The sequence below is a fragment of the Cyclopterus lumpus genome, chromosome 9, assembly GCF_009769545.1.
Source record: "Cyclopterus lumpus isolate fCycLum1 chromosome 9, fCycLum1.pri, whole genome shotgun sequence".
NCBI lineage: Eukaryota > Metazoa > Chordata > Actinopteri > Perciformes > Cyclopteridae > Cyclopterus > Cyclopterus lumpus.
Window position 1 is genome coordinate 24679658 of NC_046974.1, and position 72089 is coordinate 24751746.

A 72089-nucleotide genomic window follows, 5' to 3' on the forward strand; every position below is an offset into this window, starting at 1 on the left:
GAGCCGACATCTTCGAGCTACATGGTCAATCATATCTGTTGTTAGTTGATTACTGCCTTCTGCCTTCGCCCTATGTCAGCTGGGATAGGCTCCAGCGCCCCCGCGACCCTAATGAGGATAAGCGGTATTGAAAATGGATGGGATGGATGGATAGTTGATTACCTGACCAAATATCCTGAAGTGCTTTAACCTGTCTGATGAAACAGCCTATACAGTGATCCAGAAGATGAAGTCTGTTTTTGCCAGGCACGGGATTCCTAGGGAGATAGTGAGGATCGTGTCCCATTTGCCAGCTATGAGATGAAGTCATTTGCAGCGTCATGGGAATTCAAACTCACACACTCCAGCCCAGGTTTTCCCTCTTCAAACGGAATGGCTGAGAGAGCCATATAGACTGTAAAACATGCGCTGAAGAAGGCAACGCAGACCGGCACCGACCCACATCTAGTGTTGTAGTCACTGAGGAACACACCGGTGACGGGACTGAATGAGTCGCCTGCACAGATGTTGATGGGAAGAGTTCTACGGAGCACACTTCCGTGTTCCAGTGCCGTGCTGACGCAGTCAGTCCCACAGCATCTTCACAGCAAAATACAGAACCTACAGTTCCGCCAAAAGCAACACTACGATCAGCGTGCAAAGCCCCTGCCAGTGTTGACCTCGGGAGACACCATACACATGCACACACGGCGCGGCTGGGAGCCTGCTGTTGTCATCCGACAGCGAGATGAACCACGCTCCTACACTGTGCAGACGCCGGCAGGTAGGACGCAAAAGAGGAACCGGCGACATCTGAGGAAGATACAACCGAGTCTGTTCATAGACACTGACCGTGATGAACAGTTGGACTCGGAGGTACAACCCTCTCAAGCGCCTGTGTCAGTGGACTAACCACCACATGACCTGCCACCACACAACCCTCCTCCTGTGACTACGGGCAGTACACCCACATGCTACACAAGGAGTGGCAGAGCGGTTAGACGCCCTGCCAGATTCAATGACTGATTTCAGGAATGTTTATATACTCATTCACATGTTTGTTGATACAAAAAAAAGAGAGAATGAGGACTGTTTAACCTGAAATTTTTCAAGAATGTTGAATGTTCTAAATGCTTAAATGTTTCTCCAGAATGCTTAGCAGGAAAGTGATTTGTAATGTTTAATGAAAGCCATTAGTCTATTGAGAACATGCTTTATTAATCATTGAAGTATGCAAGTAGAAAAGACAAGTTTAATGTTGATGCCATAGCGTTAATGGTAAGCAAAGAGTTAACTGTTGAGGTAACTGATACGTATGCCACTTCTCAGTCGGAAAAGAGGGATGTGGTATATTGGATCGAGCACTCGGTGCTCGATGGTGTTGGTCTGTGACGACGGACATGTAGCGTGATTAGCCCGCGAGTAAAAGTGTGACTTGTACCGCATCCTCGTCTCCATGCATTTGTGACTAACGGTGAGTTAGTTAACCCACGATTAGTACAGCTATAACAGTGTACTATACTAGTAGTACAACAATATCCAGCCAATCCAAAGACGACTGTGGATTGTAACCAAAGATGGCGAGATACAATGGTGATTGGTACCGCCCACTTACTATTAAAAAGAAAAACGACTCGTGACCGAGCAGGTTAAAGACTTTTGCTCGCGCTCGTCAAAGTAAATTACATGCCCGGTAGAAAGACAGACATTTCATTTGAAAAATATCTACTCCTGCAATCAATCTAATATAACACAATGGAATGCAGTAAACAGAATTGTTACAAATTCATTTCCAGCAGTAAACATGCTTGCTAGCAGTAGAGTTCACTCTTTTACCCCCATCATTTACACAAGTCATGACCCTTAGCATGCCGGCCGTAGCAGTCTCCAATAAATCAGAGATGTGGGTCAGGTAATTAAGAGGTCTGGATCAGGCCACCGCTCCTCTATTTACAATGTTTTCTATACGTCATGTCATAAGACCGATGAATAGAGGGAGCCACACGTGCAAAGTGACATGAGTTCAGGGAAAGCATGGCAGCACAGTATACGTGAAAGACATTGCTAGCTCACTTACTTTGACAGAAAGACAGACGTACAGACAAACAGAGACCGGCTGAGGCTCCATGTCAGCCTGCTGTCTATTTCCCTATTGTGTGGCTGCTTTAATGCTCACCAGCCAGTCACTGAGGAATGTGGAGCTGTGGAGCTGCTGTGACTCACTACTTTATACATTTGCATGCCGCTTGTTGAAGGCCACCCGGCCCCTTGCCCCACCTCCTCACTGAGTGTTTAATTAAACTTTTTTGTTGTTGTGAACGCAGCAGTTTGGAGTTAAGCCTGACGCTGGGATCAGGGCCTGTGGATGCAGTTGGGGGTGGGAGTGCGCGTAGGAGTGGGAGGTGGAGTGGGGGTGAGTAAGTCATTCGTCAACCTACCACAGATGCCTCCAACAACAGAAAGGTGCTGGGTAAGCTCCCTCGGCCCCTGCTCCCAGAGGTGGGGGTGGAGGTTCAGTGAACTGGGGAGCAACAATTCATTGATCCACAACCAGCACTTGAAAGTGTACAATTAAAGTACTTTATATCAAAGTGACAGAACGGATTTCTCAGTATTTAGTCTCAATCCAATCGAACCACATTTAGGACGCAGGACATGAACCATGGAGTTCGGTGTCCTGTGATGTGTATAATATCCCCAGCGAACACTAGTTCATACAGTTTATGAAATTAACGTGACTCGGTGTGTGGTAAAATCAATATATTCTAAAATGAATAGTTAAAGATTACTATTTGAAGTTGATGAAAGTTTAATTAAGCCTTTATTAAAGGTATGATAGTAGTCACATTACAGTGGTTGCTTGTAGACAGACATTCAAAGTTCACCCGACCTCTACAAGCTAGACAGAGAGAGAGAGAGGGGAGGGGGGGAAGGGGAGAGAGAGAGAAAGAGACTTGTTAGTGAGAACACAGCTGTAAGACCTAAGGATAAAAGGTTATTTCCTGATTCCTTCGTGGCCGTTTCGTTGGAAAGCACGACGCTTCCACACCGCCTCACAAACCTGCAGGAAGGTGTTAAATGAATGCAGCGTGTAGTTCTTCACCGCCAAACACTTATTGTTTTTATCAGTCTATACATTTAGCAACACATTCCCCTAGAAGTATAAAACATGTTGACTGTAAGACGCGCCCCTGACATAAGAGAGTCTCTGGTAGTGGTTCATTGCATTCAATTTGATTTGTAAATCATCTCTAATTTGATGTATTTTTCTCTACAAAATCAATTGAATTGTTTTTTCCAGGGAAAATTGTCTGTCTTCAAACAAGTTATTCAGAATTGGAATTGTTGTCGAAAAATGTGTTAATGATTAATCGATTGCCAACAAGTTTTGATCAGTATTGCTCTGTATCTGGAAATTTAATTGTAAAAACTGAATTTTTTTTGTGTTACAGTGATGGTAAACTGAATACATTACAGTATTATGATATCACTATGGACTTTTTTTACAGACCAAGCAATTCATCTATTAATCAGGAACATAATCAGCCGCTTGAAGCGATCATGACAAGTTTTGAGTTGTGAGTTGCAGCCCGGCATCTCTCTTGATTGGTGTCACTTTGGAAGTAAATGCAGGTCTGTGCAACGAGTAGTTCCTGAAAATAAATATTTGAAATTATTATAATAATTATTGAAATTATGTCAGTGAGCATTCTCAAGCACATCACAGAGAGACCCAATCAGTGAGCCAGTGTTGAGTCCAATCCAGTACTCCAGCTCATGTCTTTCTGCCCTCACTGGGGCGATTACTCTACTTCACTCCAGCCCAGCTTGGTCTCCAGAGAGACTCACACACACATTCACGCACACTCAGACCCAGAGTCCCTGTGGTCAGGCATGTAGGCGCTGGAGCTCTCTCTCAGCAGCTAACTTGGAGCAGCCTGGATGGAGCGCTGCATTGTGCTGGATGGAGAACCTGTGGATTGACAGCATTGTTCTACACTGACTGGAACCTCAGCGTCCGGTTTTACCATGGAGTTTGGAAGAGTTTGGTCCAGATATCAGAGGACGGTGCTGATCACCATGATGATGTTCAAACTGGGTAAGGATTCAGCATGTGCAGTTTGCTACAACTGCAGAGATGTAAACACATCACCTTAGTATACACGTGTGCCAAACACCTGGGTAGGAACTTTAAGGCACTTTTTAGTGGAAAAAAACACTATTTACAATTCCAATACACAATTGTGGCAGGATGCCTTGCTTGTGTGAAGTGCACAGTATGTGTGCTAGTTTGTGCGCACATGCATGGCCATGTATTGATATGTGTGTTTAGAGACACTACAGGACCATGTTGGAGAAGTAAATGATGGTTTGCTAACCCTTTATTTTTTGGTTCTGTACATTAATCATATCCAACAATGTTCCTGGAACAAAACTTGTTACTCTAAATGAAGGGAACATATAAACAATGTTCATTGGCACACTTCCAATTAATATGCTTTCATTTATTGCTTGCGTTACCTGGTGGGTCTGTTAGTTTTGCACAGCTGAACATACAAAAATGTGAAATCTGTAAATCATACAATTATATAATATTAGGTATACCAATCATATATGCATCATGTAATATTTGACCTGCAATTAGTAGCAAACAAAGTTCTTTGAAATGATGAGCCATAGTATTACTATTTATCAAATAACGGCATCAAATGCAAAGAAATCAATCAATTTTGGAACACATCTTCATTTGAGATACACTATAGTGTAATGATAACACTAAGTGGTGTAGTCAGTGAAAACATTTATTCAAGTAGTAATTACTGTTTTATGTGTAGTTTACAAGACATACCAGTGGTCACAACTGCCTGATTCATAATTTGACAGGATCTAAGTAGTTTTCTTATGACTCCTTCATTTGTGTGATGAATCTGCTGGTACTGGGGTGTGTGTGTGTGTCTGTGTGTCTGTGTGTGTGGGGGGAGGGGGGGGGGGGGTGGGGGGGTGGGGGGGTCATTGGTTGACCCTACAACCTTATGAAACCCTGTTGACCCATTTTTCCCGCAACCTTCATTTGTGTAAAGCGTCTGAAGCTCGTTTTAACGGTGGTCGACCGGCAGCTGGGATTGGCTGAGGGTGGCATTGTGGAAGATCACCATAGCAACGAGCTGAGCGTCCGGCTGCACTGCTACACAGCTTTTTTTGTCTCTGCTTTGAATGGAAGGAGTGATGGGTATTAGGGAGCACGGCGAGAGACCTGGCACTCTGAGCTCTTAAGAATTTAAAGCAAAAGACAGCAGCCAGAAACACCAACAGGAAGCAGAGTGTGTTGATGATGATGAAGATGAGTTGAAGAGGAATCAAAGGCTTTGCCCAGTCGATACACTTACCTTTAAAGAAAAGTACATAAAAATACCTTCATAGCTGTGACACCAATTTACTGAGAGTCAGCAGCTGATTTGAGGTATTTGAGTGGCCAAGGTCCCAGGACTGTTCACTTGAATGAAAACAAGCCTGAAGAGCAGCAGTTTGAAAAAGCAGCAGAAGAAGCATTCTCTTTGGACCCCTTGAGGACCTCTTGCATTTACAGATGATACATACAGCAGAGACTCACAAGTGCATTCTTGGCTTTTCATTTAAGAATTTGACGGAGTCGAGGAGGATTTGATCCTATGACCTGACCCAAGAAGAAGAATTGTACATGTACAATTCTTCTTCTTGGGTCAGGTCCAAACTGTCATAGGATCAAAGGGGAAAAAAGTTTCAAAATCACTGGGTGGAGCCAGCTGATAACCAACTTCTTAGAAATTCCTCTTTTCTCCTAATACCACAGTGAACACACAGTGTTCATGACTATGACTAAAAAAACATACAAAACCAAACACGTATTTGCTTGCAAACCAAAAACACGGTGTTAGAAATGAAGCAGTCTTTTGCAGCAGCTCACACAGGAGACAAAAGCATATGCGCCTGTGACTCAGTGTGTAACTGTGACTGGTTCAGAGAGGATTTGTGCATTTTCTTTGTATAAAGCAAAGCAGCCACCTGCTGAGAAGGCTTTGGAGGACAAAGATGAACTGAGGCAGAGCTGCTAGTCTCTTGTGGTGATTCAATAAAATTCCTCTGAGCCGACTTGTGCTTCCCGTTCCCTGTGATACTCATCGCTGCTGCTTCCTTGCCAGACTCTGTGATTTTGGGTTGCTGTTTTTGTGACTCGGGGAGACCCGTTCTGTCCTGCTCAAGTCACATCACATTTCAGAGTATCTTTATCTTATTCAAATCTGCTTTTTCAAGACATGCAGAGGTTGTTAAACCGTTCTTACTAAAATATGTTCTTTCAGCGAAACATTCATTCTCTCAATAACAACATTTCTTAGAATTATTTGTGAGAATACAGATTCTAGCAAAAACTAAAAACTGTAAAAAAGTTGGTTTTCCCAAATTACAAAAAAAACAACATTATTTATTTAGGTTTTGACAAACTTCAAAGATTTGAGTTATCCTATAATTTTCTTATTGTCAACAATAGTTTGTAAATGTGTGCCTTAAATACTCTAAACATAGAATACTCTGACATCCCCACCTTGTCTGTGGCTCTCAGCCCATTGGTTTCCACTGAAAACATAAATCTTTAAAAAGCGGCTCACGGATATTATAAACCAACACTCAGTCATTTTGTAAAACAGCTGGTCACTGGAGTTTTCCTCTAATGGATAAAATAAGCTGAGTAGGAGGCATGAGCCAGATTCTGGCTTTAGATTGATGAACATGCAGAGTAAGAATACAGCAAAAACCCAGTCAAACAACCAGCTGAACCAGGAGTCAGCTGTTCATCCCCCATATGAAACGAGAGATCAACAATGATTTATTTGCCACATCATTTGCGTACTTCAATAACGGCACGTCTGTTTTTGTTTTAACCAAAATGATGATCATTTAAAAAAAAACCTAAAACTAAGTAGTTATGTTGCCTGAACCTAACTGAGTTATTCTGAAAAGACTGTATGCATATAACAAGCAGAAACAAGCACGTATTGCTGGCTTTACACATTTCTGTATATGAATTATTTTGTATATATTTCTGGTGCAGAAGTGTTGAATAGGCATAGACTAGAAGTGGACACAGTCATCGTGACGTCACATGTTGGCTTGTGGACTTCCCTTGAGTTTTACATTTCGGCTCGAGAGGGCGGAGCTTAGTACAACCAAACGCTGAATAAGCAGTTACAATTAACTTGAACTCTGTGAAAAGAGTGAAAGTTGTTAGTTGAAAACATGGATGACTTCCAGACTGGACATTGTCGTGTTAACAACTTGTCAATCACCTTGCCCCGCCCTAAAGCATAGCTTGCTTTATGGTCCGTTTGACTCTAAATGACTATCATTTACTAAATGAACATCATGCTGTATTGAAGAATACTTGAAACTAGAGATTGGGACCATAAACTCATGTTTACAATGTTTACTGAGGGAATAAATCAAGAGAAGTAGAGTCATTTTCTATAGACTTCTATACAACCAGAGGAGTCACCCCTTAGTGGTCAGTAGAGACGATGCAGGTATAAGACAATTAATTTGGGCTTGGTGTTCCTGAACCTTTATAATGTCTCGGTCTGTTCATAGTAAGATGAACAGTTTTTATTTTTGGGTTTTTTCTGCTTTTAAATTGTTTTTCAATTTGATTTTAGAGTTAGAGTTCTCAAAATCTGCAGATACATTTAGTATAAATTGAAGCACTGTGAAACCACACCCTCTCTGAGGAGACTGTGAAGTCTCTGGAGGGCTTCTACTGCTAACAGTCAGAGGCTCTGCTCAGCGTTATTGTTGTACTGATGCTGGTACCAGTCAGTGCCAGGAGTCAACCCTGTCTGGCCATAACCATGATCTATGAAGTGCCCAGTAACGGGGGAGGAGGGGCAAGGAGGAGCTGTTATCAGCTCCCTGGAATGTGTGAAGGGTTGATTGGGTTTGGATGGAGGGGTGAAGAGTGAGGAGACCCTCACTGTCTCTGTCAGCCCCCTGTGAGATTACAGGCAGTGCAGGTTAAAGGGCATGGTTCTGACTGAGTTCAGCTTTACATGCCAGTGCAGGAAGAGATCGTGGCTCTCTTTCACAAGGGAGGCAAACAAGAAAAAGTATGTGAGAGCCAACAGAGGGCGGTAAAAGAGGGAGGTGATGAAAGACAGAGGAAATTACACTTCTGAAAAAGACATCACAGCTGAGGTTGAGATAAGGACATCAAAAGCATACCACCTTTACCATCACACCTGGCTCAATTAACACATTCTGTAGGATTTGGTTCACCTTGTGAAAAATGGCACATTGAGGGATTTACACCGTTAAAAGGTATTCCTATTGCTGTGAAAACCTTCATGGTAGAAAATAAAACACAGTATGCAGTGTTATTGTCAATGTATGATTACACTCCCAAATTAATTCACATTGAATTTCCATCACTCTTCCCTGTACAGAAGTGTCACTTGCTCTACAGTTGCGTGCAGTAAAATGAGAGGCAAGATGGCGCCGCGCACACACGCAGCTGCTTCGTGCTGTGCGTTGTTAAGACTGATGCACTGCCCCACTGCACCTGTACTGGACTTTTACTGATCATTTTTGATCACACCACTTGTATTATATCATGTATTGTACTCATATTGCTTATATTTTTGTACCTGCTCAGATCGAGCCTTTTTTATCGCTAATATTAATAAAAAATGTATTTATTATAAATATGTGTGAGATCACCATTTGAGGTTGAAGCAACTGAAATTGTGTTATGCTCACACAATGATAATAAAGTTATTGAATTGAATTGTGTATTAAAAAATAACACCTACATGTAAGATAAGATAAGATAATCCTTTATTAGTCCCACAGTGGGGAAATTTACAGGATTACAACAGCAAAGGGGTAAAGTGCACACAAGACATAGTAGGATCAAACAGTAAACAGATTACGGTCGCTGAATAATATATACAATATACAATAATATGTACACACAGGCAGAATAAATAGGGCTATTTCCACAGTGTATTGGTATTAATATTGAACAGGTTGGATTGAATGAAATGATTGAGTGTTTTAAGTGTTTTTAAGTGTTTTGTGGTCTACTGGGAGCTCAGCTGGTTGTGCAGCCTGACAGCAGCAGGAAGGAAGGACTTGTGGTTCCTCTCCTTCAGACACCGGATGTGACACAGCCGGTGGCTGAATGATCTGTACAGAGCTGCCAGGGTGTCCTGCATGGGGTGGGAGGTGTTGTCCATCAGGGATGATAGCTGTGTGTGTGTGGTCAGACCAGTCCATTGTTGTTCAACTGAACACCCAGGTACTATAAGATCTTACAATCTCAATGTGTATTCCCTGGATGTTCACTGGTTCCTGGAGAGAGCGTTTACCCCGCTGGAAGTCCACCACCAGCTCTTTGGTTTACCAGAGTTGAGCTGGAGGCGGTTCCGCTGGCACCATGTGTGGGCAGCAGGGAGAATTGCAGGTAATCTGTGATACTCATAGAGATAGAACTTTGTCAACAGTATGCAAAGGTTTTTATTGGTGACCTAAGAGACATTAATCTCTTCCAACTCAGTGGGTAGATATGGAGTATCGAGTGTGAACTGGAATGATGTGACTTTCTACGCTTCGCTTGGTTGGTCCCCCACTTTGGCCCAAACCTGCCAAACAAGCATTACGATTGTGCACATGTTAGCATGGAGATGCTAGCATTAAGCTCAATGCACCAGTGTACCTGAGTAAGGATTGATTGCTCTTCACTGCACCTCAATATGACAGTATAAACATCAGCTTTGGCTATTAACACTATGCAGGTCTTTTCACCAGAACCTGGATCTATCAGGTATGGGAGGCGTCAAGAGCAGAAGTGAGAGACTGATGTGAGGAGGAAGATGAAGGTGATCACAGATGGATGTGAGAGGTGTTAAAGTGGATGCAGTGGGAAATGAGAGATGTCGGTGTTGCAGGGATGATACACATTGTAACTGGGAGGTTTTTGTTGATGACTTGCCAGCAGACGTACATATTGTTGATGCTTTTATCCAAATCACCCTATGATTCCATGCATTTCTAAATATGGGTGCTTGTGCTGGAAATCCAGCACCTTGGTAAGAGACACAGGGAGGTAAAGGTCAGACTTGATTGACATACATGTGGTTCCTCTCCCTTAGGGTGGCGAGAGGAGGATTTTATAGCCAGACTATGTAACATTTGAAATACTTTTGGACACAATCTACTTCTTCTAACTGAAAATCTGAATTTATAATCTATAAAATGCTTGCAACTCAATAAAATCAGGGATTTTATCAAGTAATGCTGTTGCAGCAAAACCCCTAATGGTCAGCTAATGGTGGCTTAAAGGGCCATCATCTAGCAATTTGGGGGATCTATGAGCAGAAATGGACTGAACTATTCTTTACTATGTTTTCATTAGTGTATAATCCACCTGAAACTATGAATTGTGGTGTTTTAATTAGTTTGGAATGAGTCCTTATATCTACATAGCGGTACATAGGGGTGCCACTTAGCACCCATTGTTTCTACAGGAGCCCAGAGCGAACTAATCAGACAATGGCTCTGGAGAGGTCCTTTCGCTTTTTTTTTTACGTTACCCGAAGGCCACCGTAGCCCTCTGCAGGCTTGTGAAACTGTGGTACGGTGAGTGTTAAACCATGGTACCGCCAGCTGCGACAGTGGAGTTATTATGGTATGAATGGGCGCTGAGCAAGGCCAACTGCATTACCAGGGTTATGTGCTCGACAGGCAGTACAGCAGTCTGTGGAAAGGGAGAAGTGAGCGAGGGGTATTCAGTTGGTTGTAATCTGCAACCACAACACTCGATGCTACCAAATCCTACACACTGGCCCTTTAAGTAAACAGGCCATATCCCTCCAGAAAGTATGTTATTTCCCTGCTCGTCGTCCACTCTCTCTCAACCAAATCATCTAATAATGATGATGATAATGAAGCTACCTTGCTCTGAACCAACGTGTTGGGCAGAGAGACAGACTGCTGTTTGGAATAAAAAAAGAAGCTACAAGCAGTTCTTGTGATTCTAGAAGTGTATTTCATGGCACTATGTCCCATTACATATTAATGGTGACATGTTGAATCAACAAAATATAAAGGTGTAATCTGTGAGTTCATCTGTGTTTTTGGAGATTAGCCCTCAAACTATTTTGGTGTTTTAGTATTAAAAGTTTCTTTTGATGGCACTCTTGTCCATTGTTGCTAACATCATCATCATCATCATCACCTTTGTGCGGCAGAGGGGAGTCAATGTGCATGAATTACATTTGGGATAGGTAAATATGTAATATTTTAAATGTTGGTAGTAGTACCTCTCTCAATCCCTGTTTAGTAATTAGGCTTGTGAGAAAGATAAAGTGTTACATATAGCATCTTTAATTGCAAATGTGTCTTCCATTCCAGGCTTACTGTGCACAGCTACAGCAGACGCGTGTTTGTCATCTTCCTGCAACAATAATGCCACATGTCTTGACCACCTGGGTGACTATGTGTGCCTCTGCCCCAAAGGACCGGTGTGGTACATGGGCAAAAACTGTGATGAGCTGTATGACGCCTGTATCATGGCACCTTGCACCAACTGTACCAGCAGGCTTGGGACTGACGAGTTCACCTGCCACTGCCCGGACGGCCTCACAGGGCTCAACTGCACTCAGGATGTAGATGAATGTCAGAGCAACCCCTGCGAAGGGATCCACTCCAATTGTGTCAACAGAGCCAATGGCTTTTCCTGCCACTGCCCCCTGGGACTGGGAGGGGAGGACTGCCAGAATAACGTTACCACTTGTTCAGAGCTATCATGTCAGAATGCTGGCACCTGCGTGGATATCCATGACATTGGGCACTGGTGCCAGTGTGCTGCTGGGTATCAAGGGAGGAACTGTGAGGAAAACATAAATGAATGCCAGTCGGATCCCTGTCAGAATGGAGCCATCTGTAAAGACGGGGTTAACGCCTACCAGTGTTTCTGTGTGCCTGGATTCCAAGGCTACCACTGCGACTTGGACATCAACGAGTGCGCCTCCAAACCCTGTCAAAACAATGGCACGTGCCTGGATGAGGTGGATCACTACAGGTGTGACTGCGCTCCAGGCTTCAAAGGTAAGCCACTGTTTAGTAAGTCAGGGTTAAGATTGTCTGGGACATTTGAAATGAGGAATTCATGTTATTGGATCAGAGATTCTTGCTCATGATCTGACATTTGATATGAATATATTTGACTATTAAATAATTATCCAGTTCTGCTTGATAGACTCTCATCAATGGTTTCAGATGTTCTTCATGTTCATCCTGGTTAAACGTTGTTTGATAGTGATGCTCGTTTCCCAGAAAGGTTGGAAGGAGACTTCTAAAACGTTACGTTTCTTCCTAAAAACTTGTGGGGTTAATATCAGCTATTGATGCTATACTGAATGTGTTTTCATGATAGTAGCAGTGAATAAAGATGTTGGTTCACTTTTATACTTTAGCTTCTATCATTATCTTTTAACCTGTTTTCATCCTAGTTATTACTTAAAAAAATATATCGTAGACCCTTCTGTCCGCTTCTGTCAGAAATTGCATTATTGTTTTTTTTTTTGTTGGATAATATTTATTCATGGAGTGCCGTTAATGACAGTGTGGGCACCATGGTAACAGCTTGATGGAGTAGTAGTAGACGGAGAGAGACACTAGTACTTTTAAATGCAAGGCTGGATTACCAAGAGGGTAAACAGGGTAACAGAACCCAAAGCCCTGGACCCTCAGGGGCCGGGTTAAAAGGCTGGAGCTTTTACACCAGTAACTATATGAACAGAAGTTGCTTGGCTCTGTTTAAGTAGCATTAGTCTGTGTGGCTGTTGCCCGTCTGCAGCGGAGCTCTTGGCAGCTCCAGTGTTATTGTGTGGTATCTGTAAGTGTGCTAAGATAATTAGGTCTGTTGCCAATCTCAGTCCTTGGCCCGCTGCCATGCCCGCTCTGTGCCCTGCAGGGATTAATTGCGAGGTGGAGATCGATGAGTGCGAGGTGCATCCCTGCCAGAACGGCGCCACCTGCCGAGACCACGTCGCCACATACACGTGTGAGTGCATGGCCGGCTTCCAGGGCCAAGACTGCGAGGTCAACATTGATGAATGTGCCAGCGTTCCCTGTTTGAATCAGGGCAAGTGCAGAGACGGGGTCAACAGGTAGGATCACACACTGCACATACCCACACATACAACTTTAGTTTAGTTGGACTGATTTGGGTTTTTGAAATGCAGTATAGTTGAAAACTGATACATACACATATACTGTAGTACATGTAAGTGGAATCCAAATGTAGTTATGAATGAGGTCTGACAAACAGACCAATGATGTTTGAGTTTTTCAGGTAACAAGATGTAGACCTACTGTATAATGTTGAGGTTGACAGATTAAAAAAAATGTATGCAATTTGCTATTTTCATCTTAAATCTGTAGGCTGAAAATGTTCATGTCTATACGTTTTTAATCCAATTTTGACTGCTATGTTTTACGTTTGTGGGATAAAAACAATTTAGCTGATAACAGAAACCTTTTTGTATAAAGGCCAGTTATATAGTTGGTTTGAAATGTGACTTTACTTTGAAGGCTGCTCTTTGTAAGGTTTCGTCTAAAAGGTCGGGTAAACAGTTAAAAATGTGGTTTCTTTATAAAACAGGTTACAACGTCTTTATTAATGCATAGATGTGAAACGTATAGATTACATTTTTACATAGATTACTAATTTTCTGAGATGTGTGTTTGTGTGGAATACTGATTGACTTCTTTATTGGTCTTATTCTTAGGTTCACTTATGCCTTTTAATCATGGATCTATCAATTGTAATTACATTATTGTTTAATTTAGTGTTCCTCTGGAATATATGTGTGTGTGTGTGCTGGTGTTAGTACTGGTATTTATTTTCTAACATGCATTTTAGAATGATGTATTTGATGAGACTTTGGTGGAATCTGATCAATTGATAAATGACATCAAGCTTACAATCATACAGGTAATATCTGGGCTAATTTCGGTAAGACTACACTCAGCCTTTGTCTGCGATCATATAGTCTATGTTATCCTCCAGTGGGTTGGGCCTGAGGCTGCATGGCGACACTAAAGTTGACCAGGGATAATAATTAATCTACTTACTGCCAGCCGTTGTGATGAGTCATTAGACTGATAGAGTTGCAGAGAATACCTGGTGGTAACACTGATTAGAGGAAGACAGAGAGAGGAAGTTGCTATATTTTACACTTAGGAACAAGACAAGTGATGTAAAATAGTCCATAAAACAGGAGATCATAGTGCGGGTTTGGACAGAAGAATGAAGTGATCAGACGCCACACAGCTGATCATCAGCATACAATTTATGTGACGCTGTTCAGATTAATTTTAACGTTTGCCGAAACACTATGTCTGACAATTTAAAAAAACTATTTCTATGAGTTGGGTGTCCAGAGATTCTTTCATGTTTGAATATTCACTTTACTACCCTTTGCCTTGATTTGTCCTTCCTCTAGCTATGAGTGTGACTGTGAGGCCACTGGCTTTGTGGGCGACCACTGTGAGGAGGATATTCTTGAATGTGCTTCCGACCCCTGCCAGCATGGAGCCACCTGTTTGGAGGGGATCAACCAGTACAAGTGCCTCTGCTGGCCAGGTACACCATCACTCTGTGCACCACCTACACACCTGTTATAACCCACAGTTCAGTATACGGTATCATACTGTTATATAGTCTTTACACTCGCCACATCGCCACAGTGGGAACAAGTTGTTGATATTTGGTAGCCACGAAGGGGAGTTTGATCACCAAACTGAAATTATCAAAGAAAATGCATGTTGAAATGTTTACAGTAAAGAAAAGCTTCCTCAGGCTGGAGTGCACACGTCAGCAGTCTTCCAGTCATAATTGTGTTTTATAAGTGTGCGTGCGTGATTTCTTACATTTAACAGAATTAACTTTTGTATCAGAAAGTTTCCATTCAGTATATTTGTGCTTCTTTGCCAGAATGCGGTACAAGTCTGCTCCTCCCGTCTCTTTTAACTGAGTTCTTGAGATCCTTGAAATGTCCTAAATAAGATTATCACAAATGTTTCCTGTCCACCTAGTTTCTCAAGTTCTCTAGTTGCACATTTAAAGGTTACATTATACACTTTTTCTCTTCTTGAGCTGATGCACTGCGACACATTTAGATTGTAAATTGTGAATACCGACTTGGAATGATCAACTTCATGTGTCCTGATCTACTTAAAGTCTTAAACACATTTATGAAGGCGGTTGTACAGATAGACTGTTGATTCTGGAATCAACTCATTCTTGTAAAGCATATTTTGGTGAAGTCTATTTTTGACAGTTGCAAAAGAGCTCAGAACAAAGAGAACAAAGCCATATCTACAGAGGAAATTGTCAAGTTAGAACAAAAAAGACATTCCAAAGTTCAACTGAAACTTGTATAAGGCATCAGCTCTCTGAGTTAGTCATATAAAATGGCCAACCACCCCACAATTAAAAAATAACTTTGTGTTTCCAGCTGCAGAGGGAGGGATACATCCTGTTATGGACATGCAAGTTTGGTAATGGAATAGTGTTTGTCATTTACAGAGAACTATTGCTAGAAACGGAAGACAATATCAATAAGTACCGTAAAATGGGGGCTATAAAGTGCACCCTTTTATACGCCGCATCTAATAAATTAAAAAAAAGTAGCATTAAATCTTAAACAATCGGTATCTGACAAACTCTCGAAACGGCCATGAACGGAACAAAGCAGCTTAGAACGCAAGTGAAGTGCATTTTCACAGTTACTGACGACTCGCCTTTCTTATTCGCAGTACGAGTGAGAGGAAGATCGAAGGTCAGTGGAACCTTATCTATATTAATGACATCCTGCGGGCCAATACAATTCTCGGCTATTTTCTCTTTTGTGAAGTTTGTGAAGTTGGACAGTTTTTCTTCAAAGTCCGCAGGTAGCTGTTGGCAGAGAGGCGTGCATGCTCTGATGCTCAGGCCTTTTCGTTTTAAGAACTGCAGACACCACGATGGTCCGCCTCTGAAGTCCTCAATGTTCTTTTCTTTGCTTTCAGACGAATCTGAACTGTGGAAACACCATGGCTGTCTGCTCTGTGTTGACCTAGTCCTCTAGTTAGTAAAGCCCTCTGAGGCAAATTCGTAATTTGTGATATTGGGCTATATAAAATAAACTGAATTGAATTGAATTGAGTTGAATAGTTCGTTCTCTAGTTCGGGACAGTGGCATTTTCTTTCTCTGAATGCTTTGTGAGACTTCTTGCATCTTGGAAGTTCTCCCTGCTGCATCTCCAACGTCTAACCATGGACTCGTTGATCCCAAGTTCTCCCTGCTGCATCTCCAACGTCTAACCATGGACTCGTTGATCCCAAGTTCTCCCTGCTGCATCTCCAACGTCTAACCATGGACTCGTTGATCCCAAGTTCGAGTGCCGCAGCTCGGTTTCCCTTTTCAATGGCCACGTCGATAGCCTTTAGTTTAAGAGCTGCGTCGTACGCGTTACGTTGTGTATTTGACATGTTTATTTCTGATGAGTGATGGCAGAAATAAATCCCAAAATTAACCCACCCTTATTTTAGCCGCCCGGTCAAAGTTGAGGGGAAAAAAAAGGAAAAGGTATCGGCTTATAACCCCCATTTTACGGTATGTCTTCTTTTGTGTATGATTACCTGAAAATAAATGGTAAGTGGACCTGTGCTTGGTAAGCAGAAATAAATGGACCAGCACTAGTCTGTCCGACCCCTCAAGGCACTTTAACAGTATTCACTATTCACAGATTCACAGCCATGGGAGTGGCTAAGGTGCCTCCTGCCTATTAGAAGTAACTGTCATTCATATACACCATAGGCACAGGTACAGGAGCAATTTGTGGTTAATTGCCTTGCCCAAGGATACATTGACTTGGACTAGCGGAGCTGGGAATTGAACCACCACTCCTTTGATTGAAGGATGACCCTGCTCACCACTGAGCCAAAGAATTATTGTGTTTTCATTACCTTGGAGTGAGCTGTTCATATCTACATGGCGCCATCCGCCATGTTTCTAGAAGGCCACGATCACTTCGCAAACAAGATCAGTTTCAGTTGGTTGCAACCTCACCGTTAGATGATCCTACACCCAGTCCTTTAACACAACCGGCTCGTTCAGACGATATGTACATTTTCAGCTTGCTGTTTTCAGACAAATCTGACAGATGAAGTCTTTATGCAACCCGTGTTTATGGGACTCAAATGACAATACAGACATTCGCTCTAGCCGGCAAACAATGTGTGGACTGTGTTGGTGTGTATAAGGATGGGATCACTTCATAGCCTGTATAATAAAAATAGTTACCATAAACTCTTTTAAGAGGAGACACCAAGGCAGGCAACATGTTTTTAATGCTCTTGTCAATTATGAGATTTGTGTCTATTCTTCTTCATGTTTTCTTTCAAACTTGAATACGATCCAAAATACACATTTAGGTGTTTGTTTCTTTGACTTCTCCTAAATTCACCAAACATTAGCATCAGATATTGCCTCATTTGAATATTACATTTCAGACTTTGATACAAAAACATATTGTGTTTATATAAGTAATCATCTTGGAAAGTACATTTTTTCACCGTATTAACCAGTCTTAACAAGTCTTAAACGTGTATGTAATTTAAAAAAACATCTCTTTAAAGGCCGTTTTCTCTAAATAAATTTGTTCTCAGACTCTGTTCCAGAAATCTCCACTCTTAGATCCTCCAAACCTCACTCTTCCATTCCTCTCAATATTCTTAAGGTTTCTACAAAGGGGTTTGTTCACATATCATTCATAGCCTGATTATACAACATGCTATTACTAAAAGCATGTCATTATTATGTCTGTTATGTTTGTTTTATGGAGCGACACAAAAGACCTTTGACTCTACGATGTCAACAGGATGAAAGAATTTTGAACCTGGCTTTATGTGACAATGTACCTGGTAATGTGCACCTGTCTGATATGTACACATGTATTGAGATCTCATTGACATATAATAACATCAAATCCACATAAATATATTGCATTAATGTTCGTAATCAACTGGGGAGGTTTCACGGTGATATTTAACAGTTTACATTATACACTTTTAGCGTTTCTAGTTTACGTAGCTTCATGTGAGTATTGTATTGACTCATCCTTTAAACATTTGTGTTTATATGTGTCCAGGTTACGAGGGAGAGAACTGCCAGCTGGATATTGATGAGTGTGGGCCGCTTCCCTGTGAGAATGGTGGCGAGTGTTTCCAGCGCTCAGATGTCCAGAACTACGGAACGCTGCCTGAATTCAGAAAAGCCAATTTCAGCTATGAAGAGGCAGCCGGGTTCATCTGCCGCTGTCTGCCAGGATTCACTGGTAAGCCAGTTACAATCCCTGTTGTTTCCGGTATTCTGTCTTATTAACTCACAATGAAGTCATGAGGACATATGAATCTCATTAATGTGTTCCGTTGGCAGGAGACAGCTGCTCAGTCAATGTGGACGAGTGTGAGTCTGCTCCGTGTCAGCATGGAGGAAGCTGTCAGGATCTGGTCAGCTCTTATCAATGTGTGTGTCCAGACGGCTTCACAGGTAGGAAGACCCTCTTCTGCTCCTCTACTCTTATCTCCTAAACAAAAGTGAGCTGCTCTTCCTCCAGAGACACCCCAGGGAGTAGTGTCCTGTCCCCGTCCCACATCCTCACACATGTCACTTTACCAGGCTGTTGTCCAAATGGACCACACGGTCAGATCCGTATCATAATGAATGATGCACAGAAGGATTTCAAGATTCATCAATATTAAATCATGTAAAAGAGAAGCAAATCTATTTGGCTCCAGATAATTCCCTGTTGGAAAAAAAGCAAACACAAATAGAGTGCTTCAGGGATATCGCACATAAAGTCAACAGAAAGTTTGAATCTCCCTTTAAATACATATATATTTGTGGATTGATATTACATAAATATATTTGTGAACCTTATTTTTCACAAGTGTATTATACTTTAAACACCAACTCCTTGTCAAATGTCCATTTTGCCTTTTTAAGATCACTTATCTCTGGAAAAAGACATTCTGAAATGTTTCTGAAGGTGTTCAGTCATTAGACCTAAAGTGATAAGTCAATCAACAGAAGTTTCATCAACAACAATTGCTGGAATTCATTCCTTAGGAATTATTCCTTTATTACAGACATTTTATAGGTTAAAGCATCAGCGAATCAGATAGATAAATAATAAACATGCTACAGTCAAATTCCAGTGCTTTTTCCTTGTCACACAGACATCTTAACTTTTTGATTCTGTTAATTGCATGTTGTATTGTTGTGTCATCCGAGCAGACATGATTAGATTAAACATTGTGAAATTCCTTCCCGAGCCAACTCTCTTTTACAGTAATAACACGTGCTACGTTGATAGTAATCATTGTTTGTGTGTAAAAATAACTTCCCTGTGGAGAACAAGACTAAATGTCCTCAGGAGACAATGTCAGCGACAACCTTCACGCCAGGTCTCAAGCCAAACAATAAAGGGTTAATCTTCCTCCTGCTGATCATTCCTCATGGCCAGCCAAGGTCTTAATTCCTCATTAGAGGAGATTTGTCCCTGCATCACTCAAAACATGGATGAACAGCACCAAAAACTGACCTTGAAACGCACAATCTGGATTTAGAAGTGAGGAATCCAGCCAGACGCTCTCATCAACCAACTGAGAGGCTAATTTAATCGGCTAACGGTATCGTGCGATGTGGAGGCCTCAACAGAGCGGAGGATAGGAGGGGCCGAGAGGGCATCTGGTATGGAGGGGCAGAAAACAACAAAGCCAATAAAAGGTGCCATATGCCAGGCGTCCACCTTGGGTATTAAACGGGGGGTCTCCTATGATATTTGTCAGGGGGAGGGGAGATTACAGAAAAGCTGCTTAGGAGCCTAATTAAAGCCTGATAAAAAAAGAGGATGAAAAACCTTGTGGGCAAAACAAGGACCCTTTTCCAAATTATCTGCACTTGATGTTTCTGGAATGCTAGCTGTAAACATCACTCTTGTGCAACAGCAAGCAAAGAGGAAAACTCCATGTGGTTCAAAAACATCCTATTAACTTAGTGCATGAGGGGGTCTTCACTGTAACTGACTGCTGTGAGATGTGAACCCTCCTCAAAAACAACATTATTCATATCTGAATCTCTAGATTTCCAGCCATTCTTTTACTGTTTTACTGTCAAACTATCAACCGCAATGCATTTGGTTCTCTCAGAATTATACTTGTAAATGTGCTTTCAAACTCTTAGCACCCCTTTGATCCAACATGTATATCACCAGAACTGGAAATATTTAATAAGAATAGTTTGACTAAAGCACATTGTGATTGTTGTCAAAAAATATTTTTCTTGTGAAAGTGAACCTACAAACATAAGATTGAACTCAAACTTAAATCTGAGACCTTTTAACTGTCACCTAATAATTACCTGACAACTCTTCTCAACCAAGGTTGGAGTCAGTGCCCCCCCCCCCCATATTTCTAAATGTAAAACTGAAACTAAAAAACTGTCTTAACTGGCACTAATAACCTAGAACTTAGTCACTAATTACAGAGCATGCTGTAACACAATAGTGCTGCATACATTTATTAAAATTGTCCTTAGAATCCATTCAGATACAAGTCTGCCCATTGGCAATAAATCTATTGTGATCAAATCAGACACAATGGAGGATGAGACTGGCCAGCTGCTATGCAAACGAGTGGGCTCCATGTATCGGTCCAGACTGCTCAGGCCTGAAACATTGAACCTCCAGCACCTCCTGCAGGTTCATTCAAGCAGCTCCGGCCACTAGTGGGCATCCAAAGGCCAGCACATGGAGCAGGGAGGGGATGCAGCACTGCATTCCTCTTGTCAAACACTGACAGGAGCCAGCTGGAGGCTGGAGGCTTACCGCTCTGCTCGGGCTGGGCTGCAGACAAGAGAGGAGCAGGGAGTGTGAGGGAGGGATTCAGGGAGGAATGGAGGAGGGAGAAAGAGAGGGAGGTAAAGAAAAGGTGGGCAAGGCTGCCTTTTAATCACTTTGGCCTGTCTGCAGAGTGGACGCACTCCTGCTTTGTAAGCTAAAGAGAGAGAGAGAGAGAGAGAGAGAGAGAGAGAGAGAGAGAGAGAGAGATAGAGAGAGCGGTATAGAGGCTGGTTGTGTCACTTCTGTCATCCAGTAGTGTGAGGAGTGTGTTGGTGGTTGACTCAGTGGATCATGGGGGGAAGCAGGTTGATGCTGCTGCTGCTTTGCTGGTGCTGTGGGCTCTGGGGGCTGACAGGTACAGTAGGGTACAGCACTTTAATGCTACATTAACAATAAAGTTGCATGCTTGTGTATGAGGGTGGAGTCCTGGCACAAAGAGGACGAACAGCTTAAGGGTTCCTTGGGTGTAGAGTATTTTAAAAGACTATGTTAATGCAAGTTGACTGCTCCTGCCGAGGCTTAATGTTGAATGCAGACTGACTGGCAATGACTACTGAAACCAGGCAGTTAGTCTGTAATTCTGGCACAGGCTGTGTGTGTGTGGCACACGTATGTCTGTCTAGCATGTAGTGCTTTATGTCAATGTCTAGCTGATAGAATCAGTAGGAAAGACACTGGTTCAATTGTTTTTCGGGAATTCCGTGCAAATCTACTTCTTCTCTAATTGTGCAATGAATGTTTCTTTGTAAAAAATCATGCATTTATCAACCAAAACATTCTTATTATCTGTATGTGTGCATGCTAAGCTCTGTATCTAATGATATCATTTAATATATTGTGTTTCACTTCCCAAGCTCCCTTCACATTCCCCCTGATTGAATAACCTGATTTATGTGTTTAAATTATTATTAAACATGTCTTCAATTGTGACCCATATGAAGGATGTGTTTTGGCTGCTGAGGAGGAGTTGCTAAAGTAAGTAGTAGTACTAAATGTGAGGATCTCTCCATGCAGGTGTACACTGTGAGGTGGACATTAACGAGTGTGACAGCAATCCCTGCAAGAAAGGCGCCACGTGTGAAGATGCTATCAACTCCTATAGGTGTCACTGCCCTGAGCCGGAGCCTGGCCAGGAGCCTTGGGGTGGACAAGACTGTGACGTCAGTCTGGTCGGCTGCCAGCAGCACCAGTGCCAACATGAAGCAGGTTGCGTCCCCGTGCTGACCGATGATGGAAAGCATAGTTACACCTGCCTGTGTCCTCCTGGCTGGACCGGAAAACGCTGCAATACCTCCACCACCTTTTCCTTCAACTCCGAGGGCTACGTCCACGTGCAGCTGCCCCTTTCCAAAAACAGGACGCAACGAGAAACCAAGGTCCAAGACAATGACGGGCTCCACATGCAGCTCCGATTCCGGAGCACTCTGGACGACATGGTGCTGTACTACCGGGGTACTACGGAGCGCTTCGTCTCCCTGGAACTTGTTGGAGGCTCCCTTCATGCCAGGGTGAAGTCAGGGAAGGTACTGCAGGTCATTTACCCCGGCCTAGTCAATGACGGTGAATGGTACCAGGCCACTGTGACCATGGATGTGAGGTTGGTTCTGGTTGTAAAAGGACCCGGCTGTGAGGAAGACTGCTTGGTGAAAAATGAAGGCTACAACCATCTGATCTTCCTCCAGCTCAGCTCCTTTCAACAGCTGTATGTTGGAGGGGCACCGCAGGAATATTTATCCCAGACGTCCAGTGGAAGGGGGTTCATTGGCTGCATGGAAGACCTTCAAGTTGACCACAAGCTGCTTCTCCCACAGGACCTCATCAGAGAAGAAAACCAGGGCTTGCAAATAGGCTGCAGTAAAAAAGATTGGTGTCAAGATGACCCATGCGTGCAACGTGGGCAGTGTGTGGACATGTGGGTTCGTCCCAGCTGTCAGTGTCATCGGCCCTACTATGGAGAAAGCTGTGAGAAAGGTGAGAGTGTTTACAGCGTACCTCATAGGCTGGCAGTTGTTTGACTTTAAAACTTTATAATTTTCGACTGGATAGAGTCATTTTTGGCTACCAATCAAAGCTAGGGTCTCCAGGACTATGTGTAGGAGGAACTGTAGAGCTGCTTATGTAGGTAGGATTATTTTGGATCCCACTCAAAGTATGTCACATCAACATGTAGGGATGAAATATAAACTCTCTGCTACCGAGCACTCAACGAACACTTTGTCAAGAAGCAAAACAAAGCTGCCCATATCAAAGTCTGAGCTTCTGTGTGAAGGAGTTAGCTCTTACTGCAGTTTGGGGCTACTATCATGCCAGTGGGCATGATGTGACTCCAGCAAACTAGTATTGCACCGCCGTAAAGTTGGGGCAAAGGATGAAAAATAGAGCATGGTAATTCAAAGGGCTTTTCATAATCAATCAAATCAATGCAGCACTAGCCAAGATATCCTGACATGTATTTCCTACAGTATGACTCAAACTCCAAAAGCACTGGAACATACAATTCTCATGATGCAACTCAACCTTTCTGGTAAATGCACTTCTTCCAAACTCTATGTGAACAAATGTAGCTGTTCATGCCCAATCTGAGAAACACAAGTGTCTTAGAAATGCCTCCTCTGTAGTCTCGCAAAAAATAATAAGCCGTCTCTGATATTTAATGTGAAACTGAGTGCTCCTTCAAGAATACAAACATAAACTATCTCTGATAGGTTTAGCGTGTGCTAAGATTCTGACAACTTTGTGCTTCTCTCCCCAACCTCAGAGTATCCATCCTGGACCTTTGGCCATGAGAACACCACCAGCTACGTCGGCTTCAACATCACAGAAAGTCATGGAGACAACTTCACTATCTCTTTTTTAATGCGCTCCCTCAAACACAACGGTCTGCTTCTGCAGCTCCGTCGCGAAGGAAAGCCCTACCTAACAATCTATCTGAAGGAGGGTACTGTTGCTATTTACAGCCCCCACACCACACTGCTGTCAGAGGCCAAGTTTGTCACTGACGGTAACAATAATTTGGTGACTTTAAAGGTGCAGTACGGCCATGTGGTTTTCCCAAAAGCAGGAAACCATCGCGCATTAGGAAACGTTAGCATAGAGGCAGGAGATATGGCGTATGTGGGAGGGCTCCCTGCAGGCAAGAGTACGAATGCCTGGGGTGGAAATGTCAAGGGCTGCTTGCAGGACATTCGGTTGGACCACAGGCATCTGACCACTGAGGATCATCTGGAAGGGGTGGAAGTTTACCAGGCAAGCACAGAGGAGAACGTGCTGCGTGGATGCCAAAGTGATGACACATGCAAGGTGAAATACATTTATTGTCTGCTGTATGATTAGTACTACAGAGTAGACAATAATTAGATGAAATGGACACTCCCTCAAGATATAAGGAAAAGGCTGAACTGATGTCAGGTTTAGTAATGTTGCTAATATTCTTTTAGTGGCGTACAATTAAGACGCTTCAAATTTGACTATTTTATAAACCATGACCATAAACTGTTATTTATCTGTTATTTCTACTCTAGTCTCCAGCACATGTTTTTACTACTGCTGCGTCTGCTACCACTATCGCTACTAAAGGCCCCATAGCTCCTATCAATGCTACTGTAAAACTGATAGAGGGAAAGCCAATGCATGTTTATGTGGAATCTGCATAATTTGTTGCATTAGAAATAACTATGTCTTACCTTTTGACCTTGTTGTAGCGATGAGTTGTATAATAATTTGTCTTTAGCTATGCTAATTCCCACAGTGAGGCTAAACTTTTACCGTATTTTCCGCACTATAGGGCGCACTGGATTATAAGGCGCACTCAATGAATGGTCTATTTTCGATCTTTTTTCATATATAAAGCGCACCCGACTATAAGGCACATTAACAATAACTACCAACCTTGTTCAGTTGTAACACGTAAAAAAAAGTTTGTGTGCGGACGGAGAGATTACATCTTTTCATAAAACGAAAGCACCAAGAAGGAACGCCTCGAAAGTCATTGATATTCATGTCCCGTGCTAACGCTGTTGCCTTCAGTCGAATAGAGACTGTAGAGACGCTTCTACCTGCTGCTCTCTGTTCAATGACCCACTGTTCAATTTTGTCCTCTAACTGTGGCCATCTCGCTTTGTTCCCTCGGAAACTCTGTGTGGTCTTCTTTACTTGGCGCAGGTCATCTTCTTGCTTCCTCCACTTCCGTACCGTTGATTCATTAATGTTGAATTCTCTCGCAGCTGCTCTATTCCCATGTTCTACTGCGTGACTGATAGCCTTGAGTTTGAAGTCCGCGTCGTAAAGCGTGTCTCTTGACAGGTGCCATTTTGGGGTCCTTATACACACACACTGTAATATTATGGTGAAGCACAGTATGTATTACTCCGCGACGCTCCTGACTACGGTAGCCGTAATGCTGCAAGCGGTGCGGCTTTGTAGTTTACCAAAGTCGTACTAAAACATTTTGACAGAGCGCCGTGTACAACACAAAATCGCTTCGAGGTCAGTAAGCACAACCAGAATTAATCCATATATAAGGCGCTCCGGATTATAAGGCGCACTGTCGTTTTTTGAGAAAATTAAAGGCTTTTAATTAAGCCTTATAGTGCGGAAAATACGGTACATTGTGAGACTGATGCTATATACCACTACTATTAACATGGTATGTTAGCGTTATCGTAGAAGTGTAGCTCAGGCTAATGGACATTTGAAGTCAAGATCACCAAAGTCATTAAAATTTATTTCTGGGTCTGTTCCAACTTTAATTTAAACCCAATAGTTTTTGAGAAATCTCCGTTTGGGCCAAAGTGATGGACTGACCAACATATTTTGCCATCTCTTGAGACACTTTATGAAATCAAGCAAAAGAGTCCATGCCAACTAAAGCTGCTCGTATAACGTTTTGATGAAAAGCCCCAGGTAAACAGTATGTGTTGAGAGTGTGTAGTCAGTGTGTAACACCAACCCCATGCCTAATATGTTGGGCCCTTGCAGCGCTGTCTGATGGGTGTACTGTTTTGCCTCAACCCTATTAACATTGATCTGGTTGTGAATTCCTTTAATCTGTAAGTTAGTGCAGCTTTTACCACTGCTGTGGTCATCTAATCCATCCATCTGTGTTTGTCTGTGCACAGGATCAACCCTGTTTCAACAGTGGACAGTGTCAAGTTACCTGGAATGACTTCCAGTGCGACTGTTCCATGAAATACTCCGGCCGGCTGTGCGAGACACGTTTGTGGTGCGTCGACAACCCTTGTTTTGAAGGAGTGCGTTGTGTGGACCTACAGGATGGCTATGAGTGTAAGTAATCCTTTGACAGTGATTATCGCTCTCTTTATCAAGTCAGGTCAGGTCAAGTTTGTTTGTTCAGCTCTTAATTTCTTAATTAGATTCACAATCTTGAAAAGTGTTTGAAGGGCCGTTTAAGGACAACCTGCCAACCTTCGACCCTCACTGACATCAAAGGAAAAACTCGAGAGGGAAGAAACTCCAGGACCTTAAGGGTCTGACTGAAGAGGTGCTGAGAGGCCAGATTATTCATACAGAGACAAAAAAAGGAGCAGAAATAATATTATCAATAATAATAGTAATACACTTCATTTGTGGAGCACGCTTCATACCAGAAATGCAGCAGAAAGTGCTCTACAAAAAGATAGACGAAACCGAAAAATAGCCAAGAAACAAACTTCAACAAACACGGACCCACCCAATATCCAATTTGAAACAAATTCACTACAGGTCTTGATTACACCAAAAATAATCTCCAGTCACCTCAGAAGGTCTTTCCTCAGCTGTAAACTTGCTGCAGATCTTATTTCTGTGTCGGGTAGAGCCATAAAACTGACCCAGAAAATCAACCACTGAGAACAATAAAAAATCTGTAGATGCATAAAATCACTAAAGATTCAGCATGTTTAAAGAATTGTAGCAGTGAAAATAAGATGGACAATGAAACCAAAGGTGCTCTCGGTAGAGTGCAGATCCACTGGGCCCTGTTTAGAAAGCAGGTTTCATGAAAGCTCTGAGTTAGTGAACCCTGAGATGAGGGTAACTTTACCTCTGGCTCTATTACCATGGTAACTGACTCTGTGAACCTAACGTGCTCCGAAAAGGCTTTCTTAAACAAACCCTGAGTATCTCTCTGTCTCCTCCCTCTTAAAGAGACAGACACGCAGACAGACGGGTCCGTTTCAAAGTGAGAGGTTTACTGTCTGTATTTAGATCCTGCTCGGATATGAGCTTATTACTAAGGAAATTGTCTTTTTGCCCTCACATTTAAATATTCGTTAAGGGCAAGTCAAAACCTCTGCATGTCCTTCTTTTAGAATGTAGTTTAAATGTGAGTTGTATAGGATGTGTAAAATTAACATGTATTACCAGCAAAACAAATTAGATATATTATTATATTCAAATATCTGATATGTAATTCATTCCCAATGCTGCTCAGAGTGATCTCAGTCAACATCCCAGGGTCTCTCCCTCTCCTCTTGGGATTCTCCCTCGCTGCAACACAACACAAGCTTTATTCAAATGATGTGTAGTGTCACAAACCAGTGGATGATGTCATCTGGTGACTTTTAGTGAATTTTTGAGCTTGTGCTATCTAGTTCCATTGGAAAAGAGGATTTAAGTTGTAACTTAAGTTAAGTTGTAACTTAAGTTGTCTTAAGATGCTCCACCGTGGAGCCTTCATTTTCAGGTCGTACCCTGTGGAGACAGAACTGAAAGTGATGCTTAAATGGACCCAATCTTAACACTGATGGTGTCACCAACCTACTGCCATTGCAATCAACATTTACTTCATATTGATAAGTAAAAGAAAAATACCTCTCTATGGCCTATTAAGTTAGATTTGATATTTGGTCTACTTCTGGAAAGCATGAGAGCTCTGCTAAACAATTGTAATTTTTACAAAGCAATTAAGATGAGCCCAACAACAGTGGTTAGACATAAGGATAAGAGATGGGGAATCAACTGGTGGTTTTCCAATCAATTCATTGATTGATTAACATCTAAAAGAGAATATTAACATACACATTTTGAATCAACATGGAACTTGTACAAAGTCCTTGGTTTCAGTAACTTTTCAAAACTACTCATCTTCTCATCACACAGGTTTAACTGAAGCCATTTTTCAGGACAACGCTCTTCAGTATGTTGCCAACAGCTCACTGCTGAGCCCGGTAACCAACATCACCTTGGCTATTCGGACGCGGGACGAAAACGGGATCTTGATGCGGGCCGTCAGCAGAGCAGAGGTCTTCTGTCTGGGTCTGCTTAACTCCTCTCTGCTGGTCAAACTGGACAGCGGGGCGAGTGCAGAGCTGCTGGCTTTCACAAGCGACAGAGCCATCGCAGATGGGGCCTGGCATCAAATCCAGCTGGCCATGGTTGATCCCATAGAGTTAGCGTCCCGCTGGCGCCTCACCATCGATGGGCAGAGAGTTGGTGGCAGCTTCGGCATTGGAGGCAACCTTAACTTCCTCAATGACACCCAAATCTATCTTGCTGAGAAATACACTGGATGTATAGGCGAGGTGAGAGTGGGTGGAGTCTACCTGCCACTCATAAATGTACCAGAAGCCCCTCAGATGAGCCAGTTTACCAGACTGGGTGGGCATGAGCCAATAATAGGATGCCAAGGTGCACCGATTTGCGATTCCCAGCCCTGCCTCAACCAGGGTGTATGCCAGGACCAGTTTAATGAGTTTAACTGCAGCTGCATTGCAGGATGGGAGGGGGAGCTGTGTGAGATGGAGGTAAATGAGTGCTCTTCAGGTCCCTGTGTCTACGGGACATGTAAAGACCTTCTAGCAGACTACCATTGTGACTGCGCGCCTGGATACACAGGGAAAGACTGTCAGGACGAGGTGGATAACTGTGTGGAGTTCCGCTGTGTGAATGGAGGAACCTGCGTGGACACGGTGGAAGCTCACACATGTTCATGTCCTACTGGCTACATCGGCAAACGCTGCCAGTGAGTAAAGACTTCCTTTACAGCACATTGTAGGCTATTTAGCTTTTGATAATATTCATGATAATTACCATACTGTTGTATAATGACATCATTGGTTGAAAACATTCTGTCTGTCAGGGGTCTGTGCATGATGCTTTGAGAACACTAAATAAACCAAATGCTTTGTTTAGCATTTAGGGGGGGTCAATTGGCCGAAATATAATCACCTGAAAATAAGAATTGACATGTTTTTGTTGTCTTGGAAGGAGCCATTTATACCAACATACAGAGCAAGTCCTCTTCACAGTGCTGATCGTCTTGTTTCTACAGTAGCCCAGAACTAACAAACCAAAAACTGGCTCTAAATAGTTTGCCTACTTGCTTGGCCAACGAGAGAAGTTTCAGTTGGTTGCATTCTGCAACCTCAGCGCTAGATGCTGCCAAATCCTACACCCAGGCCCTTTAAATGCATTTTTTGGACACACCATCTCCTATTAAAGTTGATCTGGTGGACAAGCTTATTTACACAGCAGCAGACACAAGTTGTGTTTACCTAATGAATGCCAATGTTCATTAGCTTCTAAATGCTCCACTATGGTCATCAGCTAGTGGCTAATGGGGCCTTTGTCTGCCATTTGGTACGAGGCAGCTAGTGCACAGCAGGTTCCTCTGAGCTGTTTCATTGTACACAGCGTCCTGCTGCTGGGAACAAAGGGGATGATAGCTGAGTGACTGAGCCAAAACCCTAAAGTTAGGAGCTGTAAAACCAGAACAATGAGATAAAAGAAGCCAAAAGTCTGAGCTGAAACGAACTGCAGAGTTGGTGATATTATTTTTGTAAAATTACATCATTATATTATAGAATCAAATGAGACCGCTTAACCTCATCAATAGGCCTTTACAGCATCGCTGTGTTTTCTGGCGCTAATGCAACCGTGGTGTAGTTCCTTTATAGCTCAACTTTCACTTGTTTCTTCCACCGATTGCATTAACCGCTCACAAATCATGAAGTGGTGTTCATTTGTGAAGATTATCTAAACAAAAACACAACTTATATTTGCCAAAAAATCTGAAAATATGAATGATATTACTTGATGATGAGTGCAAAGTGTCTACAAATTAATTGTTTTATTGCTACACAAAAGGGGTTTCATTTTCATGCCATTCTTATGAATTAAATTTGCTTCAGATAATTCTTTTTTCTCAAGTAATGATCATTACTGCTGAAAAATATGACATATATTAAAATAGATTCAAAACAGACCTCCACCTAGGCCAAAACAATGTTCAACGGTTCTATGATATACAACTGCTATTATAATGCTTTGGATGTCATATATGACATGCTGACCTGCCCCTCTGGCTAACTTGTCGCCCCCACCTTTCCATTCCGTCCCAGGTTAACGCTGTTAGCTATTGTGTGTCCAATAGGTGGCGTTTTCCTCCAGTGGCGTGCGATGCAAAGACAGAGTGTCTTAATGGAGGGGTCTGTATAGGTGGGGACTCTGGAGGCAACTGCACCTGCAAGCCGGGATACACTGGAGCCAGGTGAGAGCAGCACACTGCACATTCCTCACCACTTACACACACCTGCTGCTCAGGGGAAAGTGTGTCTGAACCACATCCAAGTGTAAAGGTCAGGAGAGAGTGTGTGTGTGTGTGTGTGTGTGTGTGTGTAAGCTGCTGCTCTGTCAGTCAGTGTTGCATTAAAACCCTTCTGATGTGTTTCAGGTGTGAGACAGAAATAGACGAGTGTGAGTCCCGCCCGTGTCTCAACGGGGCCACCTGTCTGGACCGACTCAACCACTTCCAGTGTGTGTGTGTGCTGGGTTTCAGCGGGACATTGTGTGAGAGCAACGTAAGTGACACTCACTCTCGCTTTGAGTTGATTCACTTTCACAGCATTTGTGCTAAATTAGAACCTGTGATGGGTTTAAGATTTAAATAACATTCAGCTGATAAAGAAGCCCTGATAGAAAACAGCACTAACATTAATATAGAGTCCGCAGAAAGTATGGTTTGATACACAAGGAACAGCAAAATAGCATTACTATATTATTCAATTCAATTCAGTTTATTTTGTATAGCCCGATATCACAAATTACAAATTTGCCTAAGAGGGCTTTACAATCTGTACACATACGACATCCCTGTCCCAGGTTAATCCCATAATCACTTGTCCCGGTCCAGTGTAAACCTCTACAAACTGGTAATATTTCTGTAGTAAAAAAATAGCACTAAAGGTTGTTCCAACACAAAAGGGAACCACGTAAACTTTTTCCATTAAAACTGATACATGAAAATCATTAAAATAAAATTATAGCTTTGTCTAACTAAAGGTGACAATTATTGAATTGAATTATAACAGCAAATACTAACAAAACATAATGACACAATAAAGACAAATAATATAAACAACAGGAGTGTACACATTAGTTAAGTGTGTAGGATACTCTTGTGTTGAACACTGGAGCCCCCCAGGGCTGTGTGCTCAGCCCCCTCATGTTTACGCTGTACACTCATGACTGCTACCCAAAACATGAAGAGAGCTCTGTTGTGAAGTTTGCCGAAGACACTTTGCAAACAACAAACAACAATGAGACCTGCTGCTCCACGTCAGTAAAACCAAAGGACTGATTGTTGATTTTAGAGAAAAGGAGGCGAAGACACACACACCTGTCTACATCAATGGAGCTGGGTTGGAGCAAGTTAACAGCTTTACGTTCCTGAGAATCAACATCACAAACAACTAACATGGTCCTCACATCTCCATCCTGGAGAAGAAAGATCATAAACTGCTGTATTTCTTAAGGAAACTTAAGAAGACAAAAGTTATTGGTAACTTTTACAGAGGAGCAATAGAAAGCATCCTCATTGGAAATATTACAAATGAGATATGTCAAGGAAACCAGGAAACCACCCAGATCATCATTGATACCCATCTTCTGAGCATCAGTGATATTGGTGAGAAGAGGAAGCTGAGATGAGCTAAAGGGATATTAAAAGACAAAACCCACCCAGCCACATCCTGTTCACCTGCTGCCTTCTGGAAAGAGATACATAAGTATGAGCTGATGAAGCACAAGACTTCAGAACAGCTTCTTTCCTCAGCTGGGAGACTCCTCAATGCATTTTCCACCCGCCACACATAATATAGTTATTTGTGGTTGTGTGTTTCTCGTTTGTAGCAAAAACGGACTACCAACTTCATTTTGCTCAACAACCCTGTTGTACAATAACAATAAATACACCTTGCAACCTTGTATCCATCTGGACTAAAGAACAAAATATTAAGAAATGGATTTTGGGCCAGATTCTTCGCAGACCAGACACATGTCACGATGGAGAACAATAAAATAGGCAAACCAAATGTTTGTATCTTATTTTGAAAAAATGAATACAACTTATTTATTAACCACTGATTAACCCATTATTAACAATATATTAAAATGTTCGAATGAGTGCCATATTATAACTGCAACCAAAGGAGCAATGGTCATTATTATATTATAACCTTCTGTCCTGTCCTCTTGCAGAAAGAGGAGCATAAGGTGGGAGTCCCCTGGCTGGTGGTGGCCATCCCTGTCATCACCCTGTGTGTGTTACTGGCCATACTGGTGGTGTTTTGCCTCGTCTTGACAGCACGGAAGAAGCGTCAGTCAGAGGGCACCTACAGCCCCAGCTCACAGGAGGTGGCTGGTGCCAGGCTTGAGATGGGCAGTGTCCTCAAAGTGCCCCCAGAGGAGAGGCTGATCTGAGTCCTGCAGCCCTGCCTCACTGCCTCACATCCAGTGGATGTATCTCTGTAAAGGGCAGAGACAAGATGTGCTCTGCAGTGTCACACTGATTGCCTTCCTGACCTACCAAGAAGCCATGGAGGATAAGTCTATGACTGATCCTCCACCTGGGAAAACTACTGACCTCAAAGTCTGACAGATGGACAGGTAAAGACCAGAGGCTGAGACAGACTCTTGACTACTCAGGCTGTCCTGATGGGGAGAGTGTGGTCAAAGGACGCTCTGACCCTGGACTTCCTCTTGAAAATGTAAGTCTTGAAGACAATCTCAAGCTTGATTCGTGTGGGAACAAATTTATTTAAAAAAGCCACGTGCACTAAAAAAAAAGCCTAAAACCTGTGGCTGTAAAGGAATCTATTCACACAGGCTGAAACTCTTTGACGGAGTTTACCACACGGTAAACTTAGGGCAAGCAATTCATCATTCATGGTTCAGCAAAGCAACACATTCAAAACCTTCCTCTGCCGATTCCACTGCTGATTCTGCTTTGCATGGCAGGGTAAAGAGGGAGAAGAAAACATTTGAAACCAATTCTGTCAAACTACAGAGTTTAATTTGAATATTAATTGCATAATACTATCAAGGTGGATCTTTCATCACCAACATGCTCCTTATGTGTAGTATTACATTACACATACAAGAAGGGCTCTGTTTTATAGGGGGATTTCTGTAGAGATAGACCTGTAAATCCTGGGTTTGTCTTGTGAGAGGTCCCATGGTAACGCTAGTCCTTCATCACTTCATCTCTTCCGCCATCATAGATAGGCTGATCTCTGCTTCTGTCCCCTCTCCTTCCACAGTTCTTTTTTTTTTGTGGATGGGAAACAGCAATTGCAAAAATCAGCTGAAGAAGGGATGCCTTTTTGATACAAACCTCATTGTCTCCTTTTGCTGAATCAGAATCTTTGGATTTGTACGATATTTTCTGAAGCACCTATGATTTCAGGTGCTTAATATATATATATATATACATACATACATACATACATACATACATACATACATACATACATACATACATACATATATATATATATATATATATATATATATATATATATATATATATATATTGTATAAATAACAATTCTATAGTTGAGGGCAGTACACTTCTATCATGTGTCTGCAGGTTTATTCACTCAGTTGCTGAGTCATTTTTCCATATTTAGGCTGCTGCAGTCTGTGAGGGAAGAGGACATCACTGCAACCTCTGCAGGAGTCAAACACTGTTATGTTCATATTTGCTGTATTATATTGTCAATGTGCACTGTACAGGCTAACCACTCTGCTGTTTCTTTTCAATATTTCCAAGGGGAACCGTATTTAATCGTAAGAATCTCATTGGTATGGTCTCAATTTTTACAAGGTATTTGCTTTCTTTCCAAGAGTGAGCCGAGAAGTTAAAGAGGCAAAGTATGGAGTGTAGGCAGGATGTGGTTCGCCTAGCTTAGCATAGCTTGGCTCTGTCCAAAATGATAAACTACACCAACCAAAACCTCTAATTAACACATTGTATTTTTAAAAACTGCACAAACAGAAATGTAAAAATGTATCCCTTTAGCATTCATTTTTTGTCAGGATGACGTTTCAATATACACTTGTTACATGCTTTTACTTTATACTTTATACAACAAACTTTGTCGTCACAGAATGTTAGGTTTACGAAAAGAGCGTGGTTGAAGTTTTCACAACCAACGTGTTCTCACGTTACTCAAGTGAATCGTGACTCATGACTCACATGACTAGCGACTCACTTTACTCAAGTGACTAACGACTAACATGACTAATGACTCACTTTACTCAAGTGACTAACGACTCACATGAGTAACGACTCACTTTACTCACATTATTAACGACTCACATTACTAGCGACTCACTTTAATCCAGTGACGAACGACTCACATGACTAGCGACTCACTTTACTCAAGTGACTAATGACTCACATGACTAAAGACTCACATTATTAACGACTCACATGACTAACAACTCACGTTACTCAAGTGACTTAACGACTCACATGACGAATGACTCACTTTACTCATGTGACTAACGACTCACATGACTAATGACTCACTTTACTCAAGTGACTAACGACTCACGTTACTCAAGTGACTTAACGACTCACATGACTAATGACTCACTTTACTCAAGTGACTAACGACTCACATAACTAATGACTCACTTTACTCATTGACTAACGACTCACATGACTAATGACTCACTTTACTCAAGTGACTAACGACTCACATAACTAATGACTCACTTTACTTAAGTGACTAACGACTCACATGACTAGCGACTCACTTTACTCAATTGACTAATGACTCACTTCACTAGCGACTCACTTTACTCAAGTGACTAACAACTCACATGAATAATAACTCACTTTACTCAAGTGACTAACGACTCAATTGACTAACGACTCACTTTACTCAAGTGATTAATGACTCACATTACTAGCGACTCACTTTACTCAAGTGACTAACGACTCACATGAGTAACGACTCACTTTACTCAAGTGACTAACGACTCACATGTCTAACGACTCACTTTACTCAAATGACTAACGACTCACATGTGATTAATGACTCACATGACTAAAGACTCACGTTACTCAAGTGACTAACGACTTACATGAGTAACGACTCACTTTACTCACATTATTAACGACTCACATTACTAGCGACTTACGTTACTCACATGACTAACGACTCACGTTACTCAAGTGACTTAACGACTCACATGACTAGCTAGTCACTTTACTCACATGACTAACAACTCACATGACTAACGATTCATGTTACTCAAGTGACTAAAGACTCACATGACTAACTCACTTTACTCAGGTGACTAATAACGCACACGTCAGGTGACAATGTCAAAGTTTCCTTTTAGTTTTGCAAGAGACACAAACAGCAGTCTCCTGTACGTTAGTCCTGTGTTTGTTTGACCACATTTCCAAACTGCCCTAAGCAGACTATTACGCACTTTATGTAATGCCAAATGCTCTTACCATTTATTTATGCCGTTTGCTTATGGTGCATCGCATACAGCCGCTATAAGGGGCCTTTGTGCATAAATTTACAATTCCGAGTGGCACTGAGCAACTGATGATATTCAGTTGGGATAAGTTGGGAGAGAGAAGTGGTTGAACTAACGTTAGTGACACTGCACAGAAATATTGGAAGGATGGATAAAGTGCCCCTAAAACCACAAGTTGTCCCTTTATGCTCATCTACAGATTAAACAAATGAGATACAACTTAGAAAAACCACAAGTTGTCCCTTTATGCTCATCTACAGATTAAACAAATGAGATACAACTTAGAGCAATTTATAGGTGTTTGTAGCCATATTTCTACTCTTTGGACAGAGCCATGCAAGCTGTTTCCCCTTGCTTCCAGTCGTTATGCTAAGCTAGGCTAAGCACATCGCAAACCCAGCTTCCCACTAAACCTACACAGACATGTGGCTGATATCCATCTGCCGGAAAGAACGCAGATAAGTGTATTTTTTTCTAAAGGTTGAACTATATCTCTAAGTTGTCTTATGAATAAAACTATGTCAAGTTACTATTTTCTATACTCTAATCCTATGGAAGTGTTTCAGACAAACCTGCATTCTAGCTTTGGGATATTGTTTCATAAATACTTATCAAGCTGCCCATTTGTACTCCCGGAAGTCACACTGCTCACTTGCCTTTCATTCTGTATTCACCAGTGCTGCTAACTTTACTGAACTTCACCAGGATGCTTTTACAGGTAACTAAAGGTTCTGATGTGATATAAATTCAGACGTACCAGTTTCACGTCAATGTACATAGAACATATTCTGAAAGGGAACTGACATGCAAGTCACAGCTATGTATATGAATTGAAAAGGCACTGGTCATAACTATTGAATGTAGTATTAACTGTACTTCTAAATTGGTGAAAGGTAAGATTTTAATCATGATTTGTGCAGTTTTAGTTAAGGTGGTATCATTCCAATTTATAGATTTTTAAGTTTATCTTACCTTGTACAACTGAACCAATATTACTTATATGTGGCTGATTAGATACATTATCAGGCCAAAAGTATGTCCACATAATTTTGCGTGATTGTGATCTGAGCTCTTTTCCGGTGTTTGGTCCAGTTGCCTCATTTCCAATTAAGGGAAATCTCCAGCAGTTTGTGTTTGCATCCTTCCTGTTTCAACATGACAATGACATGTGTAAAACGCTAGCTCCATAAAGAAATGATTGGACTGGACTGGAACTCGGACTATGGGCCAGACCTGATCAAGTAGCATCAGTGTTGGACCTCACTAACAGCCAGGTCAACATCTGGTGGAATGCCTGAAACCAGGGTGTAGACTCTTACAGTTAATTTGCACTAGCTAAAACACAATTTATAAAAGTAGGCCCCACTTTGTTGAAACTCTAAACTTAAAAAGCAAAAACCCATACACAAATTACACAACATTTGTCTAAAAATACTTTAACTGAAGATGTAATAGTTGCTATTCAGTATTGTAAACAAATTGTGTTTTCACAGGTGCATTCTGGGTGCAGATGGTGGTTAATTGAGTATTGTATTTAAATACAAGTGAACAAAACACACAGATTTTTTGTTTTGAAAGACATGTCTAATGTAGATAACCGTGAGTCGTTATTTGCACAAAGTGTGTTTTTGAATTTCACACGTATTGTAAATCAGATCACATCAATGGATGAGCTACATGATTTAGTTCTTCCAATAACTGAGCCCATGGTTTTATAATACAGTTGAAATGTTCACATACTGTATGTAGCTCTGAAGGTCTGGGCTCCAATGTCTCCAATGACATACCCAGCTCGAAAGGAACCGATTTCCTCAAATATGTTCTCCTGCTAACATTCTGAACCCTCAGGTTCATGCAGATCCAAAAGTATTAGACATATCAATACTGACCTGAGACCAGTGGCAGTAAAATGAGACCCTTTGATTATCATTTTGACATGGTCCAACTATTCCTGGCTTGCGTCACGGTTCCTCAGAGCTGAGTGGACCTGGGAAGACCTCTATTCTCTATTTATGTTATGTGATGTTTTTACCTATTGCAGATAGCAATTTGTCTGTAACTATATGCTTATGTTGTTTATCATGGTTTACAAGTGACAATAGGAAAAAATGGATACACAATATATTTAAACCTGATCTCCTAGCATACTGCTGCTTCTCTTACTGAGTATGAGAGTGTAGGGTTGTTGTCATTCCCACTAGCTACCCGGAGAATTTAATAAAGGTCAGAAAACACTTCATGCAGGGAACGTATAGGTGTGCGCATGATGAGATGTTAGTATGTGCCTTCTTGTTCTCCTGCTTCCATGGAACACAAGAATCCTATGGTCTGTTTTTTATGCTTCTCAGATGGAAGCCTCTGTCTGGACTGTATTTCAAAGGAGAGGTCACTGACAGAAACTTCACTGTGAGAACTGTGCTCAAACATTCAAATGTTAATTGAAAGCATTGCGATATTGTGGAGTCATACAAGGACAGATAGGTATCCCTATATACAGAATGGTAGTGATTTTACACTGGAGTTGTTTTAACTAAAGCTGTACCATGTACAGCACACTGTAGATCAGTACATGAGAAGTTTGTATTCAGAACAATTGTCTATATGAGAAGGATTTAATTGTTTATTGTCATTGTGTGCATTAAGTGGGAAATGGTGCTTTAATTGGAATCAACGTTGGCCGGTATGAAATGTTTCTGAAACAAGGACAAATAAAATACAAAGGAAATGTATAACTGGGTGGATGATTTTCATTTCAAAACTCACTGTTTTCTTGTCTCTTTCAGTTGTTCACATTACCAAATGTAAAATGAAAAGAACATATACAATTCAACAAGATAAAACATAAAAAGGTGGTGTCTTTAAAAAAAAGAGATTAATAATCTCTTGTATCTCCAGTTTTTTGTTCACGAGTGAGGGTAAGATGGAGCAGGAGCTCGACAGACGGATCGGTGCGGCTGCAGCAGTAAAAAAGACGCTGCACCAGACTGTCTTGGTGAGGAGGGAGCTGATCCAGAAGGAGAAACTCTCAATTTACTGGGCGGTCTACGTTCCAACCCTCACCTATGGTCACAGACTCTGGGTCGTGACCGAAAGAATGAGGTCACGGAAACAAGTGGCCAAAATAAGTTTCCTCCGTAGGGGGGCCGGGGTCAGCCTTATAGATAGGGTAAGGAGATGAGTTTCCTCCGTTGGTGGGGCCGGGGTCAGGCTTAGAGATAGGGTAAGGAGATGAGTTTCCTCCATAGGGTGGCCAGGCTCAGCCTTAGAGATAGGATAAGGAGATGAGTTTCCTCTGTAGGGGGCCGGGCTCAGCAGGGCGCATTAGCAGAGGATGCCAGGATGCCAGGATGCAGGGCCACTGAGGCAGGAGGCCGGCCCATCAGGCATGAGGCATCACGAAAGAGGCCAGACCAATGAGGTCGTCCTTTTAAGGCAGGAGGCACAGAGAAGGAGGCAGGGCCATTGGGAAGGAGGCCAGGAACAGCTTCAGACACAGCCAGGTCCAATGGTGGAAGTATAGTTAGTAATATGCAATAGAGAAATGTAAATTCATCCATAAGGAGAGAGAGAAGAGGGGAGAGGAGCTCAGTGTATCCTAAAACATCCCCCAGCAGCCTATAAGCCTATAGCAGCATATCTAGGGGCTGGACCAGGGCGAACCTGATTCGGCCTTAACTATAAGCGCTATTAAAGTGGAAAGTCTTAAGTCTACTCTTAAATTAATTCATAATTTATATAAAGATCATCGATGCAACCTTCTCTTGAGACAAGAAAACCAACATCCAGCCAGGATGGAGGAAATTAATAATTGTGCAACACTGTTTAGGGTTCTTAACATATTTGTTCAAACTGAAATATATAACTTAACCAATAGAAAAAATACAAGGCTTACCAGTGATAACTGCTCCAATGTCCTTAATTGCAACTGAGCACCTGTACTGGTCTGTTTGGTCAAGAGGACATTTTCAAAATGATGAAGCCTCTTAGATATGTAACATAATTCAGAGCTACAGATATCCAGTGCAACGTATCCTCACACAATAGTTTTAAAGATATTTTTTAAAAAGTCCCAGATTTTTTGTGTGTTTCACTACAAAAGCGTTTTCAGCTTGTTACATGTCTTTTTAAAATATATTTAGAGTATTCAATTCAATTCAATTCAGTTTATTTTGTATAGCCCAATATCACAAATTACAAATTTCCCTCAGAGGGCTTTACAATCTGTACACATACGACCCTGTCCCAGGACCTCACATCGGATCAGGAAAAACTCCCTAAAAATAACCTTTCACCGGGAAAAAAGGGCAAGAAACCTTCAGGAGAGCAACAGAGGAGGATCCCTCTCCCCGGATGGACAGATGCAATAGATGTCATGTGTACAGATGAACAGCATTACAAAGTTACATAAACACATTACATGAATATGACAATGTATGAATGGAACTCCAATCCATGAAACAGAAGGAGGTAGAGAGGAGGGGGTGGCGGGGCGCATCAACAGGGCCAACGCGGGAGGCCGGCTCACCAGGCATCAGACACCGCCAGGTCCAATGGAACCTATGAGACGTGAAGTCACAACGACTCCGGGGAGGAAGCAGAGTTAATAAGGTGCAATGGAGAGATGTAAATTCATCCATAAGGAGAGAGAGAAGAGGAGATAGGTGCTCAGTGTATCCTAAAACATCCCCCAGCAGCCTATAAGCCTATAGTAGCATATCAAGGGGCTCGACCAGGGCAAACCTCATTCAGCCATAACTATAAGCACTATCTAACAGGAAAGTCTTAAGTCTATTCTTGAATGAGGTGACTGTGTCTGCCTCCCGGACTGAAAGTGGAAGCTGGTTCCATAAAAGAGGAGCTTGATAACTGAAGGCTCTGGCTCCCATCCTACTTTTTAGGACTCTAGGAACCACAAGTAGCCCCGCATTTAGTGAGCGCAGCTCTCTAGTGGGGCAATATGGTACAACAAGCTCCTTAAGCTATGATGGTGCATCACCAATCAAGGCTTTGTAGGTGAGGAGAAGAATTTTAAATGTGATTCTTGATTTTACAGGGAGCCAGTGCAGAGCAGCTAATACAGGAGTAATGTGATCTCTTTTCTTAGTTTTTGTGAGTACACGAGCTGCAGCATTCTGGATCAACTGGAGGGACTTAAGCCTGATAATAAGGAGTTGCAGTAATCTAGTCTGGAAGTAACAAACGCGTGAACCAGCTTTTCTGCATCTTTTTGGGACAAGATGTGCCTAATTTTTTAAATGTTACGTAGATGAAAAAATGCAGTCCTTGAGATTTGCTTAACGTGGGAGTTAAAGGACAAGTCTCGGTCAAAGATAACGCCGAGATTCTTTACAGTGGTGTTGGATGCCAGGGCAATGCCATCTACAGAATCCACATCACCAGATAATTGATCTCTGAGGTGTTCAGGGTCGAGTAAAATAACTTCAGTTTTGTCTGAGTTTAACATCAGGAAGTTGCAGGTCATCCATGTTTTTATGTCTTTAAGACATGCTTGAATTTTAGCGAGCTGGTTGGTCTCCTCTGGTTTGATCAATAGATATAATTGAGTATCATCTGCATAACAATGAAAGTTTATGGAGTGTTTCCTGATAATATTGCCCAAAGGAAGCATATATAAGGTAAATAAAATTGGTCCAAGCACAGAACCTTGTGGAACTTAGTGGTCATCGAGGCTTCATCGTTTACAAAGACAAATTGAGATCTATCTGATAAATAGGATTTAAACCAACTTAGTGCAGTACCTGAAATGCCAATCGACTGATCCAATCTCTGTAATAGGATGTCATGATCAATGGTGTCGAACGCAGCACTAAGGTCTAATAATACCAGTACGGAGATGAGTCCTTTATCTGATGCAATTAGGAGGTCATTTGTAATTTTCACCAGTGCTGTCTCTGTGCTGTGGTGTTTTCTAAATCCTGACTGAAACTCCTCAAATAAACTATTATGATGTAGAAAGTCACATAACTGTTTCGACTACTTTCTCAAGGATCTTAGAGAGGAAGGGAAGGTTAGAGATCGGTCTGTAGTTAGCCAACACCTCTGGATTAAGAGTGGGCTTCTTCAAGAGAGGTTTAATTACAGCTACTTTGAAGGAATGTGGTACATGGACTGTTAGCAAAGACACATTAACAATATCCAGCAGAGAGGTGCCAATTAAAGGCAACACGTCTTTAAGCAGCCTCGTTGGGATGGGGTCCAAGAGACAGGTAGACGGTTTAGAAGTAGAAACCGTTGAGGATAATTGGTCTAGGTTAATGGGAGAAAAGCCATCCAAATATACACCAGGGCATACAGCCGTTTCCAACGCCACTCCTCTTGATTGACTTGACTGAGTACTACTCAGTTAAGTTTGGGCAACACAACTAACTACCTTGTTAGGTTTTGAAATAGATCATTTGGGTAAATATAACTATGGAAGTGACATTAATGCAGTCCACAAGTTGCATATATATATACACAAGACAGATTAATATGTCTTGTATATATATGCAACTTCAACAAAAGGAATAGGAACAGGGGTATTCAATCAAATTCAGGATATAATTTCCTCATACAAAGATTACAACATCACAATAATAACTACCTTGTGTGATGATTTAGTCCCATATATATTGAAGTATTCTCACAGTTGTATCAACCTATGTCAACAACTGACTATCAAATCAAATAAATAATAGCGCTAAATGTTCTCTCATTTACGTTAAAATAAGGGATGCATGTCAGAATAAATTACATGAAAAATGTATCTTAAAGTACAAATTTATTTATTTAATGTATTTAACTGAATTGTCCTGCAGCTTTAAATTCAGTTCATTCAGGTGTGAAGTGATGACAATATTATATATGCGTCATCTTCTAAAAAGATACATTTGCATGCATGTACTTCATCTGTGGTTTGTGGTCTGTATTAACTATTTGCTTCAGCTCTAATCTCCTCTGTTTACATCATCGGTTGTGCCTGTGTCTGGAGCCGGTCACACTGTTCATTCTGTACACATGACATCTATTGCTTCTGTCCATCCGGGGAGACGGATCCTCCTCTGTTGCTCTCCTGAAGGGTTCTTCACTTTTTACCCTGTGAAAGTTTTTTTTCTGTTTTTTTGGGGAGTTTTTCCTGATCCCATCTGAGGTCAAAGGTCAGGGATATCGTATGTGTACAGATTGTAAAGCCCTCTGAGGATAATTAGTAATGTGTGATTCTGGGCTATACAAAATAAACTGAATTGAATTGAATCATTGTTGGATAGTGAATTCATGTGTCAGGATTCCGTATTGGTCTCTGAGGTTTATTTTCTGTGCCTTTAAATTACGTGATTTGATACGTTTGCTCAAAAGAGTACCACAACAATAGAACATACAACAGTGAATGTATCTACCAACAAGTATTATGTGTGTATCACGGCTTGATACCTCTTCTTTCTCTGAGCCGTAGAGCTCTTTAAAGACACACCGTGTCACTGGCTGACATGTTCCTCCATCACCATGAACACACCGTCCTGCCACAACTACTCACTAAAGTGCCATATGTGGATTAATCCACCGCTGAAAATAGTCCCGAACAAATGCACTCTTTCTTGCTGTTTGAGCAAAGTTTGATAACAACTACAGTGACCAGCTGGTTTAGGAAATAACTGAGCCCTTAAAACCAATCTAAGCTGTGTACTTTATGTGTTAGCTTTGGCAGCCAAACGAAAAGACAGGATAGGAAGGCCAGAAAGTACTCTCAGTCCCTCCTGCTCTTTATTGAGAAAAGACAACCCGATTAACCCCAGCTGAGGCTGATTAACCCTCAGCCCCAGCTGAGACTGATTAGACATCATTCCAGCACTGTTCCCTGAGCCACACCCCCGCTCCACCCACTCTACAGCTGAGTCTTACCACACCCCACTGCCACACTCATAAACTTTTGACTGAGACTTAAACAAACCGTTGTATTTTACTCTGTTGCTGAATTCTACATTCATATATAGGTCTATTCTTTTTTAATGGTGTATATGACTCTAATTTGACCCTTTTAAAGATGGCAACATCCAACTCCCAATATTTTTGGGAAAGTAACTTTCTGGAAGAGCTTCAAACTCTCAGTTTGATTGTGAATGTATGGTGTAACCCTGTTAAAAATCTTTATTAGAACAACGTACAGTCTCCTGTCACCACTCTAACGTGTCAACTATATCCCACATGTTCTTCACATACAATGATATATGCTGACATTTTGCAATACAAATAAACTTCATTATAGACTCTCCCACCCTGGCCCTCAGAGTGGGGTGCATGGTGCACCCTGTCTCCCTCCCACCCTGGTGCACCTCCTCCTCCACCCATCTGCCCCTCGCTCTCCCTGACTGGATGGCTGGCTGGCTGGCAAGTGACAGGACTGACAGACGAGGCCTGTTCCTGGGTTAGTATCTTGTCGGCGGGGAGCGAAGCCTCCCGGCGGTGTCAGCCATCATAGTGCCAGCTCCAGGTCTAATGAGGGAAACTGCCGCCTCGGCATTCTCTCCCCGGTGTCAGGAATTGGCCGACAAATCAGCAGTGCATCACGGGCCCAGCACAAATGATATGTTGACAAATGCAGATATTTCACTTTTAATTGACACTAAGAGACAGAGATGATCCGGCTGCCAGGGCTTCTGAGGAGACAAGGACAAGACAAGATGGGAGCGAGATATATGGAGAGGGAGAGAGAGAGCAGGGACGGGGGGAAGGGGGGTTAAAACAGTGTTAGAGAAAAGAAGATAATGGAATAGGCCTTGGAAGATGTTTAATATTTGCGCAGGGTGTCATTTTTTCTGTGTGTTATGGTTGAGAGGGAGAAGAAAAGGGGGTTGAGATTAGAGGTGTGTGTTTCTGAGACTTGTCAACGCTGACAGCTGCTGTATTATACGGCAGCTTCACAGCCTACTGACTCCTCTAAACCCGGCTGACAATATTGCCTATTCATTTAGCCAGGTGGGCTTTCTCTGTAAAGTCCCCTATCTCAACTCTGCCTGACAGAAGCTTGATATTCCACGATGTATTTGCTCTTATTGTCTGCTTACCAATTCCTTCTTTGGGGCTGTAAAGTCTTTTATTTAATAAGTCACAGAACTGTTCATAAACTACAATGTGCATACAATACAAAGTTGCATTATTGTGTCATACATTTGCTGCTCATATTAGCTCACACACCACAGGTACATAATGTATAACCAGATTCAGTATGCTGCGTTCACAGTTTATTGTGTTAAACTATAAAGTTTGAGTCTGTTTTCCAGACCTTCAGGTGTACAGCTAAATTCATAAATTATTGGTTAAGAATACTGTATGTCATTTCAACCACATGATTCAAAGTAAACTCTCTAGCTTGCATTCTTTGAGAAAACTTAGCTAACTTTATAAAATCAGAATTAACCAAATATCCTTTTAGGTTTGTTGAGCAATTTCATGAAAAACTGACACTTTTAAGTAATTGTATGTTCTTTACACTACTCTCTTAATTCTCCTAAAATACATATTTGGCTTCTGGAGAGTGATATATCATCTGATTCAGGGCTACATTTTGTGTAATTGCATATTTGTCCTTAATCTAATTTCCTGATCCCTTTCTTCAAAAACATGGATATAAGTTCACTTATGATGTTAAGATAACCACATCCACTCAGATGTTCCCCTCACTTAGTCTGTCCTCTGCCATTCTAATCAAGCAGCGTGCCTGCATGGCCAGCATGCTGGTAATCAATGAACCATCAATCAATCAATTTTTTCTGACACTGAGACGAAAAGCTGTTGATTCAACAGCTGTTGGATTGGACTGCATTATATTATTTTGACCACCCACAATTACATCATAAACATTGTTAGGCGTTGAAGAACTCAGAAGAGAACCCATCACTAAATATAAAGAGGGCAGAATATTACATACACAGCATATAATACAATGCAGTCCAATTCAACAACACTGCTGACTGCATGCTCAAAGAAGTTTGATTGGCCTTGTGGGCATTGTGCCTTTCATTGGCACTGTATAACAGAGGATGACAGCTTTCTAAATTCACTTTTCACTTCCGAGGTCGTGAATACCACATAAGATGGCCGTCCATATATCAGCTTATAACAAAACAAAACTCCCCAAAAAGCTCTGTAACTGGGAAAAATGTAAGAAAGCTTCGGAAAATCAAGTGATGAGGGATTCCACTTCCAGAACAGACAGCCATCCAATAGCTGTGCACAGACTATACAAACATAATACTATTACAGTAATGCTACTCTGGATGCCAAACATACAGATGCATTTTAAACATATATGACAACTGGATCTTGGAGGACTAGAAGCAACTTCATGGGTGTCCAAACACATACTACCTGAGCCCCGCAACATCCTCTCCCCCAAGGAGACCTTGGTCTCTGTGACAGACCACAAAGACATATAAGCGAGAGAGAGCGGGAGGAGTGGTCCCAGAGTGACTGGAGAGGGAGAGGGAGATAGGGAGAGAGAAGGAGGAGAGGTCCCAGAGTGAGTGGAGAGGGAGAGGGAGATAGGGAGTGAGAAAGAGGATAGGTCCCAGAGTGAGTAAAGAGGGAGGGGGAGATAGGGAGTGAGAAGGAGAGGTCCCAGAGTGAGTGGAGAGGGAGAGGGAGATAGGGAGTGAGAAGGAGAGGTCCCAGAGTGAGTAGAGAGGGAGAGGGAGATAGGGAGTGAGAAGGAGAGGTCCCAGAGTGAGTAAAGAGGGAGGGTGAGATAGGGAGTGAGAAGGAGAGGTCCCAGAGTGAGTGGAGAGGGAGATAGGGAGTGAGAAGGAGAGGTCCCAGAGTGAGTGGAGAGGGAGAGGGAGATAGGGAGTGAGAAGGAGAGGTCCCAGAGTGAGTGGAGAGGGAGAAGGAGATAGGGAGTGAGAAGGAGAGGTCCCAGAGTGAGTAAAGAGGGAGGGGGAGATAGGGAGAGAGAAGGAGGAGAGGTCCCAGAGTGAGTGGAGAGGGAGAGAGAGAGAGAGAGATAGGGAGAGAGAAGGAGGAGAGGTCCCAGAGTGAGTAAAGAGGGAGAGAGAAGGAGAGAGGGAGAGAGAAGGAGGAGAGGTCCCAGAACGAGTAAAGAGATAGAAAGAGAGAGGGAGGGAGAGAGAGAGAGATAGAGAGGAGAAGAGAGAGAGAGAGAGGAGAAGAGAGAGAGAGGGGGGAGAGAGGGAGAGAAAGACAGAGGGGAAGATATTTAGATTTTTCAAAAACACTTTATTTACATATTTATAATTTTTACAATTTCTTCAAATAAAGTGTTAATGCCTTAACGATCACAGGTTGCTTTGTTTTGTCTTTAAAAAATTCACATAATTCATCTGATAAAAAACTGTGCAAACACCAACTCTTCTTGACATAACAAACAATATTATTAAAACACCAACGTTTGTTTAAAAGCGTCCACGTCTCCAATGTGCTTATGAAAACGGAACTCGTCGGTGATGAAATGTTTCAGTTGCGGGTGAGGAGGGGCCCACCGTGAGGGCCTGTCTCTTAGCATGGGGACCCGGCTCCACCTGGCCCGAGCTGCGGCTCCGGTTGGGGGCGCGGCTATATCCGTGTCTCCGGTGGGCGGCGCTGGTGGGACGGCGGTGGTGGGACGGCGGTGGTGGGACGGCGCTGGTGGGACGGCGGTGTTGCGCTACCGTGGCGCAGCATTGCTGCTGCTGTGCATGACCCGCACGAGGTGAGTGTGAGTGGGGTGGGTGATGGTGGTAATGGTGATGGAAGACAAGATCTTCTTGATCGGGGACACCACCTTTCCGTGTCTGGAGAGCTCTCTGCTGAGGAACTCGTCGGTGATGAACGGAGGGACATTAGATGCAAGGAGATACCTGGACAAACAAATGGACAAATCGTTCACCGTGAGGCCCGCCTCCACCACACGGTTCACCTTCTCCACCTGGTCCAGGAAGATGACCACGGTGCCATTCATGCGCGCGGCCGACTTAATACTGCTGTGCCCGACCGTCTCCCCCACAGCCAGCCCAATGTCCTCCACGCTGCACGATAAGTCGTCGGCCATCTTAATGCCATTCTTCCTCGTGAGGTGGGACAACGTGTCTCCATTTACCATGGCGTCTAGAGACGCTGACCGGCGGGACACCTGCAGGAGGAAAGAAACACCCAAAGAAAAAAACCAAACTACCCCAAAAATACACAATGAACAACCTAAACTTAGGTGAAACCCAATCAATAACCCACATTAAATTAATATACATAACTAAGGGAACAAAACAATTCAAAAAGACCCGCTGACTCAGCAACTCGCTCACACTCGCTCACACACGCTCACTCCCAGCATGCACCGAGAGAGAGGAGAGAATATGTTCATTCTAACATATAACTTTCGAAAAAACAAGGAACACCTATTTTGACAAATGTAAGTCTTTATTCACATATTTCAAAGAGTTTAACTCTCAATATGATCATTAAATATGATAAGAATAGAGGGGGGGGGGGGGTCACAGTATTCTGGTCTGCAGGACAAACATGTACATAAACATTGAACACAAGGCTGGCTAGATTCTTTGAGACTGACATGAATAATGCAACAGGTACAAGCCTGAAGTAATCAAAGAATGAAGCAGACAACAGAGGACAAGGCCCATAGCTGCTGACTTCTTCTTTCTCTCTGGGGATGGACAGGAGACTTGAAGTGGACGGAGTCGTCGTGACATCACCCATTGGTTTGAAAGTCTTGAGTTTGGCATTTTGGCCATCGCAATCTGGGATTTGGGCTGTGAAATTAGCAGTTGAGACCATAAACTCATGTTTACAGTGTTTACTGAGGGAATAAATCAAGAGAGAAGTAGAGTCATTTTCAATCTGACATCTTTTTGCAACCAGATGAGTCGCACCCTCATGGCCCGTAGAGAAAATGCACGTTCAAGACTTCACTTTTTAGAATTGGAGCTTGCTGCCTTGGACAGCATCCTGTGTCCAGAGGACACCGGATGCTTTAAAAGGTTTCAGGAGATCAGACGGGTAGGAAGGGCATGTTCAATTAGAGACTTCAAGTCATGGAAATCATCTTAATGTCTGATCTGACATGGATAGGGAGCCAATGAGGGGCTAAAACTGGTGTAATATGGTCACATGCCTGAGCTCTTAAGATTGTAGCTACAGTATTCTGAACCAATGGAAGCCTTTTAATAAAAGCATGCAGCAGGCCTGACAACAAAAACGTTACAATAATCAAGTGTGGATGTCATGAAGGCGTGAATTAAGATCTCTGCTTCAGCCATGAATAAAAAACACTACGTGTGCCATTCTTCCTCGTGAGGTGGGACAACGTGTCTCCATTTACCATGGCGTCTAGAAACGCTGACCGGCGGGACACCTGCAGGAGGAAAGAAACACCCAAAGAAAAAAACCAAACTACCCTAAAAATACACAATGAACAACCTAAACTTAGGTGAAACCCAACCAATAACCCACATTAAATTAATATACATAACTAAGGGAACAAAACAATTCAAAAAGACCCGCTGACTCAGCAACTCGCTCACACTTGCTCACACACGCTCACTCCCAGCATGCACCGAGAGAGAGAGATAGGGAGAGAATATGTTCATTCTAACATATAACTTTCGAAAAAACAAGGAACACCTATTTTGACAAATGTAAGTCTTTATTCACATATTTCAAAGAGTTTAACTCTCAATATGATCATTAAATATGATAGAGAGTGGATTTAACATAACACCTAAATTCCTGGCTGTCAGACTTTCAGTAATCACACAGTTGTCAGAGATTCTGTAACTTGATCAAATTGGCATCTTAATCAAACTTATATTTCATACTCAGGTTCCAGATAAGACAGAATAGAATTAAATACATAGAAAAGCACAATACATATACACATACAAGTACATATAGGCCCAGCAATGCTTTACAAAGACACAGATCACCAATGTCTCTTTCTGGTAGCGTGTGGTATCACTTTATGTTTGATAAAACCAAGATGATGTCAGTTTCATCAGATTTTAGACAATATTCTTGACATGCCAGTGTTTCACAACTGACAAACAGTCCTCTAATTAATAATGTGTGAATAATCAACATTCCTCTTCATAGGCAAATACAGCTGAATATCATCAACAGAGCAGTTGAAATTAATGTAATAACTGCGTAGAATCTGAGATGACATATAGAAGAGCAGAGGGCCAAGAACAGAGCACTGAGGTACTTTAAATATTTATTGATATTATTATGGTAGATGTAGTATTATTCAAGGTAACTTGCTGTGTCCTTAAGTATAAGAGCCAGGTCACAGAAGCCACATTGATTTGATTTTGAGTATACTGAGATCCAATAATAGAATCATTGTGGTAGAATCCAAATCCATAATATGCTGAACTAGTAAGTGGAATTTCAGTGGCAAGCAGAATGAAAACCATAACAAATATTGTTTTTCTTGGAAGCTGGGAAGCTCTAGCTCAAGATTTGGTTAAACATAATTCACCTGTAACTTTTGTGGGGTAAGTTTAGGTGCAATGTCAAAGAAAAATCTAGGAAAATTATAGAAACTGCTTAGCTGTGGATTGAGCATATGTCTTTGTGTTCATTCTCCTGCAGTCATTAAGAACACATGTTTCATCATTAAACTGTAAGAGTTGGAAACGATCCCATCCCTGGTGATAGAATCACATCAGAGGAGTTTCCAGTCATGTACAATCTGAATATTGTATCAAGAAGGGACAACACTTCTTTACTTAGCGGATCATAACTTTATTAAAATGCTCAATATTAGTTTACTCCTTTACTTTTCAAAATTGACTTACTGATGTAAACTGGAATGTTCCATGGAGCTTCAGGTCCCTTCATCTGCTTTCTTCTGATTGTTCCTGATGCAGTTCTCTGTCATGAACACCAGAGGGCAGACACAAGCTACAGCTTTAACTGAGCCAGACGAGCAGAGGGAGAACATCCAAGTTTCAACGTGTTTATTTCACATCCTTGGGCTTTGCTCATCAGATCAGTTTAAATAACTAACCCTCCAAGCTTCCACATCTCTCTCATGAATAACGCTATGGCCCTTAGTGGTGCCTGCACTGTCTCCTGGCAACGCTAGACTGCTCTCTGAAGCTTAATACACAGTCACTCCGACAGACACACACGTGAAAACACACACACACACACAGCATGGGTAATAGTTGCGGGTCACAACAGAAACATCATTAGATATCTAGCTGTCAGACACTTTCTTGGATTCTAAATTGGTAGAGTGGGTGAGAGTGATACAGCACAGCTGAATAATGACTCAATTGCATATTGTCTGATCTGTTAAAAAAAAAAATCCTGGTGTCTTCTTACCTTTAAGTGTCTGCTGGAAGTGAAGGCAGACATATTTAAAGTACTGCAGGAATCAAGTCGAGTCTGGGCTGAATCGCTTGACTCGAGGGGTGTGTGTGTTTTGGGGGGGCGGGGGGCTTTCTCACGGAAGTATGGGTATAAGAGAGTAAGTTTCACACGAAGGCAAGAGAGTATTTACTCTGCTGATGAATTTGTGGTTAATTGTGAGTGTTGGTGAGTATAACTATGTGGGGGGAATGTTAATGTGTACCCTTGGGTAGGGCTGATAGAGAGGGAGACATCCCTCATTAAAGTAATTAGACCTGCAGGAGAGGATCCCCCGGCCCAGGAATAGATATGAACTCCACACACACACACACACACACACCTACGCACAGAAACACCTACACACACACACACACACACACACACACACACACACACACACACACACTATGAGGACCTGTAGCACTCTAGACACTAAGAAAAGCATGTTTCAAGAAACACACCAATACATGCATTAAAAACACATCAACCTGATCTAGTTCTGATTTTATAATGTAGCTTTGTCTCAGACCTATGCACATTAATCCTATTTCATGCCTGAAAACAATGCCTAGGTTTTTGAAAAAGACATTCTATACATTGTATGAATACTTCTTCTACTTCTTCCATGCCAACATTCCCAATCAGAGAAAGGATGAAATCTGGGCCTGAAAAACTCACCCATATCTGGGTTACTTGCAGGGAGAAACATCGGTGAAATACACATAAAGTATAGCAACCACCACATAAAGCATAGCAACCACAACATAAAGCATAGCAACCACCACATAAAGTAAAGTAACCGAAGCAGAAGCAGAGTTGTAGTCTTACATCCTTCTCTGCACTTCCATTCGAGCAGTTACCCACCCACAACTCCATAGAGACAAGGCCACTTCAATTAATTAAATCAAAAGTAACCAGAAGAGGAATCATACAAAAATAAAAAAAATAACCTCATAAAGGTTAACAACACCATTGCAACAGTGCAACAAAACAGGATAATTAAATGGGGACTCCTAAATATTAGATATCTGTCATCTAAAGCTGTATTCGTAAATGATTTAATATCAGACAATCACATTGATTTATTGTGTCTTACTGAAACCTGGCTGAGTCATGAAGAATATGTCAGCCTAAATGAATCAACTCCTCCAAGTCATATTAATACTCACATTCCTCGAGGCACCGGCCGAGGAGGTGGAGTAGCAGCCATCTTTGACTCAAGCCTATTAATAAATCATAAACATAAATTAAACTACAACTCATTTGAAAGCCTTGTTCTTAGTCTTTCACATCCAACCTGGAAAAAATTACAGACAATTTTATTTGTTACACTGTACCGGCCACCAAGTCCATATTCAGAATTTCTATATGAATTTTCAGAGTTTCGATCAAGTTTAGTCCTTAAAACTGATAAGGTTATTATTGTAGGAAATTTTAATATTCACGTGGATGTTGATAATGATTGCCTTAGTGCTGAGCGTACAGAAACCCACTCACTGCTTTGGCCAAACCTTCGACCTTGTTCTTGCATATGGCATTGGCAGTGAACATTTGGAGGTCTTCCCACAGAACACTCTTCTATCAGACCATTACTTCATAACTTTTGAGTTTATACTACTGGTAAGCTGCCGGTAGTACTGTGTACTGTCTGCTGTCTGCTGGACAGTACACAGCTATTAGAATGATCAACAGATTTGGGTGGTGTGCAGAGGACTACATTCAGTCAGACTTAACTCACAGCTGTATTATAGAGGAGCTGGGGAGGTGAACTTAAAAGCCTGAGAAATCTGGGGAGGAAGAGAACAACAGAGCTAATTAGCCAAGACGAGCTGACAGGGCACAGCCAAGAGTGTGTGTGTGTGTGTGTGTGTGTGTGTGTGTGGGGGGGGGGGGGGGGCAGTGGTGAGCATCCGAGTAACACTACTTTATTGGTTTGCAGGTGCTTTATTTTATATCACAAATTGTACAAGCTACTCATCAACTACGCTGCAGTTTGCACTGCAATCAATGTTACAAACACCTAGTGGTTTTAATACGGTTAAGAGATCCTTTATTACATATTTCTCTTAGCAATGTACACATGAGCAGCTCCAGCAGCTAATTGGAGGTTGGAGTTACAGCCAAAGAACACTACCAACAACAACAACAATGAACATGAGACAAAAAGTACAGATATGCTGCAGGGGTACCTTTTTTTTTTACAAGGGTCCATATAGGCAGTTTACATATGCCCATAGGTTTACAACAACGGCCCAGTCCAGATTGATTTGATGTGTATTTCATTAAACAGACACAACAGTCAGACATAAGATATATTTGTTTGGTGGCGAGTTGTGATTTTGCAACTTCTGCATGTACACAATGTTCAGAGTTAAATGATGATAAATAAACTGTACTTTATATCTCCTTTCTAGTCTTCCGACAACTCAAAGCACTTTCACACTACATGTCATCATTCACACCCATTCATACACTGATGGGAGGAGCTACGATGCAAGATGTCAACTGCCCGTTAGGACTAACTTAACATTCACACCGTATAACAGCTACGGGAGATATTTGGGGTTAAGTTTCTTGCCCAAGGACACATCGACATAGACTACTAGAGCCAGGGATCGAACCGCCAACTTCCTGATTTAAGGACAACCCTGCTCACCACTTATCCACAGTTACAGATACAAGTTACATCTAAAAATGTATTGAAACATCAACACATATCACCCAAAATGGTTTACATATGCACATGATGAGGTCATGGCATGAGCTGTTCTTGCAAGTTGCAATCAACTCCATTTGGATAAAAGCGTCAGCTAAATGACATGTAATGTAATGTAATGTAATTGTGTAGCTAGCAAGGAAAGTCAAAATGTTATTTCGACGTGGAAAGATCTCATGTGATGAGGTGGAACACAGACATCAGCCCTCCATCTCTTTTGAACTGTATAAGGAGACATCATGCCAGTGAGTCTTTTAGCAATAATTAAACAACTTAAACAATTTGTAAGAAATTCAACAATCCAAGTATTCACATTATCATCCCAAACATCCAGAATCAACCGTGAATTTAACAGATTCTTTTATCGAGTGAAAATAAGAAAGCATTCACTTTGTTTTGAGAACAGATGTAACAGATAGCAAGTTGTAATAATTAAGATAAGTATTACACAGAAATGTCACTTTAGAAGACCTCCTCATATAATGGAGGAAAACAGTCTCTGTTGCAAGTTAGGCCTGAGGAAGATTCACATATTGGGAAACACTGTTATTTTCAATCAACACTCTAACACATGGAATGATGCAACAACCAAATAGGGCTATGACAGCTAGAGTTGTTTCAGGGTTTTCCTTAGCAGGAATAGCACCCCATCAGTCGAATATATTTAAATGTAGCCCTTTATTGTGACGTTGGCTGTGAAAGTGAGAATCTTTGGAAGGTGAAAGTCTGTTGGAGGGCTGACATCTGGTGTTGGTCTACCAACATCTTTATGGCGCCAGACATGCTTACAGAAGGTCTCATCTTTGAACAATTTAGCGTACAACGAGAACTTTGCTCTTTCTCTGGAGTCTTTGTGCTTTCTCTCCTCACAGGTTTACATGGATTGTGGTTTTATCTGGTCCCTGGTCCTGTTTATCCAAACCAAACCATCTTGGTTCATGTTTCTGGGCATCAGCAAAGAGCCTTCAGACCCCCAAAGCTGTGACTCCTATACCCATAGCTGCGCGCAGGCTGTCTAGGCTGTCTAGGCTGTATTTGACGGATGATAACAGTTTTTCGGGCGACTATGGGTCAGTGGTTAGCATGCCTGTCTTTCAATCAAGAGGTTGGCAGTTCAATCCCCGCCCTAGTCAATGTGTCCTTGAGCAAGACACTTAACCTTGCATTGCTCCCTGTAGCTGTGTCTACGGTGTAAAGTGTCTTTGAGTATCTTGAAAAGCACTATATAAATTAAATGGATTATTATTATTTTAATGTGCTTCAGTTTCCCCCCTGTTTATGTCTCTTTCCACTGCTGTGGCTGACAGGAAAGTATTTGTTTATAGACCAACGTATTGGAAACATTTGAAGCTTGACCATATCTTTGTTCTATGAAAAGTGGATTGGAGGATTGTCAAAGGTATTAGAATTCATCCTGCCAGGGACATGAACATCATAATCAAATGGAAAAACTAACTGCTGACTCCCTCTGCTGGCATAAGCAGGGGGTAAACAGCCATGTGCTTCCTCTGATGGCCGACACTTGTTTTCACCCAGTCAGCAAGGAGCCTTGCTAGCATGGTGTAACACATACAAAGTATCATGCTGTCCTGGTCCCACGGTGCCCTGACTAACCATAAGAGATGCAGCGACAAAGACGTGAATTGTGTTTAATGAAGCACCTGGCCAAGCCAGGCGCAACAGTTCTGCAAATTGAATCTAAGTGTCTGTGGCCATTGGCAGGCGCTTTGCTTTGTACCAATACACAACACTGAGCTTGCCTGATTTCATTGTGTTAGTCCAACTTGTTGTCCAGCCGGTTGCTTGTTGTTAGTTATCCGTAATGTTCATTGCATCAATTACTTTTTCAACTGAGAGATTTCCGTATCCAAAGACCAACAAATCAGTTAACTCGGAAGAGGTTAAAGCGATTCAAGCGTCTGGACCAAGGCAAACACTGAACATCGGAAGGGCTGCCAACTTTTCTATTTAGTTTGTAGTGAGATTTGGTGTTGGTGAAGTAGTAGTTATGAAAAACATTTGACGGGTGGTATATATTACATTTTCTGTAGTTATATCAAAAACTTATATCAAAAACGCTGAATAAATTACAGCACTGCAGCATAGTGGCTCTAAAGCAATGTTGGTCAGCATCATTGCAACAACCAACCAGAAAACTGTTCTAACTAACAAACAATGTCAACTCAGAACTTAAGGTCTGCATATTTCTATGAAACATGTGGACTCCTAAATATTAGATATCTGTCATCTAAATATGTATTAGTAAATGATTTAATATCAGACATTGATTTATTTGGTCTTACTGAGTCATGACGAATATGTCAGCCTAAATGAATCAACTCCTCCAAGTCATATTAATACTCAAATTCCTCCAGGCACCGGCCGAGAAGGTGGAGTAACAGCCATCTTTGACTCAAGCCTATTAATAAATCATAAACCTTAAACTACAACTCATTTGAAAGCCTTGTTCTTATAGTTTTTCACATCCAACCTGGAAAACAGCAAAATCTATTTGTTATACTGTACCGGCCACCAGGTACATATTCAGAATTTCTATATGAATTTTCAGAGTTGCTATCAAGTTTAGTCCTTAAAACACTGTGTACAGACAGATGCCTAACAGACAGTGCTGTAGCTAAATTTAAAGAAGCGATTCCTTATGCATTTGATTCAATACCTTGTCTCAATGTGAGGAGGACTTCTGTGCTAACTTTAGTCCGTCCCAGATTGATCATATTGTCGATAGTGCTACAGGCTTACTGAGAATGACATTAGACTCGATAGCCCCTCTGAAGAAAAAGGACAGTGAGGCAAAGGAGGTTTGCTCCCTGGTATAACCCTCAGACACGCAAACTAAAGCAAACATCACGAAAGCTTGAAAGCATATGGCGTTCTACCAATTTGGAAGAATCCCGCTGAGTTTGGCGAGATAGTCTTAAAACATATAAAAAGGCCCTCCGCAATGCCAGAGCAGCCTATTACTCATCAATAATAGAGAAAAATAAGAACAACCCAGGTTTCTCTTTAGCACTGTAGCCAGGCTGACAGAGAGTCACAGCTCTGTGGAGCCGTGTATTCCTATAGACCTCAGTAGTAATGACTTCATGAACTTTTTCAATGAAAATATTCTAGCTATTAGAGGCAAGATTGATGATCTCTTGCCCTCAACCAGTGCCGATCTGCCCTCAAGTGGAGTGGCCTTGGAAACGGCTGTATGCCCTGGTGTATATTTGGATGGCTTTTCTCCCATTAACCTTGACCAATTGTCTTCAAGGGTTTCTACTTCTAAACCGTCTACCTGTCTCTTGGACCCCACCCCAACAAGACATGTTGCCTTTATTTGGCAACTGTGTTGGATATTATCAATGTGTCGTTGCTAACAGGGCATGTATCACATTCCTTCAAAAGTAGCTGTAACTAAACCTCTCCTTAAGAAGCCCACTCTTGATCCGGAGGTGTCGGCTAACTACAGACCGATCTCTAACCTTCCCTTCCTCTCTAAGATCCTTGAGAAAGTGGTCGCAGATCAGTTGTGTGACTTTCTACATCATAATAGTTTATTTGAGGAGTTTCAGTCAGGATTTAGAAAACACCACAGCACAGAGACAGCACTGGTGAACATTACAAATGACCTCCTAATTGCATCAGATAAAGGACTCATCTCCGTACTGGTATTATTAGACCTTAGTGCTGCGTTCGACACCATTGATCATGACATCCTATTACAGAGACTGGATCAGTCGATTGGCATTTCAGGTACCGCACTAAGTTTGTTTAAATCCTATTCATCAGATAGATCTCAATTTGTATTTGTAAACGATGAAGCCTCGATGACCACTAAGTTCCACAAGGTTCTGTGCTTGGACCAATTTTATTTACCTTATATATGCTTCCTTTGGGCAACATTATCAGGAAACACTCCATAAACGTTCATTGTTATGCAGATGTTACTCAATTATATCTATTGATCAAACCAGAGGAGACCAACCAGCTCGATAAAATTCAAGAATGTCTTAAAGACATAAAAACATGGATGACCTGCAACTTCCTGATGTTAAACTCAGACAAAACTGAAGTTATTTTACTCGGCCCTGAACACCTCTGAGATCAATTATCAGGTGATGTGGTTTCTTTAGATGGCATTGCCCAGGCATCCAACACCACTGTAAAGAATCTCGGCGTTATATTTGACCGAGACTTGTTTTTTAACTCCCATGTGAAGCAAATCTCAAGGACTGCATTTCTTCATCTACATAACATTTAAAAAATCAGGCATATCTTGTCTCGAAGCAATGCAGAAAAACTGGTTCACGCATTTGTTACTTCTAGAATAGATTTTGACAATTCCTTATTATCAGGGTGCTCTAATAAGTCTCTTAAGTCTCTTAAGCTGCAGCTCGTGTACTCACAAAATCTAAGAAAAGAGATCACATTACTCCTAAATCTCAAGGACTGCAATTTTTTCATCTACGTAACATTTCAAAAATCAGGCACATCTTGTCCCAAAAAGATGCAGAAAAGCTGGTTCATGTGTTTGTTACTTCCAGACTAGATTATTGCAACTCCTCATTATCAGGCTGCTCTAATAAGTCTCTTAAGTCCCTCCAGTTGATCCAGAATGCTGCAGCTCGTGTACTCACAAAAACTAAGAAAAGAGATCACATTACTCCTGTATTAGCTGCTCTGCACTTGCTCCCTGTAAAATCAAGAATCGCATTTAAAATTGTTTAAAAAAGTGGTCGCAGATCAGTTGTGTGACTTTCTACATCATAATAGTTTATTTGAGGAGTTTCAGTCAGGATTTAGAAAACACCACAGCACAGAGACAGCACTGGTGGAAATAACAAATGACCTCCTAATTGCATCAGATGAAGGACTTATTTTACAACATCAGAGATCAATTATCTGGTGATGTGGTTTCTGTAGATGGCATTGCCCTGGCATCCAACACCACTGTAAAGTATCTCGGCGTTATCTTTGACCGGGACTTGTCCTTTAACTCCCATGTGAAGCAAATCTCAAGTACTGCATTTTTTCATCTACATAACATTAAAAAAATCAGGCATATCTTGTCTCAAAGCGATGCAGAAAAACTGGTTCACGCATTTGTTACTTCTAGAATAGATTTTGACAATTCCTTATTATCTGGGTGCTCTAATAAGTCTCATAAGCTGCAGTTTGTGTACTCACAAAATCTTGGAAAAGAGATCACATTACTCCTCTATTAGCTGCTCTGCACTGGCTCCCTTGAAAATCAAGAATCACATTTAAAATTCTTCTCCTCACATACAAAGCCTTGATTGGTGATGCAGCATCATATCTTAATGAGCTTGTAGTACCATATTGCCCCACTAGAGAGCTGCGCTCACTAAATGCAGTGCTACTCGTGGTTCCTAGAGTCCTTAAAAGTAGGATGGGAGCTCCTCTTTTATGGGACCAGCTTCGACATTCAGTTTGGGAGGCAGACACAGTCACCACATTTAAGAGGAGACTTAAAACTTTCCATTTTAACAGCGCTTATAGTTAGGGCTTAGATATGCTGCTATAGGCTTATAGGCTGCTGGGGGACGTTTTAGGATACACTGAGCTCCTCTCTCCTCTTCTCTCTCCTTATGGATGAATTTACAACTCTTCATTGGTCAATGCCTACTCCTCATTAATCATAAATGTATGTCATATTCTTTGAATGTAACACTGTTCATCTGTACACATGGCATCTATTGCTTCTGTCCATCCGGGGAGAGGGATCCTCCTCTGTTGCTCTCCTGAAGGCGTCTTCCCTTTTTTCACGAGTTTTTCCTGATCCGATGTGAGGTCCTGGGGCAGGGATGTTGTATGTATACAGATTGTAAAGCCCTCTGAGGCAAATTTGTAATTTTGGGCAATAAAAATTAAACTGATTTTAATTGAATAATGACTGAAAACTGTATTACCGTGTTTTATAGACACAAACTCTGGCTAATGGTATTTCTCAAGGTCATTCAAAAAACAGTGAAAAAGAAATGCGTCTTACCACACATGAAGCATGAAGCAGCACCAACTACGGCTGTGCCGAATGTCTTTTTCAATTTTTTTTACATTTTACATTTCTATTAAGGTTTTCGGAAGAAGCTGTGACTTTCTTAGTGGTTGGAAATGTTTGGATAAAAGTCGGAAACAGTGCTACGGAGCTACCACTTTTAATATTGGTCTAGCATGATCTTCTTTTGTAATTCCAGACATTAATACAATGAATACAAATGCAAACACATTCAAATGTTGATTTACAATTTGAATGTCAGTCTTATGAATGAATTTGAGAACTATTCAATATAGCTCTAGAAACAAATTCAAATTGGTTTACCATTTTTCATATACACTTTATCTAATGGTGTTGATTTGAAACTCCCTTAACAGTCTGTTAAAAATTATATCACTGTTACAATAAAAATAACATTGGCACTGTCTCTGTTTAACACATCCCATAACAACTGTTTTTATTTTTATTTCTTGCTACTTTAAAAGTTAAAGGTTTGCAGAGTGAAACTCGCACACCACAACATTATTAAATATGACCTCTCAAATAAAAAAGAAGGAATAATTTATTTTATGTGTTAGCCGAACACAGGGCTAAAACATCCTTAACCATGCATGCGCCTGCTTTTCACGAATGTCAGAAGTGCTGACTGATCCTCACCTGCTGTGGCAGATAAAGGGGTGGGCTCGGTGCATATGAAAAGATTCATACATATTGAAACCAAACAGGTCTGATCCTGCCCTCATTCATAATCCATATTCCTTAAGAGCACCAAGAAGAAAATACCTCTTATAGTGCTCAGTTTTGGCATTCATAACAATACATTCTCCCACTAGTTTTGACCTGACTGCATGTAGAATAGTGTTTCAAGAAGAAAGCTGTTTGGCCGAGATCTAATGTGATTATACATGCAAGGCATACTGCATTTGGTACCATGGAGGCTTTTTTCCGTTGGCCAATGGATAAGGTCAGACAACGAAGGAGAAGGATTGGCTGATTGGGAATAGAGTCACCACAGCTCTGCTCCAACATGCAAATTATGGCTGTGTGTAATAAAGGTTACAATAGTGTAACCCTAGTTCTATAAGCACAAGCATAGCCTTCTAAATACTTTAAGGGTAATACTCTCCTCCAATTCCAATCACGCAGTCGCCCCGTGGAAATTTGCATTTGCATGGCTGGCCAATCAGGACGAGCCTAATCAAAAATATGCAAACCTGAAATATAAAAAGCAGCAATCTGTTTGGAAACAGCAGGGTCCCCTTAGCCATCCTCTACTGGACTCTATAGGTACAGTGTGTGGAGCCCGATGAATGCCCAGCTACTCTGATTCTGACCAACTAAAGGTCAGGTCGAGTAAAGGTGGGCCACAGCCTACCTTCTTCTTTATAAACTAAGCAACCACAGCAGATAAGAAGGGGGCTACATCCAACCCAGGGAGTACGTAACTGAACTGGGCAGAGCCATGGTGTAACAGGAGTGCAGAAGCCAAAAGATAAGCGGCAGACACCCTGCACATCACATTACAGGGTCATCAAGGAGCACAGGGACATGTCAGTGTATCAAGCCCACACATCAGATTAGCTATCAGGCCCAAGACAGCACTCCATTGGAATGGGTTGGAGAATATGTAAATGTATGTTACAAATCAGGAAATAGTTCGATGTAAAATACTTTTTAAAAATATTTTTTATAATTTTATTTGTCCTTTTGTTTCATCTTCTTTAAATTATTTAAGACTTTAAGTTCATACAGTTGTGAAAGGTGTATGTAACTGGATCAAACTGGTATCTACTGATAAATATCTATATTGACCAGAGCCAATTGACTGTTTTATTAGAAGTTCGGAGCACCACTTTCATTATGTATTTCACAAACAGTCATTTCAATCAATCATGTGGGAATAATCAGCATTCCTCTTTATGGGCATATACAACTGAGTATCATCAGCATAGCAGTTGAAATTAATTCTATGACTGCATATAATTTGACAAAGATGAGAAATATAAAGGTAAGAGCAGAGGGCCAGGGACAAGGCCCTGAAGTACTCCATATTGTATTTCATAAAATGTTAATGTCTATTCGTATGAATAACACTTGGGTTTATGGCAAGTTAGAGTAAATAATTAATGGTATCAGTCAGCTGCAATGATAATTAGCAATTATTAGCATGGTGACATGACAAACTAAGATGGTGAACATGGTAAACATTACAGCTGCTAAACATTAGCATATTAGCATTGTAATAGTTAGCATGCTGACATTAGCATGCAGCCTCACAGAGCTTAAAACAAGGACAGTATCAGTTTAATATATTATATAGTCCAGTATTTATCTTCTTCTCCTTATGGGGCGTTCACACCAAACGCGTTGCGAATCTTTCGCGCGAGTAGATCCCATGCAAAGTCAATGCACAGACGCGAATGGTTGCGAATTTCGCCGGGCGGCACGCTAAACACGAATGGCGCGTTGCGAAATATTTTCAACTCACCAAGTTGTGAAAGCCAATCAGCGTTGAGGAACTCCGCTCGCTTGGCTGCTCCTACTCTAGTAGCGCTGGAAGCGGAAGTTATCGAGACATAGTCGGTGATATTCCCCGAGCTGTGTGAGCATACGGGGTGATGTTATGAACCCAAACACCAGGGCGTTAGATGTTCCGACGTTTATGGGATGTCCACAACAAAAGTGTAAAGCATAAATAGTGGTTATTTCTTCCGTGGTGGATGGCGGAAATTATAACTGTTTTTACGGAGATAAGCCACGCCCCCTTTTCGCAAATGGTTGCGAAAGACTCGAATGAACACAACTTGTCTGGCGAGTAAACTGACGCCAGTAAATATTGGCAACGCGTTTGGTGTAAACGCACCCTGACTGTGAGGATGGTAAATAACTATCCCCAACAACTCTTATGCAGATGCATGTACAGCATGTGTGTGCATACTGTACTGTATATATGAGACTATACATGTGTGTGTGTGTCTGTGTGTGTGTGTAAGCCGGTATGTGTGCAAATTTCGTGCCACTGTGAGTGGCGGAGAGCTGATTAACTGAGTGGTGAGCAGCTCGAAAAAAAGCACATCCTGAACACACCGCATGCAAATGTGTTTGTCACTCTGACAGTATGTCTCAATTAAGGCTCGAGAAGCCGAGCGGAGCCGGTCTGAGCTGCCAGCTTCACTGACCCCACCCCCCCCCAACACACACATACACACATTACGTCCACACACTTCCTTAAAGCATAGCAAAAAACTGAAAAGGACAAAGAAGAAAGAGGGAAAACTGAAGGGAAGGGAAACGAGGAAGCCTTCAGCGGTGTGACAGCGGGGGAAATTCTTGAGAGGAGTCTGTACCGTAAATTGACAACTGGAAAACCACGGTGAGGCGAGATGGTAATGATAAGACCGGCAGGAGAACACACACCACTGATGCCGGAGCGAGCTGTAATGACAACAATAATGGAAAACTATAAACACTCAGATACGACATCCCTCTGCAAACCCCCCCCCCCCCCCCCCCCCCCCCCCCCCCCAACGCACGCGTCTGACGGTTACTGTGGCACACATTACTCTGCTGGAGCGTGGTTTCTCCTGCAGAAGACACACACAAGTAGAAACAACACGGGGAAACTGAAACACACACAGAATACACACATAATGTACATATATATGCAGACTATGGATACACACATAGACATTAAACACATCAAGTGAGAATAAGTACGAATATAATTGGATCCAGTCTGCGTAGTCACACACAGCTGAACACACACACACACACACACACACACACACACACACACAAACATACCATCAAATGTATTTCTTGCTCACAAACACACAGATCCACGCACACACATGTACACTCAATTACACAAACTAAAAAAAAATGCAACAATGACCACACTTGAGGAATGTTACTGTGTGTAGCTGTGAACCTAAAATACACACTGAATAGGACACGTACACAAAATACAGATTTTAAAAGTGTGTAGCTGCACTCACACTACTAGACTTGCACTCTCTCCAGCGTCACCGTAGCAGGGAGCTGACGGCTGACGTGGTGGTGGCTGGCTGGGTAGCCATTTAATTAATCTCCAGATAGACAGTGGCATCAGAGGAAGAGATAGAGAGAGAGAGAGAGAGAGAGAGAGAGAGAGCATAAGGAAAATAAAGACAGAGACAAAAGCAGCAACCGCCACACTGTCTGTCAGCCCTCAGGACACATCAGGCGCTGACTCTCAGAGGCCCAGTCTCTGTCTCTTTGGAACAGTCCCAAGTCTTGGTTTACAGAGTATGGAGGAAGGGAGGGATGAGTTGAATATGAAGGCTGGCTGGATGGCTGTGCAGTGAGTTGGAGGGTCCGTGGAGTTGTTCAACCTTATCAACTTCTCTTTTCCACATATATGGTGTTCGTCCAGCCCGTCCGGAAGAAGTCTTTTAGTTCTTCCAATGTAAAAACCATGGCAACATTTTAAAATATAGACAACAAGGTTTTTACAGTTAATGAAATGAGGGTTAAACTACATCTGGTGTATGTAAAGTCAAATGTCTATTGTTTATAATATCTATTTTACATTTGTGCATTGGCTACAATGGTCACACTTGTAGAATCCCCACGTTTGGTAGATGTTAGGTTGTAGATGGCTTTGTGCCAGTTCGTCTTTCATAGTCAAGTGTCTTCTAAAGCCAATTAATAGTGGTTCAGAGAAGATCTGACTGAGCATTTCATCACTCTTAATAATACCCCCATCCTATTTATAACCAGTTGTATGCTTGTATACTGTATGTTGTGACAAATACCACCCTGTCTTTTGTTTGTTTTTGAGCATTTCTTTGTAGTAAAGCTTGCCTGTCCAGATGTTTCTCTTTGGTGTATGCTCTCTGTAGGCTAGTGTTTCTTTATCCCTGTTTTCCACTTGGGATGGAAGCCTCTTCTGGTGTTTTTTGTCTGTTGGTTTTCTGAAAATAGATGCATGTAAAGTACATTGGTGGTTAAAGATTGTGCAGAGATTGTAAAATCTATGCTCTTCTTGCTGTAATCCAGGTATCAATGTTAATACCATTAAGAACACACAAAAAGCTTGTCACTCTGCTGGTCCAGAGCAAATTAAACAGACATCAATGTATCGTCCCCAGCAGATAAAGTGCTGAAGAAAACAATTTATTCCATGATTAAACACAAAGTCTTCTTTCCATTTACCCAGTGCTCGAGGTGTGTACGGAATACATTTTTATATTTTGCATACCGTGACTAATTGCCAGACCCCGTTTGTGTTCTGTGTACAATAGTTCCACGTCCATAGTGGCAAGAAAAGTCTGCTTATGTTCTCCAGCTGCTTGATCTTGCTGAGCACATCAGTAGTGTCCTGAACTTAATTAAGCAGGCAGTGAAGTTTAACATGGTTAAATAAAATAGTCAGAAAGGCTGTCATTGCCTGATATCACATGTCGACCTGGAGATTAACACATATTCATGTATTGGTAGAAAGAATCCATTGATGGATTTTCAGTAACTCAGAATCTGAGTTAATTTCAACCGTCTGTCCCTCTAAGAGCATCTCCATCTTGCAAAATACCTGGTGGCAATCCGGATGTCCCGTCTTCCAATTACCGTCCTGGTAACCAAGAAGATGTCCAAAGGGGGTCCAATTAGGTCCACAAGCAGCAGTGAAGATGGGCTTGCTTCTGGAGATGTGTCATTTACAGTGAAAAATCCTCTCTCATTATTCATATTTGTGAATAAATGTTTTGCAGTTTGAATAATTAAAACTGCTGGACATTAGGATGTGTGTCAGAAGTTGGTATCACTCAGTGTTATTTAGTTGACCTGACTGAATGTTGATTTCATCAACTTTTCATTTAATTGAAGCTTAATGTGACTCATGTGAATCATGAGTACCTTTGGTTTTCTACCGACCTTTTCAATTCAATTCAATTCAGTTTATTTTGTATAGCCCAATATCACAAATTACAAATTTGCCTCAAAGGGCTTTACAATCTGTACACATACGACATCCCTGTCCCAGGACCTCACATCGGATCAGGAAAAACTCCCCCCCCCCAAAAAAAAAAAAAACTTCCACGGGCAAAAAAGGGAAGAAACCTTCAGGAGAGCAACAGAGGAGGATCCCTCTCCCCGGATGAACAGCCACAATAGATATTATTGAAGTTTGGAACCTGAACCATCTCTATCACATCATGTTGCTCATGGCAGCTACTCATCTACCTATGAGAGATTATGATGAAAAAATAGCTCCAGACAACATTTTGGTCAGCATGGTGGACGTGTGTGAAAGACTAATAGAGTTAAGCAACCATATTCATTTTAATTGACAAGAACTGTCAAAAAAAGAGAAAGCATGGAGGAAAACCAAGAAAAATAAGTTTGCATTGTGTGATTCTACAAACCACTGACACCTTGATTGTCAACGTTTCTAAACAAAAGTATATTCATACAGGTTCATACAGGCGGCAACCCCTGTTCTGAAAAGTGAAGCTAATGCTGAAGTGCCTTGAAGCTGTATTCTCTCTACTGGCCAGCAGGGGGCGACTCTTCTGGTTGTATAGAAGTCTTTGCTTCATGTGTTAAAGCTGTATTCTATCTACTGGCCACCAGGGGGCGACTCCTCTGGTTGTATAGAAGTATGTGCTTCATGTGTTGAAGCTGCATTCTCTCTACTGGCCATCAGGGGGCGACCCCTCTGGTTGTATAGAAGTCTATGCTTCATGTGTTAAATCTGCATTCTCTCTACTGGTTGTACTTGTTATAGGTAGCTTTTAGCAATGGTTGCCTGATAAACTGTCTCTTGCTCTGTGTGAAGCTAGCTGTCGTCCACATGTGTGTTGTGCAGTAATGTACATTCAATCAGTTGGGTTTAAGGGCTTCTCATACACAAGACAGTTTAGTATTGATCAGTTCTACTCTATATAGTTAATAATATATCTCATCCATCATATCACACTTTCACCACATTGACTGGAGGACACCTGTCTTTAAAAAAAGGACTGTTTCTGTTGAAGTTTAGATTGCATCAGACCTTTTTGTGATTGCGCTGTGCAGTGTGTGTGTGTGTGTGTGTGTGTGTGCGTGGACTATTATGCTACATGTATGGGCCTGCAGATGAGTGTGGGTGTGCTTACCTGTATGTGTCTTGGTCCCTAGGCATAGAGGGCCGGGTGACGGGGCTAATTGGGTGTAAAGGGAAGGGTTGGGTTAGTGAGTGTGTGTGTGTGTGTGTGTGTGTGTGTGTGTGTTGAGTCTCTACAGCATCAGCTGCACCTGATCTGGCTGCCTGATTAAGCTGTGTAATCTCCTGCATGAAACAACAGCTGACCAGCTCCCCTGGGTGGTGGCCACCCACACACACACCCACACGCACGCACGCACGCACACACACACACGCGCGCGCGCACGCACACACACACACACACACACGTGCGCACGCACACACACACACACACACACACACACACACACACACACACCTGTGCTGGTGGCCATGACAGCAGGCACCTTACGTTCCCAGAAGACTGTAGTCTCTCTCACACACCTGGTATCTTCAGCTCCCCGGTCTCAAAGGTGAAGCCTCACAACAGAAAAGCAGTTGAACACACCCGCAGTGTTTTTTGTGTAAAGGTTTTGGAATCACATCTGTGATTGTGGGAGAGTGAAAACTGATCCCCAAGTACATCTGGACATGTTTGATCTACTGTGTTTTGACAGTGATGGAGCAGGACATGAGCTGTGACAACACAATGTTTACACGTAGATGTATAGATGTGTTTGGATGGATACACATGACCTACTGAATGCTGCGTACACAGCTCATATGTAGCAGCTCTCTGTCCAGTGCTGGAAAGTTACTGAATACATTTACAATTCTATGAGCTATCTTGTGTTTTGAACCTTAATCTTACTACTTTTTCAGGGTGACTTATGATTTATTGTTTTATACACAACATAATAGAATAGACACAACTTGAAATGAGTAAGACGCTGCTTAGATGTACATCTGAGTATATACTTCTACTTTTTATTTTATTGTCCACGCTTTTTCTGTGATGTTGAATTCTAACATTGTAGTATTAATATTTTTACTGAAGTAAATAATCAGACTACTTGCTCCACCACAGTACGTACTTGATCCCCACATTGATGCTTTTTCATCTTTTTCATGAATTGCAAATGATTTTTGATAACTTGTTCGAGGTCAAATCAGGGCATATTTCTGGATGGATGCTGCTTATTTATGACATTTCATTTCAGCTATTGATTTCGGTAGTATCTTGTTGATTTGATGTGGATGTATATTTGGTTTGTTTGTGCTGATGTCATTTAAAAAAAAAAGATATTTCTGAAGTGGTTTGTCTTTCAACATTTTGGAACCCACCTTAACATCCTTATTCTTAGACATCATTGTGTTTTTCAGATTCATAAAACCCCAAATCATTCACAACCTATAAGTTATCGTTTTCAACTTTCTGCGCACAACATTTTAGAATGCAATTATTTAAAACAATTCTTGAAGCTATTTATGCGCAATGTGTGCTGTAGATTTAGTGACTTCTCCTCTTTTTCATAACTGTTGTTGTTTTCCTTTTGGAACACCTCATATAGCTGATGCATGTGATTCACGTCACATTATTGGCTGCTTACAATATTCTGCTTACAGACCAGAAAATATGGTTTGAAAAAAATCAGATTTAGCAATATGTAGTCAAATTATAATGTAATAATTCAGTTTGCTGAAAACCCTGCCTGTGCTTAATATATAATAGAAGAGGAGGTTGTTCACTTACATTTCATACATAACATAAATACATATTTGAAAACCATCCCACATCTTAAACACTGTGCAGAGTCAGGTGGATCAGTTTAGTTCCTGTCTGCGTACATTTTGACTGATTATTTGTAGATCTTTCAAACATTACAGCATGGATAAACCCACTGGAGGTATCTGATGCACACGCACACACACACACACACACACACGCACACACACACACGACTCCAATATCTTGCCTCCCCCGGCAGCGTGCTGTGGGAGCTGGTCAGCGGCGTCAGTCGATTGATTGAGCGCAGAGGAGAAGGAGGAGAAGTAGGAAGGAGCCGCAGGCCATGAGCAGCAGAGGAGGTGAAGACCTATCGGAAATCAGTGCACCGTGAGCATTTCTGCCCCATATGGGCAAAACACGCGCTCAGACAGCTGCCACAGCCCTCTGCAGCCGGCCCCATCGCACGCTGAGAGGGAGAATGTTAACTGTGCAACGTCCACACTGTCAGGAGTCTAATGCTGTTCACTTCTCATTGATTTCTGGAATAAGACGTCTTGAGATCGAGGCCCATACTGAGAAAGAAATATAATATAATGATTAATTTTGCGGACTGTTTCCCAAACCAAATCCTGTTAGATTTTTGAATGCTTTCCTTAAATCCCAGCCATGTCGTTGGATGAGTTATTATTTTATGATGCAATGAAAATCAACCTCCAGAGGCTTGAAACCAATAATCCATAGAGTTATTATTGTTGTTAAAGTTCTAAAGTTCCTGCAGACTTTTCAAAACAATCCTCACAGTCAGCTGCATGTTATTGTTCATATATCTGTAAGTAGCATAGCAATGAGTGTAGACTAGTGGGTCGTGTTTCAGTGAAACACGACTCCAGTTTTAAAATATAGTGGTTACATGAACATATGTAGTCAATTATATTATAAATGAGAGTCATGGCCCTTTAAGAGAAACCAATCCTGTCTGCTTCTGCCATATTCAGTGGATGGAAGGTTTGAGGCATTCTTATAATAATAATAATAATAATAATAATAATAATAATAATAATAATGATATTATAAGAATAAAAATAGACCTGGCTTGAGAAACACTGATATTGTAAACATATTTATATTGGGCGAAAAACCAGCCAACATGGGACAGTTTCCACAGAAATCTCGAGTCATGAGACGGTTTTATGTCAGCTGCTCCTTGACAGATGGCAGGGTCAAAAAGAATAGTCAATCTAAAAAAAAAGACAAGAATTATAAACAACTGTTGTGGTCGGAAAGCAACCTTCATCAGGGGTTTCATCTTACATTCAGAATCATGCATCAGCCGGCCCTTGTTTACATGTCATTTCCACAGCTTACATCTGTGTGTTATCATCAACATGCAAAGAGACCTTCAGCCCTCTTCAGTCCCACAGAGGAGCGACTTCTATAGATACAAAACAACAAACACTCTCACATCTCCAAAGTGATAGTGCTGTGGTTAATTAGAGCCTATTTATAGGCTTGGTGGTGGTGTGTGTGTGTGTGTGTGTGGGGTGGGGGGGGTTGTATCGCAGAGGCTGCACTACCGGCCGGGGCCTCTGGATGCCAGTGTGGTGTCAGTAACAACGTGCCTGGAGAGGAGAGGGGAGACAAGGGATTGGTGATGAAAGCAATGGCCAAGCCGCTTGAAGGCGAGGAGGAGCTGATGTTCAGAGGCAAAAAAGCGATTTGAATCTTTTCTTTTCTTCATCTCTCAGTTGCCGGGGTCCGGCCGCACCTCCCGGTTCCTCCCAATTCTGCAGCGGGTGTGTGGAATTGTTCTTTTTCGTCTTCTCTTGCCTGTTTTCCAGCATGTGATGGAGGTATACCATGGTGTAGCAGACTCGTAGGCTGCCTAATTAATGCTCCAGAGTCTAGGAGGTGTGTGTGTGTGAGTGAGTGTGTGAGTGAGTGTGTGAGTGTGAGTGAGTGTGTGGAGAGAGAGAGAGAGAGTATTTGCACTTCCAGTCGTATGTGCTCTGTGTGACTGTGCGTGCACAAGCATTTGCTGGGTGTGTTTATGCGTGTGTGTTACCCCCCACCACCGCCCTCCACCCCCCCAGGGCGTGAAGCAGACTGCAGGGGCTGGTACAGGAACAGAGCTGGGATCATGGAGGCAGCACTGCAGGCATCTGCCCCCAGGAAGCAGCACCAGCCCCGCACAGCTGGCACCGAGGCCTTCATGAGCCAGGAAATGGCACACCTCCCCGACTATCCCCCGCACCCTCCCTCCCCCCACAAACACACACACGCCTCACACACTCTGTGCACACTGTTCATCAAACAAGCTAACATCATTGATTCCTTTTGGATAAAAGTCTGTGGGAGAAAACAAACGCACGATTAGGCGGAGTTTCATTTGCTGTTTGTCTGTCACACGTGTCAAATGTTTTTGAGGTATTCAGGGAGACAACTGAATGAAAAAAGTGTGTATTGTGTGAGGAATGGAAGAATGGAATATTGTGACATTAATTCTTGCCCATTTATCACAGTAGCTGGGAAACAATTGCTTAAGAAATGTGTTCAATATATTTACATACAAAATTCTTTGGGGAATTCAAAGATGGACAATTTGACAATTACAGCCTCCCCCTCTCCCTCCCTCCCAAGACTGAACGCCTTGGATTCCCTAAAGAATAGAGCATGCATGACATACATGCATGTGTATCTATCTATCTCTCCATGGGTTTCATGTAAATGCAGTTTGATTTATTGTTTGCATGTGTTGTTAGTGGGTGTTTGCGGATGTTTTTGCATGAGCATGCTTGCTGTGCATGCCACCATGTGCAGAGGGCAGGCTCCCAATACATATCTGTGTGTTGTGCAGGGCGGCGTGTCCATCATTCTCTGCCGACGGTAGACAACCAGCTGACAGAGCGACAGGCCCTCACCTTGCATTACTCCCATGCTGAGGAGGCTGCTTTGGGCCTGGCCGCCAGGTCGAGCAGGGCGCTAACAGGCCCGGGCCTCAACCATCCTCTGCACCCACACACAGGCAGGACTGCGGGGTACAATTAGGCGGACAGGACGCCATACCACCGTTCACCTGTCAGCTAGACTGGCGACGTGCGTGGGGTGCAAATTGACACGAGTGCCACAACCGGGCCGACAGGAGATCCGCGGCAGGGACAAATCTCGCTAACAAACCCCGGTGTCCTGTCAGTCAGTGCAGGGGCCACCTCACATTGACCCCCCGGACCAGGCGTTGGGCTGTGCCTCTTCCTTGGCGCTCCCCTGGCAGACGCCGGCCACCGCCGGCCCTGTCACTGAGCTGAGATGACATGGTCACATGCAGGCACAGCCAGCACCACCATCAGCCGCTCAGTCATTACCTTCCATCAGCCGACCAGAAAATAGACTGGTAGAATCTGTAGGGGAAAATGACCTAAAGGCCTGACCTGAAAATGGCACAAAAAGCTGAGAGATGGTTCTACTCGCTCCCAAAATAATAGTCTGTGTC

The 72089-nt window shown here is 42.0% G+C and overlaps 1 protein-coding gene across 1 annotated transcript; it reads left to right on the forward strand.

The window, feature by feature from the left end:
• The first annotated feature begins 4008 nt into the window (after positions 1-4008).
• Positions 4009-32655, forward strand: LOC117736553 (protein crumbs homolog 1-like). The gene is made up of 13 exons (XM_034541956.1): positions 4009-4078; positions 11416-12111; positions 12980-13175; positions 14514-14653; positions 18205-18390; positions 18492-18605; positions 21973-22929; positions 23717-24258; positions 26076-26241; positions 28057-28918; positions 30329-30445; positions 30629-30755; positions 32434-32655. The coding sequence occupies exons 1-13, from the start codon at positions 4009-4011 to the stop codon at positions 32653-32655; spliced, it is 4395 nt and encodes a 1464-aa protein (XP_034397847.1).
• The last annotated feature ends 39434 nt before the right edge of the window (positions 32656-72089 follow it).

Coding starts and splice junctions, on each gene's coding strand:
- LOC117736553 (XM_034541956.1), top strand. CDS start 4,009: ATGGAGTTTGGAAGAGTTTGGTCCAGATATCAGAGGACGGTGCTGATC. Junction 14,654..18,204: donor CAAGTGCCTCTGCTGGCCAG/GTACACCATCAC, acceptor ATATGTGTCCAG/GTTACGAGGGAGAGAACTGC. Junction 30,756..32,433: donor GGACATTGTGTGAGAGCAAC/GTAAGTGACACT, acceptor GTCCTCTTGCAG/AAAGAGGAGCATAAGGTGGG.